Below are 55,314 nucleotides of genomic sequence, written 5' to 3' on the forward strand. Positions count from 1 at the left end.
TGCACCACTTGATATCTTCTTTGGAGAGCATCCTGTGTCCATGCAGGACACTTCCCACAGAGCTCACGGTTATATTTGTCTTTCCCTAAAGTCTAATTTTTTTTAAATTCATTACGACTTCTACCCACTGCTTAATGGTGAGTTAAGAACACTGCATGAAAGCCTGACGTGTTACCAAGTTTTAGGGAGCGTCTCAGACACGCTATTCTTCCCATTTGCAAATTAACATCAGGACATGATGTCAGTTCCTAATTCACATCCTTGGACCTGGTTGGGTGGGTGGTGTGCCTAGCACACCCCTGCATCCAGCGTTTCTAGGCCTCAGCTGCAGCTCTGACCCTGTCCTGCATCTCCCAGGACCTTGAGTGTCCACCCACTCCAACCATAGCAATATAGAGTCCTCTGAGCAGGACCAGGCTGGGTGGATACCAGAGAGCATCCACTAGGCCAAGGTGACCCCACCTCCCTCATCCCAGAGCCTGAAGATCCCACTGTGCCAGCTGAAGAAGAGATGTCACAGCGAGAGGTGGTAAAGACTGGTGTGGGATGTCCTTCTGCATGCTGCGAATATTCGTTGCTTTTATTGACTAATGAACAAAACTGTTTTGGCCTATGGCAGGGCATAATATAGCTAGGTGGGAAAGCCAAATACAGGAAGAAAGAAGGTGGGGCGGAGGGAGATGCCAGCAGCCGCTAGGGGAGTCAGATGCCAGAGGATTACCAGTAAGCCATGGGCCACAAAGTGGTATACAGATGAATAGATATGAGTTAATTTGTATGTGAGATCTAGCTAGTAATAAGCCTGGCCATCACCCAAATAATTAGAGTTAATATTAAGCCCCTGAGTGATTATTTTATAAGTGACTATGGGAAGAGGCAGGATGCAGAAAACATGTCTCTAATAGAGTGGTTCTCAACTTGTGGGTCACGACCCCACTGAGATCCCCTAAGACCCTTAGATAACACAGATATTTACATTACAAGTCATAACAGTAGCAAAATTACAGTTATGAAGTAGCAGTGTGTAGGCCCATATTTCTACATGGCATGGCAGCCAAGCCATCAAGCCATAGACACACCTGAGATGGGTCCTGCCAGGCAGGCTGTCGCTAACTTACTGAAAGGTCAGGGTGTTTTGCTCCTTTCTTTGCAATAACATACAGAGCAGACAGGTAGCTGTGGACAAGATAAAAGGCCATTCACCTGGTTACCTAGGAGACAGAATGCTAATATATTTCACCCTCAGTTAAGTTATGGTATTAAGACTGTCTGGAAAATAAAGCAGGAGAACTCTTCAGGATGTGAACTCAGGATATCATGAGGGATCTCTGAGAATCTCCCTCCCGATGAAACCATGTGAGTCATGTCTTTATTCCCGTCTCCTCCATGCCAGTCCATAGAGACATAGTTTATGTTGGGGTCTGGTTTAGAGAAATGATTGAGGGCCCGGGCTAGCACCAGACCTCTGACAGTAATGAAAATAATTTTATGGTTGGGGGTCACCGGGAAAGCGGAGAACCACTGCTCTATGAGACTGGGCTGCATGCAAATCCGTAGGGCATTGTCTTAACTAGTGATTGATGGGAGAAGGCCCCGCCCTGTGTGAGTTCCTGCCCTCCCTGCTCTTGGCAATGAACTGTTCTATGGAACTGTGAGCAAAATAAACCCTTTCCTCCCCAGATTATTTCTGGGCATGGTGTTTCATCACAGCAATAGTAACTAAGACAGTCTCTTGTACCACAAACCCAAGCACCGCATAGGTGAAGGGGATTGGGAGTGGGTGCAGAGGTGTACTGTTGCCTTTGTTGGTCTTTATGTGGAGACCACCATGGCCAACCAACACCACAACACCCATGCTACCTGAATATGACATTTCCCTTGCTTGCTGCACTCCTGTCAATACGTGTGAGGCACACACACACACACACACACACACACACACACACTTGAAGATGGGCACACAAAAGGACACACAGGTGGACCCGTGAATGCACTCGAGTTGGGCATTCTGGTGACTACATGAGCCTTGACTCCCTCCTCAGGAGCTTGGCCAAGGGCCCTAGGCTGCCTTGTCTCACCACCTCCCACTGAGCCACTGTCACTACAGCAATGGGAAAAATGACAGAGCTTGGATTTGCTTTTTTAAGCTTTTGGAGATATAATTCACAAAGCATAAAAATGTACGTCTCTAAAGTATATCCTTAACACTGCCAGTGGAGTCAAAATTATACGATTTAATTCAAGAACATTTCATCACCTCTGAAAGATATGTTAGTAGCGTCTGTTAACATAGCAAACCCCCCGCCCCCACTCTCCCCAACCCTGGTCTCCAGATGCTGTTCCCTTGAGTCTCACTCTTCTCGCACCGAAACCATACTGTCTTGACTGCTGTCACTGAGTAGGAAGTTGAGGTTGTCAAGTGCTTGGCTTCTCTACCAGGACAAGTCTGGTGTCAAGAGTGGGTTTTAGTCGTAGTGCGATCCAGCACTCAGCAGCACTCTGAAGACACCGTCTCGTCTGCCATCTTTAGCACAGGCTCAAATCAGTTAACTCAGGCTCAGGAGAAGCACTGGAGCCTAGAATCCTGAGCTTCTCTGCCTAGAGGGGACAATTCCATCTTGAGGGCCCAGGAACAGCAGCAGCAGTGAGCGAAGGCTTTCTCACCAGTTGCTGTGTAGCTCAGCTGGGGGGTAGCTCTTCCTGTTGAAGTTCAAGTAATTGGCAGCCCCTGGGATTTCACAGCCCCTTCACATTATAACTAAATGTAATTTCTGAGTAAGGGGCGTCTGTCTAGATGTCTGCTATGTGTTCATTTTGTCACCTTTCCAGCATAAGGGAAGCACGGTGGTGTCAGGGCATCTCAAGCTTCTCCCGTAAGCCCCACCAAGTCTGTAGGTCTCTAACCCATTCAGTCACCCAAACGCACCCAGAATTGTGTTACGTATAGTTGGAGATGGGACAAGAGGTATGAGCACCCCTCAGAGAGGGACGCTGAATGCAGTCAGGTGTAGCTTTCTGAAAGAAGCAGTTGGAAGAGGCAGACAGTCACATTCAGGAGACCACACAAGATCCAGACTCCTGGGCATCCACTTCTGCCACTAGCTGGCTGTGCACCTTCTGATAAGACACTTGACTGTAGGTTCGTGTTTGTTTGTTTTACTTGGGGGAGCACCACCTAGCTCCCAAATAAATACAAGGAAGTTTATTCTTACTTATGAATGCTGCACCTTAGCTTGGTTTGTTTCTAGCCCCCTTTTCTAACTTAAATTATCCAGTTTCTCTTTAATTATGTTTTGCCTCTGGGCTTTTTATTCTATATGTCTTTCTTTATTCTTTATATTCTTTTTCCGTTCTTACTCTATGGCTGGCTGTGTGGCTAAGTGACTGGGTGGCTGCCCCAGCATCTTCCTCTCCTCCTTTTCTCTCTCCTCACTCTTCTCTGGAGCCTAGCATTTCCTCCCTATTTATTCTCTCTGTCTGGCAGCCCCACCTGTTTCTCTCTCCCACCTAGCTTTTGGCTGTTCAGCTCTTTATTAGACCAATCAGGTGTTTCAGGCAGGCAAAGTAACACAGCTTCACAGAGTTAAACAAATGCAACATAAAAGAATGCAACACATCTTTGCATCGTTAAACAAATCTGCCACAGCATAAATGAAAGTAACACATCTTAAAAATAATATTCCACAACACTCAACCTCTCTCAACCTCTGTTTACTCCTTGTCTGGTGGTGCTAAAGCCATATCCTTTGCAAACCTACCCCTCTTTCATCATTGGGAAGGGGTGTCAGGGCCACAGCACTGGCTGGAGGGAGATTTATTTTCCTTTTCTGGCATTTATCGGGCAAAATAGAGAGTTTGAGAATGAGCTTGGCACTCTTGGAGCCCAAGGATGCTGGTCAGGACACAGTCTGAAAGACCAGAGAGACCCAGACAGTACAGCACACCTTGAGCGGAGTCCCAAGGGAGCAAGATGTGATCTCCAGGGCCATTTCCCAGCATCCAGTCCTCAGAGAGCTCCATGTGTGCTGAAGGCCTCACCGTGACCCCAGCCATCATGACGAGTCACTTCACCCTGTCTCTCCTGAGAAGGAGGGGAGGGGAGGGGGAAGTCACATGAAGCTTTTGGGGAGGAGGCTGAGAGCACAGGCAAGGTTCTGGAGCCTGCTGGATATGGGATAGAGTTACACACTGGGGGACTGTCACCTCTAGGCTCCAAGACTACTGTTCTTGCTGTGACTGTGGCCTCCCGATACAATGTGCTTCTGACAGTTTGACTGTTAGAGGAATATCAGAATCCCAGGGAACATGAAGGAGTCCCCCAGGTCACCCAATAATGTGGGAACATGCACATGTGTGAGACCCAGCAGCCAGGGAGCTAGCAGGGGACTAGGTCTGTGGGTGCTCTGATCGTGGGTCCCCAGAAGCTGCCCACCCTGAGTGTCTTCTTGCAGTTTGGAATGCATCAACCCTCAGGAAAACCGGCAGAGCAAGGACCTTCTCTGAGCTGGGTGGGAAGATGTCACCCACGTACACACGGAATCTGACACTCCTCCTTCAGAGTAGGGGCCATGGGTCTCTAGGAGGCCACTTGCTGCTGTATCAGCCACGATGCTCTCTCCACAGGCCTGTGGGTGTGCGTGGACATTGAGCAGCTGGTGAGCTAGCTGCCAGCCATGGAGACTGTGAACAACGGTGGGTGGTGCAGGGCGGTGGGCTGTCGCCGGTGGGTAACAGGCTTCCTGGGCAGAACGGGGGTGGGGGTGGGGGGTTTTGTTGCAGTGAGGCGGGGGGAGGTGGGGTGGGGAAGAGGGAGGCTGTATGCCTCAGTCAGGAAGGGAAAGAGTGCCAAAGCAAGGACGGGGACATTCTCTTGAGTGGATGTCAGAAGGAAGAAGTTGGAGGGAGAAAAGTGACCAAGACACCGGGGCAGTGACTCCACAGTGGCTAAAGGGCCAAGACCACCATCATGGCTGCCTAAGAAAGGGGCAAAGGCTATCGAGCCTAACGCCAGGCTAAGAGCAAGGTTTAGACTCAGGGCTGCGGGGAGCAGTATCGGTTACTTTTCTTGTTTCTTGACAAAATACTCACAAAGCAGCTTATGGGAGGATGGGTCTATGGGGACACACCGAGGGACTATGGGCCATCATGGAAAGGAAGAAGTATGGGACAATCAGTTACCATGTGTCTGCTGTCTGGAAGCACAGAGAGGAAGATGCTGGTTTCCAGATCTCACTTCTCCTTTTCATCTCTCATTCGGTCTGGGACCCCAAACTTGCAAAAATAAAGAAAATAAAATTGGCACAGATGGTTCATAGTCAAGAAAATCACAAAAATAATTAAGAATAGTTTTAAAATGTGCAAAATGTTTCAACCATATAATTTTTGTCCATCAAAAATACAAATTAAGCTACTGTGCGCTTGTTTCCAAGACGTGCTCTCTGACCCAGAGGTCCTGTTTACATAAATTTTCTGGAAAGCAAGTTGGTACAGGGTCCTAGTGCTAGTCAGATATCAGCAGAATTGAATGTCATTGAGTATGGACCCTGTTGTAGAATATTATTTTAAGATACGTTACATTTGTTTATGCTGTGGAACATTTGTTTAATAATACAAAGATGGGCTGCATTCTTGTATGTTGCATTTGTTTAACTCTGTGAAGCTGTGACTCTTTGCCTGTCTAAAACACCTGATGGTCTAATAAAGAGCTGAATGGCCAATAGCAAGGCAGGAGAAAGGATAGGTGTTTATCATAGAATCAGAAAGCAAACTGGGACAGGTGCTTGCTGCCAAGCCTGGTAACCTGAGTTCATTCTCTTGGACCTACAAGGGTGGATGGAGAGAACGGCTCCTGTACGTTGTCCTCTGACCTTCACTTGTGTGCCGTGGTACACACATTTCTCCTACCAAAATAAAAAGTAATTAAAAAAAAGAATGGAACGAGTCATATCTCTGACCCTGGATGGAGACACAGCATTCTAAACAGCTGTAAAAGCCTATAAGATTTCTGTTTACCCATAGGCTTTCTGATAAAAAAAAAAATGGTCCCCTCCCCCTTGAAAGTTGATCCAAATGGTCCTGTCAATCACCTGGACAGGACATGCCCTCTCAGGAAGCTGTGGGTTCCATGGAGCTTAGAAAATGGTTATGGAACCTGCATATATAGAGAACTTTGTGTGTGTGTGTTTATGTATACATATGTATATGTATGTGTATTTGTGTGTGTGTATATATATATATATATATGTATATGTATATACACACGTCTCTCACCGTGAAAATGGAGGCCATCCCCTTGTACCCATCAGGCTGCTTCCTGAACTCTGGGAAGATGATTAGGGGAGGAAAAGCTTCAGAAGTCTCCACTCAGCTCAAATGCTGTTGGGATGATCCTTTGGGGTGGTCCTCGTGCAGGGACAAATGGTCCCAACTATTCCCTGGAGTTCACATGGCTCCACGGAGAAGCCAGAGGTGGCAGCTGTGAGCGGCTGTGGCCTCACAGGGTGAGAGAAGAGTGTGGCCTCCCATGAGGACCCTGGACCCAGCCTGAGTCCTGGCAAAATGACTGGATCTCTTGATCTCTCTCAGGCTGTTCAAGGCAGACTGCTCCTCCAGGCCCCCCACCTCATTCTCTGTCTACCTCTCTCCCTTCTTCCCCTTGTGAATCCTAGTTTCCCTGAAGAAGTTTAGGGGTTCAGAATCTTCCCCTCACTTGCTCACCCTAAGCACCCTCCTACGGGCTCTGCTGTCCAAAGCCACCATCCTTCACAGTCCAGCTGCTCTCTGAAGCCTTCCTGGCCTGCACTGGGGGAGGGTTAGTCATGAGGTCCTCTGAACTTCTGGACGGGGACTTGGCCTTCCCTTATGGTGACACGCTCAGCTGCTGTGATTGACAGGAGGATATGGTGACTAGGTAAGTAGGCGGTGGCATCAGGGACACTCATGATACCATTCCCTAGGCAATGCTGCCTGAACAGGTCAGCCCTCTCTGGGCGTGATGTCTCGCCAGTAAGAGGCTGGGCTGTGAAAGCATTTGGGAAGTGTGGGCTTGGCATGATGGTTCCAGAGTCACAGTCTTACTCATTCGAGTGTGCATAAGCATCACACAACAGACAATGAGGCCCTGATGCATGCTGGCCTCCACCAGCCATGGGGATAGAGCCATGGCAGTGGCACCCCAAAGAGGTCTGTGTGGTGTGACAGTGAAAGGCTTTTGGTTTCTCTCAGAAACAAAGGGAGGCTGTGCCGGAAGTAACAAGGACAATACGGGACCCTCCCAGGGTGCACCTTCTTCTGTGTGTGTTTTGACTGAACAAACACTCCTCTCCTTTCCAGCTGCAGTTGGGTGAGCTCTAGGACCTCCAGCACTAATGCAGGCCTATGTGAGCTTTAGACTTCTGTCAACACTGTCTTTCTCCTTCCGTTAGTTGGAAAAGGCTTTGAGGTTTAGATGATGGGAGTGTGGCTTAGCTGGGAAAGAAGCTCTAGAACCCTTGGCCTTCAATCCCATCCCTACTCCATCTCAACCTCTACCCATCCCTTCCCCCAGGGAGCAGAGTCCTGCCTCACACCTGTCAGGGCCCATTTGTGGGAGAGACTTGTAGGAACAATGGGATTGGAGATAGGTGAATATAGAGGTCAAGCTGGCAGGAAGGGAGAACTCTTTGGAATCAAGGAAAGGCGAAAGCAGACATCCAGAGAGAGGAAGTTCCTCACTGACTCAGAGTCAAGGCCTATGCCATCTGAGGGAAGTTGGGCCCCTGACTGACAAAGCCCCCTTTGCCCCTACCATCAGGATACTGGGCAGTTGTCTCCTCCCTCAGACAGTCATGCATGTTTGGGCAGGGGACACAGCCATATTCCTGCTTTTCTGCACTGATGAAGTCGCCTGGGCCCACACAGTCCCTACAGGTCAAAGGTGGGGAGGGAGTCTCACAAATGAAGATACTTCATTTTCCACCAGATCAAGAGAGGGGGACACACAGTGTCCTCTTTAGCAGGAGAAGTCAAAGGAAAGAGGTCATCTTTACTCTCTAGAGGCCCAGACAGTCAACTGTAGAAGCTCCGTCCTGACTGGTGGCACACGCCTTTTATCCCATCATCTGGAGACAGAGACAGGCAGATCTCTGTGAGTTTATGGACAGGCAGGTCTACAGAGTGAGTTTCAGGACAGCCAGGCCTATGTAGGGAGACCCTGATTAAAATAATAATAATAATAATAATAATAATAATAAATCGATCGATCAATCAATCAATAAAAGAGGGTTGGAGATGTAGCTCAATGCATGGCACTTGCCTTGCATAGCAGGGCATTGGGTTCAATCTCAAAGTACCACAAAAAAGTGTTTGGAAGATTAATAATTGTCCAAGTTGTCTTCCCTTTGTCATTTAAAGAGGACCCACAGGTTTGGAAACATAACTCATGGGGTCAGTTTTCCCTCCAACCACCCATCTATGGCTCCTCAACTCTGAAAAGTAACATTTCTTGAATTCTGATAGTGTCATGCCCTCTTGGTCTAGGCAGGGACAGCTCTGGCCTCTATGCCAGGGGGACATCTGAGGTGGTTTCTGGGAAGCAGAGGCACTTCTGTGCCTGCTCCAGTTCCATCCAGTCCATCTCTGTGTGGAGACAGAGAGCCTGGATTCTGAAGGAAGCTGGTCCACATCCTGGGTGAGAGCCACGAGAAGGCCGTGTGGCCTTCGCCCCTCCCTCTCCCAGTTCTGGTCACTGGCCTAATCTGTGGAAGACAGCTGTTACTCAGTGCCACTCCCCCTGCTTTGCCTGCTCCTCCAGCTATCCTCTGTAAGGACAGGGTATCTGGGGGTCCCTCACAGAGCCCAAGATGGCTGCCCAGAGGCCCGCCAATACACTTTAGACATCATTATCACCCACTTTCCTCTAAACACCCACCGGCTTCACGACAGTTTACAGCAACCATACAGCCACCAGTAAAGGCAATGTAAGGGAAGGAAGTGGGCAGTGTGGATTCTCAGAGAGCCTGGTGAATCCTCCCCTTTTATTTCTGCTCCCCGTAAATGGAAATTCCCAGAAAAAGAAAATCCACACGTGCACTGAACATGCTATAAGGCTGATGATGGGATGTTACGGACATCTGTGAGCCTGAAGAATAGAATGTTATAGGTTGGGAGCCAAATTATCCTGAGCTGCCTTTAGCCTGCTAAACATTTATTGCCTACCCCATGTCTTACCTAATTATCCTTGTGACTTAGGTAAATCCTTCTGGGATGGGCAAACATTCCAACCCAAAGACCCAGGAACAGCATCAGACAGCACCTTAGCTTATAGCACAGGTTCCCTGCTTCACTGTAGCCACCGACCAGGTGCTTCTACCAATGTATCTGAAAAGTGTCTTGACTTAGGACTTCCTTCCTTCTGTTACTATAAAACTTCCATGAAACCATTGCCATGTAGGGACATGATATCTGGGTGGCGACCTGAAGCTGTCTTCCTGGGCCCTGTTCCCTTAAATTTGACTTCAGAATCAACTCTCTTCCTCCCTTTGAGGTGACAGTTGTTTGTGTCATTCTGCACGTTACCCACGAAGGCCCAGTGGCTGAGGAATTGACAAGCTGAGCTCTTGATTCCTCGCTCTTTGGCCACTAAAGCTTTTGACTTCTTCACAAAACCAGCCTGGAGAGTGTGCCATTTGCCTTGTTGGGGACACCAAGAGTTGGTCTCAAGAACAGACCCAGAAGAATTTGTTTCTGGTTTTTAAATCAGTTTTCTTTTACTGGTTATAAAAGGTAAATGTGCTTATTGTAGACACTTTAGGCAGGATATAAAAGTATACAGAACAAAAGACAAAATAAGAATCAATCCCATCATCCATAGCAAACCACTGTTTCCAATGCAACACACTCCTCTTGTTTTTTATTTTATTTTATTTATGTCTGTGTGAGTATATATACACAGGTGTGTGTGTGTGTGTGTGTGTGTGTGTGTGTGTGTGCTCATGGAGGCCAGAAGAGGGTACCAGATCACTTGAAAGCTGGAGTTACAGGTATCTGGGAACCACCTGATGTATGTGCTAGGATCAGAACCCTTGTCCTTACGATTGAGCAGCAAGTACTCTTAACCACCAAGCTATCTTTCCAGCTCTCTCCTACTTTAAAAACATAGGTGTGTGTGTATGTGAGTGTGTGAATGTGTATGTACATCTTACTGCGTGTATGTGCATCATTTGCATATAAGAGCCCACAGAAGTCATAAGAGAGCATTGGATCCTCTGGAATTGAACTTACAAATGATTATGAGCTGCTGAGAGGGTACTGAGAATTGAACGTAAGTAGTCTGCAAGAGCAGTTAAGTGCTCTTACCCACTGATCCATCTCGCCTGCCCAGCCCCTCTCCCATTTTTAGATATGCTGTATTCCCTTGAAGACATAATTCAGGCCCATCAGGGAGACTGACTCCCCATGTAGGTGACTCTTAGTTTGAAGTGTGGTATTAGAAGCAGTGTGCAGGTATATTAGTCAGCTATTGCTGTGCAACAAGCACACACACACACACACACACACACACACACACACTGGCTTACACTCTAGCCATGTATTGGTCATGCGTAGGCATGTAAGTTGTCTGAGGACCAAATGGTTTAGGTGGATGCAAGTGTCAGGTTCTAGTGTGTCTGCTCCATTTGGCTCTCATCCTCCTGGAACAAAAGGTCTCTCTGAATCATGTTCTCACCATGGTCAAGCTCACGGGTGCTAAACTGCACTTCACAACTGTGTATTAATTCTCTGCTAGAGTCAGAGTCCACTATCATCTTATTGGACCAAGGAAGTCAATTTGTCAACTCAAATTCTGAGGTGGAAATAGAGACTGCCTACTCTGGCCACAGTAGGGATTTACATGACCACAACAGGGTGGCAGCCTGGGACCAATAATTCAATCTATCATGTGAGGTGGGTTTAATTGTAACCCAGCACAAAGGGCTTGCATCTTGTCGCAGGCAAAGGGAAAAGTGTGCCAAGAACTAACAATGCACAGGAAGATGTGTCGTCTGTAGCAGATCCACAGCACAGGGGTTATTCCTGAAGTAATTCTGGGGAGTTGATGCATTTCCATATAGAAAAGCACTTGAAGGGTGGGCCACTAAGGTGCACATACCTGTGCACCCTCAGTCTGAGGTCATATGTAAGAAGGAAAGATGGCAGACACATTTTAGGAAATGCTTAGCTTAAGATTGTATGTAGAAGATAGATGTGTTTATTACAAACTGAAGTGGGCACTCTCAAGAGTGGGGGGGCAATGGCTAGAGATCATTGTGCAGTGTGTGTGTGTATATATATATATATATATATATACATACAGATAGACTTTTTCTTTTGAGAAAGGGTCTCATGTTTCCCAGGTAGATCTTAAGCTAGTTAACCCCAGGATGAACTTCACCTTCTAACCTTCCTGCTTTTACCCAGAGTGCTTTATATGATTCTAGGGATCAAACCCAGGACTTTATGAGCTAAGCAAGTACCCTATCAACTGAGCTATAGCCTCAGCCCCTTAAAAGGTTCTCTTAGCCACTCAGATTACCCACCTCTGTAACTGGGTGAGAAAGGAAAGGACCAAAGACAACCTCGGAGTTGCCTGAAGACACAGTGATAAACGACAAAGTCAGAAACCAAGGAGCCAGGGTTCCTTGTGGACTTCAACCCATTGCTCTTTCCTTAGAGCAACATTGGCTTTGTTTGCAGTTGCTTAGGTCTGGGCATGGGATATAGCTCAAGGGTTTCTAGCATGCTCAGCTGGCAGAAAGTCCTCACCATGCTTCATGCCACACCCACAGGGCCACTTCTGGCCCAATCATTCTTCCAGCATAGATGCAAAGCTCAGCCTGGACCAAGCACAAAATGGGGAGTCAGAAAGTCCAGGATCCTGGCTGGGCATGGCGAGACACACTTGTGATCTCAGCCATCGGGTGGTAGAACCAGCAAGATTTTGAGTTCACAGACAGCCAGGGTTACATAGCAAGAACTTGTCTCACAAGAAGGGGCTAGGTAGAGGCAGAGAGAAGAAGTAAGTAGTCCCAGCAGGGCCACTCGTAGCCCAGGTTGTTCCTGTTATTTCTCTGGGTTGAGTTCACTGACCAAAAAAAAAAAAAAAAAAAAAAAAAAACACCAAAACCAGCCTGGAGTTCCAACTACCAAAAAGGCTAAGGGCTAGGGATGACCTGAGCCCAGGGGTTCAGAGCCACCTTGGGCAACCACAGGCCTGTTCAAAGCAAAACAAACAGGTAGCAGAAATCCTGCAAAAGTAAGAAAGAGCATTAAGTGGCAGGCGGGGAGTAGGCTATGGCCCTCACACTGTTTCTCAGCAGTGCATCCAGCATGGTGTTCAGATTACCTAGGATTCAATGAAGGTGTATAGTGTCGATCTGGGCAGGTAATTTTCTTCCTTTCTCCCCTCTTTCCTTCCTTCTTTCTTCATTCCTCTGTAGTCAGACTTTCTTTTGGGCCACCAGCTCATAAATAATGACACAGAGACTTCTTATTAATTATGAATGCTTGGCTCTAGCTTAGGCTCATTCCCAACTAGATCTTATAATTTAAATTAACCTGCTTCTATTAACCTACATTCTACCCATGTGGTATTTTTTAAACCTCTCTTTCATTCTGTATGCCCGACTTGCTCTGAGTCTCACTGGTATCTCTGCCTTTCTTCATCCCAACATCCCTTTCTCTGCCTGGAAGTCCTGCCTATTCTCTCCTGCCTAGCTATTGGCCATTCAGCTCTTTATTAAACTAATCAGATAGCTTAGGTGGAGACATATCTTTACAGGGTACAGAAAAGGTTATCCCATAATTCTCCCTTCCCTCCCTCCCTCCCTCCTTTCCTCTGTCCCTCCCTCCCTTCCTTCTTTATTTCCTTATAAGACAAGGTCTCACTGTGTAGCCTTGGCTGACTTAGGACTCGATATGTAGACAAGGTTTGCCTTGAATTCAAAGAGATCAACATCCACCAGCCTTTGCCTCCTGAGTATTGGAATCAAAAGTGCGCTATACCAAGCTGGGCTGAGCAAGTTAAGTTGATCTCCCTGTGATACAGGAATGCAGGGCCAACTTCCATACCCGGGAATGAGAAGGCTAAGGAAAGGAATCCATGTTAAGGGTCCCAATGTACCTGGTTGTGGATGCCCTACACCAAAGACCCGTGAGCAGTCAGCTGCTGTTGCTGCTCCTGGCACTGCCATTGACCCACAGGCTCTGCTCAATCAATGCATGGAGCAGGCATCAAAGACACAGATGTTGCTTTGAACAAGAGCCTGACTGGGTTGGGGGAAGGTGATGGAGGGCATGAGGGTGAAAGAAGAGAACTGTATATAGGCCTGGAAGTATTAATACAGATATGCCCAGACCTTATATTAGAGCTGTGCTCGATAAAACAATCACCAGTCTAAAACATCATAGGATAAAGGGCTGGGGAGACACTCAGTTGGAAAGGTGCTTGCCCACCAGACATAAGGACCTGAGTTCAATTTCCCCAGAGTCTATATAAAAAAAAAATCCACACATGGTGGCAAGCTTTTGTAATCCCCGTGCTGGGGAGACAGACACAGTAGGCTCCCCGAGGCTCTGTGGCGAGCTACTTCAGTGGAATCTGTGAATTCCGGGTCCAATGGGAGACTCTGTGTTGTGGAGTATTATTTTAACTGTATAAAGGTATGCTACAGCCGGGTGGTGGTGGCGGCACGCACCTTTAATCCCAGCACTTAGGAGGCAGAGGCAGGCGGATCTCTGTGAGTTCGAGGCCAGCCTGGTCTACAAGAGCTAGTTCCAGGACAGGCTCCAAAGCTACAGAGAAACCCTGTCTCGAAAAACAAACAGAAAAGGTATATTCTCCTCTCTTTTGTTAGTGATGCAAAGATGTGTAATATTTATTTGATTAAATAAAATTAACCTGGTGTCAAGAGGCTGAGTCAGCGATTAGCTGACAGGAAGCAATAGGGAGGAACTAAGTGTAGTGAGTGTTCTTTAGTGGGGGCTGAGCAGAAGGACTGCTTTTGTGGGGGCGATACAATCAGGGATAGAAGGTTACTATTTGCTGCTCAGCCTCTCTGAGCTAGGAGGATTTCACCTCATCCTTTGGATCTTGAGTTCTGTAGAAGGACAGAGATTCGGGTAAAGCTTCCTTTAGCTGCTGTGATAGAGTCAAGGCCTGAGGAAACAGAATTCCAGCCTGGCTGCAGCCCCTGCAGCTCAACTTCTGCTGGTAGCTGCAGAGTTGCAATTGCTGGTTGGGACAGCAGTTGCTTAAAACAACACTCTGTCCAACCCCCTCCCCTAAATAAGGTGGAAGGGCTGGAGTGAAACATTTACTGCTTCTCCTGAGAATTCAAGTTTCATTCCCAGCACCCACGTTAGTGGGCGCCTCGACCGTCTATAGTTCAAGCTCCAGGGCATCCAACACCTCTGGCCTCCACAGGCATCTGCACTCACGTGCACATACCCACATGCAGGCACACACCCCTACACATATGCTGCTAAAATTCCTTCCCAGGGGTTAGATGTAAGTGGTGTCAACCCATTCTCCCAAGGTCTCAGTGACAAATCAAGGCACAATCCCATGAAAGTTCACTCTGGAGAACCAAAGAGTTTATTGGGCTTTCTTACAGAGCATAGGTGGGGGACAATTACAGGGGTGTGGGTGCTCCTCTCCCAACTGGCACCTGGAAGTCCTTATCCAGAAGTAACAAAAGCTCCCCTGTAGTCACATAGGAGACGGAGTCCCCAGCGGATACGTACTCTAGTCCCAGGCCTTGCATGCATTTAGAAGTGGTGGGAGCAGTTGGATTCTCAGTTGAGGGTCTCCGGCCCTGCTGTACCCCTCATTTGAGGTGCAAACAGCAAATACACTTGGGGTGACCTTTTTCAAGGGGGACACAGCTGAACTCCTCCAGATGACAGTTGCTTGACTTAAAGGACATTTAATCATAATAACATAATTTAAAATAATAAAAAACTTTTTTGGATCGTTTTTGTTTTGTTTTGTTTTTCGAGACAGGGTTTCTCTGGGTCCTGGAACTCACTCTGTAGACCAGGCTGGCCTCAAATTCACAGAGATCTGCCTGTCTCTGTCTCCCGAGCTGGGATTAAAGGCGTGCACCACCATCACCCGGCCTTTTTTTGGGTCTTTTTAAGACAGGGTTTCTCCGTGTAGTCCTGTCTGTCCCGGAACTCACTCTATAGACCAGGTTGGCCTCATACTCAAGAGATCAACCTGCCTCTGCCTTCCAAGTGCTGGTATTAAGGGCATGTGCTACCACTCCTGCTAATAAGAATTAATCTTAAAAAATAAAAATTATAAGATGGAAAGAAATAGAGGAAAACATCTAAGTCGATCTCTGGCCTTGACATATGCAACACACACACCTCTAACACACACATCATAAAATGACAAACACATTATGCACACACCACACCGTATGTACTGAGCATCCTAGCTTTGCACTATGGAACACTGGGGTGTGTTTATTGTTTCCTCTGGGGGGGGGGGGGCTGACTGGAGCTGCCACTCAATTTGACCGTCCAGGATTATGAGGGTATGAGATCACCTGTCACCAGTCTGGGAAAAGAGAAATCCAGCTTCCAGCCGCCATTATCATATTTACACCACAGTGAAGTAGAAACATGTAAGTCTCAGCACCTCCTAAAACAGTCATGCACCATGTACAGAAGCACATGCTGAAAGACCCTACAGACCCCCTCCTCAAAACCTGCAGCAGACAGCCTGCTCTTGTAAGAACATCCCATCTGCTTGAGAGAGCAGGATGAGATAGGAAGACTGCAAAACAGGATATCTATAAGATAGGAACAGGATGACTTTTGCTGACACCCATGCTGAGAGAGGAAACCATTCATGCCCCCGCCTCATTCCGATAACCACGCTTTTTTTTGCTTCTGTAGACTTGCTTTTTGCTCTTCCCTATAAAAAACCTGCCCTCCAGTCGGCAGGCGCGCAAGTCTTCCGAAAGACTTGCTGCCCGCAGGTACCTGTGTTTACCCAATAAGCCTCTTGCGATTTGCATCCGTATGGTCTCGGCCTGTTCCTTGGCATGGGGAGGTCTCCTCCTGAGAGAAAGTCCTCTTCGAGGGTCTTTCAATGCCACCTGTAGTAGCTCCTCTGGGGGCCAAGGGCTGGCAGAACTTCACATGATAAATATACCTTGTTTGATGTCCAGTAATAATGAGCTTGTTCCTAGGGTGAGTCACCTACACCTCGTTCAATCTTGCATCTTCTACACAGCCCCATAGCTCCAGAGACACACTCAACCATCCTGAACACTTATTCATTCAACAAACATTACCTGGATGACTGTCAACCCACTGACTCATGAGTTGGGAAGAAGTAAAATATTATTTAGTCGCTAGAAAGGCGCAGTCAGGTAACTTAATGTCACCAGACACGAGCTTCCTAAGCACCTATCCTCTGATCTTGAGAGAACTATATTCATGTGAACTCTGTTTAATTCATGAGGGCCATTCAGACTTCTATTTACAGTTTTAGTTAAAAGTCCTTGGGTCTTTACAAACCAGGACCGGCTTTTCTGATTGGGCTAACTCCTTGGCCAGTTAAAAGCACTGTGTGTCTTTAAAAGGGGGGCGGCCTCCTGTCAAACGGGCCCCAAAACATAGGCTGAAGGCTCATGGAGTCCCACCCACTTTCTGTGACGTCCCGCGTCCTGGCTTCTGATTGCGGGCTGCCGACGTCAATCGCGCCGAGTACGTCTTGCTGGAACACAGTGGAGGTCTGCGCTCCGGTCTTAGGGGCGGTCGGGTGTCTTCTGCGCTCGCCCCACACCCGCGAGGCCCGCGCCGCCCGACCCAACAGCGGAGCCGCCCAGCGCCTCCCGTGGCACTCGCTCGCTCCTTGCTGGGGCGGGACGTGGCCCTACGGCTCCGGACACTATGGTCAGTGGTCGCGGGACGGGGAGGGGGTGCAGCCGGGGTTCATGTGCGTGCGCGCGGTCGGGCGCGAGGCTCAGCCCTTTCCATCCTCGGGATGCTGAGCCCCGGGGTGTGCCGCGCTGTTCGATTGGGAACCTGCAGCTGGGAGATCCAGCCAGGACCGAGCCCTGCTTCCTCGTGTCCACTCCAGGTGGACCCTAGGAGCCTCCTCAAAGTCCCGAGGCATGTGTCTGGCCGGGGCTGGATGGAGCGCCTCCGGGGTTGCGGTCCCCACTCTTTGTTAAGTAGCACTCCTGTGGACAGCTTGCCCCCCAGCCATCGCGGACTTAGCCACTACAGACCGACTCTGCCCCACCAATCATTCCTATGGACAAGCGATCTGACCACCGGGGCAAGCCTTAGGGCCACTTGGATGTAAGCTCAGTCTCCTGATGGCAACAGGTCTGTGGAGTCAGAACCACATGAAGGGGCGGCCCCCGGGTGTAAGGAATGAGTTAGGGGTCCAGGCAAAGTGATCTAAAAGAACCTATCATCTGAGCAGAGCAGGCCCAGGAGACTCTGGGCTGGTCAAACCTGGTAAACCAAGGACATGGGCAGGTGGGAAACTGAGGCCAGACCGGGAGAAAATTGATAGGGATTGTGAGGGTGCCACAGTTAGGACTTGAACCCAAGCCTCTGGTCCAGTGTTCTGTTGCATCAGCCCAGCCTCTTAGTTGCCATGGGGGTCAGGCCTCCTACAGGGGATTGCCTATGGTGGCTGCCCATTTCAACTTCCAGCAAAGGGCTCTAGGGAGCTTGACTATTATATTAGTGCTACTGGTCAGCTTGGGATCACACTGCTCTGGGCTCAAGGGGCTCACCTGTTCTTTTTGTTTGGTTTGGTGATACTGGGTTTTGAATCCAGGGCTTCATGCATGTTAGATAAGGCTCGACTTCTGAACTACTTCCCAGTCCCTCTCTTGCAGTCTGGACTGCTTCAGTGACAGCTATGAGGACCCTGCTTCGTTTTGTTTGTTTTGGGGGGTGTGTGTGCTTGCCCCGTCATCCCATATTTGGGTCACTACTTTGGGATGTTGCAGGGAGAGGGTCTTGAGTGTCGATGGACAGCCAGGGCATCTTACAAGCCATCTTCCTGCTCAGGTGTGCCCGGAAATGAGGGGCGGGACTAGAAGCACTGGTTTTCTGCTTGTTCTTGGTACCCAAGCATTCACCGGCTCTGCTGCTCCTGGAAAGTGACCTGGGTGTTTCTGCATCATCTGCCAGGGAACAGAGCTATGGAAATGGCAGTTTTAGCCATGCAGGAGCTGGGGACCGCATGGCTTCTGGCCACCACTGGTGGTAGCGGGCAGTACAACAAGGGCAGCAGGTTTTAGGACCTCAGCTTCAATCCTTTACTGTGTAACTGGATCTGCCCTTAACCCAGGACACCAGCAGCTGGGACCCAATGCAACTCCCCTCTGGAGAGTTTAGGTGCCGTAGAGAAAGAGGTAATAGTTAAGACCTACAAATAAGGACATTTGTCTGGGAATCATGGGTGGGGGGGGGGCAGAACTAGCGACTGTTTACGTGCATTTGTTAGTATACATCTATTGTGTATTGTGTATTGTCAGATACCTTGCTACATACTGGGGTCCATGATTGATTTATTGTAATGTTGTTCAATGTTGGTTGAGGCTGCCTGGTGTGCATGGTGGATAGAAGAGGCTGCCTTGAGCTGAGCTTGAACGTAGGTCCTGGGCGGATGACATGAAGTCCTCAATAGTCAGAGCTGCAAATATCAAGGGGCTCATCCTCACTACAAGTGCTTTTTGCTCTTGGGGGAGGGGGGTAAGAGTGCGTGTCAAGCATAAGCATTGGAAGGAACCACAAGTTCCTGTTCACTTTCTTCTGTCATGCATTAAATAAGTCACACTGGCATCCTCAGCCTATGTTGAGGCAGTGGTAAGAAACACAGGATACCTGCCTTCTCCTGGCGTTCATGCCTGCGGGCCAGGTCACAGCCAATGACTTACTGGCATGGCCTGAAAGTCCACAGAGACCTTGGGAGCGTGGCACATTCTACTGGTGGGGAAAGCCAGGTGCTGGAGGCTGTCTGGGAGTATTCAGGAAGGATTGGGGAAAGAGTACATTCCAGATAACAGGGTGATTTGGCTTACAGGCCTTGGGATGTGGTCAGAAGTGGGCATTCTGGGATGAGCGAGCATCCGATTTAGATGCAGAGAGGCCTCAGGAGCCCAGGGTAGTGAGTCTGGGAAACTGGCTGGGTGAAGATTATTCTGTGCAGAGCTTTGCACGCTGGGCTGTGGAGTTTTGTTTGTCTGCACATGAGGGAACTGTACCATTTTTGATGAATATGAAATGGTTTCTGGCTCTCTCTCTGATGCTGGGTCGTGGGTGGCCAGCTGGAGTGAGAGGCAGGCTTGCTCATTCAGCGTGCTCACCAGGGCTGCTGCAGCCAAGTTCTCCAGTGAGATAGAGCTATAGGGACTTCTTTTCTGGTGAGTCCAGAGGCTGAAGGTGCAGAAAGGGCACACTCCTCATGACGGTGTTTGGGGAGGTTCTATCCCTGGCTTCCCCAAGCTTCCAGTGGTAGCTTGACTTGTGACATTGGAACTCACCTGCAGATGGTTCTCGCCCGTGCGTGTGTTTATGCTCCTCTTATAATAAGGAAATCAGTCATAGGCCTGGTGACCCACCCTGCTCCGTTGTGACCTCATGTTAACTAATTATATCAGTGACGACCATGTTCCAAAGTAAAGTTGCATTCTGAGGCCTGGAGCTGGGCCTCAGCAGTCCAGCTCGTAGCATTGGGATACGGTTTTAGAATACATCTCAACATTCCAGGAAGTGGAGATCTAGCAGTGACAGATGAGTTGGCATTTGGGTGGAGGGAGACGGTCCAGGTCAGCCAGTGAACCCACCTGTCAGGTCACATCCTGAACTAGTAAGACAAAGCCATAGGATGGTGGGGGGAGGCTTCTCTTCTGAGGTGGCATCTCCCAAGTCATGGAAAGAGGCAGAAGAACAGAGATCCAAAGACACCGAGGTAGAAGTGTGTGTCCTGTTTGAGGGACAGGCCAGCCACTGTGGCCGTAGCCCCAGATGGGAGGTTGTCAGAGATTGAGCAAGCAAGCCAGCAGAGGGCTTGAAGAGGTTTCACACTGCCCCGACACTGTCCTAGCCTGGGTGATTTATTAGGACCAGACATTTATTGGCTTCTCCTTCTGCACGTGGCTGGTTAGGCCATCATCAAGGTGCTGGCCTCTGATGGGGGCCCACATATCTTCCTGCTGTGTCATAACATGGTAGGAGGGCAGAGTGGACTAGAGAAAACTCCTCCCTGTGACGGCTGCATTAGCCCTTTCGTGACAGGGGGTCCCCAGACATAGTGACTTCTGAAAAACTGTCACATTGGCAGTTAAATTACAACTTGGTTTAGAGGGGACACTCAAACCTTAGATTTCCAACCATGCCCCAGCCCCATCTCCCGTTCTTCTCACATATAGGATGCATTTGCTCTATTCCCATAGTTCCCAGAGTCTCACCTTATTACAGCCCAACCCAAATGTCCAGAGGCTAGGGGCTGTGACAGGTGGGCCAAGCAGACGCAAAACCCAGGCCAGTGTCTTGATAGACCCTGCCAGCGCTGAGGGCCTGTCACCCAAGTGCCATGGCAGGCAGGCCTGAGATAGACATTTCCATCCCCAGAGTGGGAAGTCGGCCAGAAATAAGGAGTAAGTCATCATATGTGAGTCTAGCAACCACAAACCGAGTTAGGGCCTCTGATTCCAGGATAATCTTGACTCGTCTGTACTGACTCCATGCCACTCGGGTGGCTGTCGGAACTGCCGTCCCTGGGATTCTCTGGGTCAGCTTACCATAGCAGTATTCCATCCGCATGGCCTTCTCCTTCGTGGGCATCACCCTAGTGGGGACTCGGCCTGGATGCTCTGGGCCCCCACACTGTGCACCACATCTCAAGCTCTGACATTCTGCATGCCTCGGGGCCAACCCACGTGGAGTCTACCAAGGCCACAGCTTTGGCCACTGGGATAGCAGCCCTCCCGGTGCCCGGCCACAGCTGGTCACACAGGGGGTGTGCTGTCCTGAGACGTGGGGCACTGGAGAGAGTTCCTGGAAATGTGCCCTCTAGGCCTAGCCTGCCCCCAAGATCTCTTCTATGTTTGGGGGTGTCTTCTACCTCGTCTCCTTGAGGGACACCTAGTTCCCTTCTTGTCGTAATTTCTAATCTCTTCGGCGGGTGGCCAGCCCCTGGGTCACACCCTTGGTATGCAGATGGCATGTCACTCTTACAGTTGGGCTGTGAGATACATTCCATCTACATCATCTCTCTGCTCTAACACGCTAGAAGACGAAGTTACAAGAAGCCGCACCACCGTCCCGGTGATGCCACCTTAGGTTCTGCCACCCCACGTCCTTCCTAGTTCATCGTTCCTAAGTTCTGTTTTCCCATCCAGCCTTGGGGCAAGGACACCCCACAGCCAAGTTCTTTCCCACTTGAGGACATGGCCCCTCCTTCCAGCAGCCTCCAGGACTTCATTCCTCACCTGCACCGGAGGCTAAATCCTCACGGTCTTTTCTGTGCCAGTTGCCGCCAGCGTTCTCACACAAAGTCTTCCAAGGCTCTCGCTTTCCCTTCTGCTCTCCAGCTTGTCTTCCCCACACCAGAACCGCCCTCCACGCTCTGTTCCCAGCTGCGACGGCTTCTCCAGCATTCTCCTGGGAAGTGTCCCAGCCGTACCCACTCCTCTGTCCCGAAGCCTTCATGTCTTCAGGTATTTGTTGCGGCAGCTGCTGCTCCTGGCTCCTGGCTGTGTCTTAGTCTGGTCATGCTGCTGTAATGGGTTATTTCTGGGTGATATATACCAAAAATTCTTATCGGGCTCAGAACTTGAGAGGCTGGGACGTCCTAAGATGAGGTGCCAGCCTCAGGCCAGGAGACTCTTGCTTTCTTACCATGAGGGAAGGCAGCGCTTGGCAGAAGGGGGCTAGAGAAACCGAGTCAACACTGGATACAATCCATGATCGTGGTGTGAGTCCAATCCGTGAAGGCAGAACATTGATGTCATTGATACAATGACCTCAGCAGTTGAGCTTCAGCAGCGTGGAGGGAACGAACAGCTAAGCCTAGCAGAGAACATTGAGGAAAGGCCCTTCCTGTTAAGCAACCTGTGCTGGCTGCTCGTGGAGAAGGTGGGGCCAGTTAGGAGTGGAAGTGTGGCCACCGGGTAGAGTGTATTGCATCCTCCTTGTGGGACATAGGCTCTCAGGCCAGACTCAGGAACCGGTGGAGCAGGGTGAGACAGTGGAGGAGGGCTCCTGGATTTGGGGGTAGACTATCTCTGATTGAAGGGGTATCCTAGGGGCTAGAGAAAGCCCAGGGGGACAGATAAGGCTATGGAGTAATTACGGGGTAAATAAATTAGAAGAACTGCTTAGATGTCTGAGCAGTTGCCAGCTGTTTGAGGCTAGAGTCCTAGGGAGAGGTGAGGCAGGAGCTGAGATCAGGTGGGTGGCCACCGAAAGATGTTACATAAGTTCATGTTATCTGAGGGAGGCAGGGCCTGGCTTCAGGAGCACTGGAAATGGCTAGCAACTGAGATAAGGGGTTGGGGCCCCACAGAGAAGGGCCATGTAGTAAAGCCGAGAAATTGTCACCAAAGGTTAGTGTATCCTGTTTCCTAGCACCTGTTTCTGTATTCCCATGGCACGAGAAGCTCCCAAGCGTGACTCAAGGGGCTGAAGTGAGGCATCGCCCTTAGTTGTCAAGTGAGGTGCAGTGAGGTCACCAGCAGGGTCCTGACAAGAGGGAGGGGTGCAGGCCTCAGTAAGGGAGCCATGGGAAGGTGAGAGAGGCGTCTGTCATTCATCATGGAAGCCAGACAGTCGTTCACATGTGTGTGTGTGGAGGGTACAGACATGCCACAGAATGTGAGGAGGTCAGAGAGTCAGTTCTCTCCTTCCACCACAGGGATCCCAAGGATCAGACTCAGATAGCGCCCCCACCCACGGACCCCTGTCCTTTAGGAGCCGAGGAAGGCAGCCTGCGGAGCAGCAGAGTCCAGAAGCCCCAGGAGGCATGGCCTGTTCACAGCTCAGCTTTAGGCGGAGGAGGCGGGGCTACTCATTGCCACCTGCAAAGAAAGTAAAGCAATCATATTCTATAACACCACGGTTGTCCTCAGATGCTGGAGCAGGAATGAGTCCGGGGCTTCAGTGATCGTTGGCTTAACTCTCCCCATCAATAATGGGCTTCTGGACACTCCACAGGTGTAAAATATATGTGTGTGTGTGTATATATATATACATGTGTGTGTGTATATGGATGTGTGTGTTCATATATATTTATTCATCTATATATAGAGAGACTTTTTGGAATATGTGTGTATGCACATGTGTGTATATGTATATATATGTGTGTGTATGTATATGGGTGTGTATATATAGATGTGTGTGTTCATATATATTTATTCATCTATATATAGAGAGACTTTTTGGAATATGTGTGTATGCACATGTGTGTATATGTATATATATGTGTGTGTATGTATATGGGTGTGTATATATAGATGTGTGTGTTCATATATATATATTCATCTATAGAAAGAGTGAGAGACTTTTTTGGGTATATGTGTGTAATGTATGCCTATGTATGTGTTCAGGATGGCAGATTGAACCAACCTGTGTTCATGTGTGTGGAGGCCAGAGATTAATATCAGATGCCCTCCTATAATGCTTTCTTTTTACTTTTTTAACATGTGTATGTGTAGGCAGTACCTGCTTCCCAAGTATATGGGCACATGTGTACATGGATCGGCATGCATGTGTGTGTTCATGCCTGCGAATGCTGGAACTTGACACTGGTGGTTTCCTCAATCACTGTTCATTTAGGGAAGGTCTCTTGCTAACCCTGGAGTCAGCTTGCTCCAGGGACTCTGTTTCTGCTTCCTGTGTGCTGAGATTATAGGTAGCTGCCACGCTGCCCACGCTGCCCAGATTTGAAGTGGGCTCTGGGGATCGGAACTCCACCCCTCAGCCTTGTGTATCAAGTGCTTTGATCCCTAAGCCCTCTCCCCAACCCCTCTAGTTTTTGAGACAGGGTCTCTTTACTGAACCTGGAGCTCACTGACTTATTGGCCAGTCAGCAAACTCCAGAGATCTGAATACCCTTTCTGTTGCTGAGGTCACAGGTGCGTGACTTTTTGCATGGGTGCTGGGTCACAGAACTTATGCTGAAGCCTTAAGTTCATTCGTTACCTACTGAGTCACCTTCCCAGCCCCCCACGCAGGCATTTAAAGGCACATTTCTTCCAGTGCCCTGAGGACTCTAGGCCAGCAGGTAGGGCCCAGGGCGCAAGCCCGGGTGACTTCTGGCAAAGACTTGAGCCTTCCAGAGAGGTTGAGGCTCTGAACCTGCTGCTGGCAGGTGAGGCTGGAGTTTCCTGCTCTTCTGGGTGTTTTGAGGTCAGGCTGTGTGTTAAGTGATGGCTTGGGGGCCTGGTTGGTGAGTCAGTCCTTAAAGATGTCCAGGGGAGGGCGGCTGCCTGCTAGGTTGGGTGAGCGCTGCTGGGCCTGGGATGTGGGCATGCTCAGATGCGCTGACAGGATGGCTGGGGGCAGATGCCATCTGTAGGCAGAAGAGCGAGCTGAAGCCTGATGTTGAGCCGGTCAGTGAGACGCGCCTCACCTCTCCTGCTGAAACTGTTGGCAAGCGTGGGCGCTGCCTGGGCAGCTTAATTAATTGGCATCTATCTGCAAACCAGCAATTAAAGAGTCAGTGTCTTTCCTGTAGCCTGCTTAGGTCTGACAGGACAGTCGGGTGTGTCCTCTCTGTTTCCCTTTTCTCCATAACAACCTGGGATTCTTCAATTTGTTTAAAAGCAAACACGTTAATGTCAGCCAAGGTCAAAATCCGAGCATTGCTCCAGATTCCTGGACTAGTCAAATGATACTGCCCTTAAAATTTTCACAGAGCTGAGGCTTGGCTCACCCAGGAATGCTGGTGGGTTTGGGTGGAGACTTGGGTCATTCTGAAGGTGTTTTCGGGACTTAAAGTCCCATGGTGGGAACCTGCTTGTCCCTAGGGTGCCCATGTATACACTTGGGAGTACTAGAAACCAACCCAAGGCCCATCTTCCTTCTTTCCTTCCTTCCTTCCTTCCTTCCTTCCTTCCTTCCTTCCTTCCTTCCTTCCTTCTTCCCTCCCTCCCTCCCTCTCTTCTCTCCCTCCTTCCCGAGACAGTCTCACAGTGTACCCTATGCTAGCCTTAATTTCACCATCCCCCTGCCTCAGCCTCCTGGATACTAGGATTACAGGCAGGTGCCACCATACCCAGCCATGACTAGTTTTTAAATAGTATTGAGTAAAGTTTAAAAAAAAACCATAATATCTGTAGTATATGTGTAAATATATATTTTAAATCTATTTTTTAAAAATAGAAATATACATCATCTGTAGTCTGATTCGTAAAGATAGGAAGTAGAGGCATGATGGGGAGATGGGGAATACTTAAGGCCGTAGAACTGTGTATATGAAAATGGCTAAAATGGTATGTTTCATGTTATGTACATTTTGCCACCATACTCTTTAAAGACACATACATTTCACATACATAGCAAGTAGACCTTAGAGGGTTGGGGAATGAGTGAGGGACGGGGTTGGGGGACACAACAGAGATTAGGGACACATGAGATAAACTTGGGGAAAAATTCCTCCCACTGAGGCTGAGGCTGACAAGGGCGCAGCTCAACAGTGCACAACTAGACCCTTCTCGGTGTCTAGTTATTACTGTGACTACTGCAAAGAGCTGGTGTGAATTTGCCAATGGCAGTGAGTTTACCTAATACACCAGGCAAATCCAGGCCCTGGAAAGCCTTCCCGGGTGTCCTGCCTCTTCCCCTCAGGATTCCTCTTCGAGAGGATGAACGGAGTCCCTTTTCCTCTCCTCCACGGAGGCCTTCTCAGAAGCTGCCTAGTAAACATGGCTGACTGGGCATCCTTCTGTGGTCCCTAGACCCCTGATGCAGTTATTCACTTCTGACTTTTGTCTGGGCCAGATTTGACTGCAAGTTCATTAAATACAGTCGGGGCACTCTGCTCTGTGGTCGTCCAGAAAGCCCCATGCACCATTTTAAGTCAGCCATCTGACATAAAACTACTTTTATAAACAGTCATGGAGCAATTAGCAAGATAGGAATAAGTTAGCAAAGGAGCAAGAAGGAGTTTGGTTGAGTGGAACATGTGGCCACTTGCCAGCAGCCTGTGGGTCACCTTGCCATGTATACAAGGTGTGAAGAGGGCCATTCAGACTGATACCTCCCCATGGAGATTTGCCTCTTCAGCACAGGGTGAGCGGAATTAACTGCACACCGGCAATTGTGTGTTACACAAATGATGCCGTTCTTCCGTGATTTAGAAGATGATTGAGAATTATGTATATCTAAGTTATGGTTATATTCCCACGAAGTCAACAAAGTTAGCTCCACCTAAGGTTTTGAAAACTTGTGAATGAAATGGAGCCCTTGGAAGCTGCAAACCAGACGTCTCTAGGTCTTTGAAAGGGAGACCAGGAACAGGAAAGGAGGAACATGAGGAAGAAGCTGGCATCTTTGGGCACAGGTAGATGGCTCGAAGGAGAGGCTGACTCACCCCTGTGGTGGTAGGATTTGCTTTCTTGTTTAACTTTTTGTTTTGCAGAGCTAGGGATGAACGCAGGACCTTGCTTGCATCTGTGCCAGGCAAGTGCTCCACTGTTGAGCTACACCCTCAGCCTGCTGTTACCTTTTAGTAGCTGTGCCTAGTGTCACTTAGGAACTGTTCCTCACTACCCTGCAGTGAGATTACAGACTGGAAAGGCTCTTGGAGATGCTGAACTCCCATCAGCAACTTCGGGAGGACAGTGTCTCTGGGGCCTGCAGAAGTGAAAGGTTGGACCCAGCCTCTGGGTAAGACGACCCAACACTGCCCTGGACAGGACATTTCTTTGTGGTCTGGCAGATGAGTCCTTTGAGCTCTGGAGTCCGGGCTGTGCCAGCCTAGCATTTTGGTGTGTTTGAACTTCACACAGACCTGAATTAATCATCTCCAACTCAAACCACCTGACCTTGACAGTGTCACGGGTATAATAATGGCCACCTTGCAAGAGTGTTGTGATAATTGAGATAATGGGGACATACAAGCTTCTGTTCCAGTGCCCAGGAATGGCACCTGTCACCATTTCCCACATTTTTAGGGATGAGGGTAGCAGTAGATCCTCAAACCATCCTCCTTATGTTGGCTTTCAACCTCTGGTCTACAGGATGACTGCTTAGACATTGCATCAGCGTCTCTGCTCTTTTTATCCCAAACCAGACCTTTCCCAAAAGCCCCAGCAGACTTTTTTTTATGGGCCTAGAATATGCAAGTTTGGGTCATCTAGCTAGTCAGCTTGTCCCAAGGATCCCCTGTACCAACCTCCTGAGATCCAGGATTAGAGGCCAGTTGTTCATTTAGCTTGTATGTATTCTGGGGATCTGAACTCTGGTCCTCCTACTTACAAGGCCAGTGTTTTATCTACCGAGACACAGCCTCAGCCATAGAACCCTTATTTTAAGCTGGAAACTCTTTATGTGGGTCAAACAAAACTTTAAAGAACAATTCTAATGTGTGTGCGCACACACAAACGCGAGTGTACATGCATTGGTATAAGTATACACCACTGGCAGAAGTCCGAGGACAACTTTTGAGCATTGGTGCTATCCTTCTGCCATGTGGGCTCCTGGGTTCAGTCTCTAGTGGTCAGCAGTCTGAGCCATCTCTCCAGCCCAAGCACCTTTTATTCCACTCTGTCGAGAATACCATTCCTGGGTGGCTGGTGGCCAGAGTGTAGGCTGAGCCCCAACCCCTGAGCACTCTCACCCCAGCCCTAGTGACAAAGCACAGGTGGGGACGGGACTGCTGCCCCTAGATTCATGGCATCCTCTGCCCTGTCTCCACCCTGCTTGCCGAGTCCTTCCAGGGCTAAGAGACCCTGGCTCCCCATGGGTACATGCTCAGGTTTGGTTCTGGCCTTGGCTCCGAGCTGGGCAGCACTAGTAGGCAGTATGGGAAGATGTCCCGCTTGCCCCTGCCCTTGTGTGAACTCGGGTCATTAGCCATTCCCTAGCACACACCCTGCACTGCTGCATGGGGTCACCTCAAGCGAACTTTGACCCCGTGATATTACTGGCTTTTGTGTAGGGATGGGAATAGCCCTTTGTTGGCAGCATGTGAAACCAAGCTGACACAGGATGCAAGTTCAGGAAGTGGGGGGAAGGAAATGGGAGTAAAAGAATGAATAAGTGAATGAATGAATGAATGAATGAATGAGGTGGGAACATACTCCAGCATAGGTTTATTAAATCTGAGATATTAAATGTTATGAAATGAATGTTAGCAAATTATGAGGTCAGTTCTTTATAGCCAGGATACTTCATGATGGTGCCAGTCCTGATTGTTCTTGCCCTGGGACCAGGACAAATCCAGGCAGGTCCCTAGGATGCTGGTCACATGATCACACATTCCTTCCAAGGAGAGGGGGCATGTTCTGGGTTGTGTAACTGGTCATTCAGAGAACGGCAGTTCCAAGAGCCCCTTGGGTGTCTTTGAAGCCAGCTTAGAAATGGTTCTTTCTCTTTCAGAGTGAAACATCTTTCAACCTAATATCAGAGAAATGTGACATTCTATCCATTCTTCGGGATCATCCTGAAAACAGGATTTACCAGAGGAAAATCCAGGTGAGGCAGAGCGTGGAGAGACCAAGAGCCTAAACAAAGAGGGTGGAGATCGCCAGTAAAGAAGGGGACAGCTTTTGGAAGGCACGGAGTTTGGGCCAAGTTCCTGGGCAACCTGAAATGCTCTTAGACCATTCTGACATTGAGTATTTACCTCAGAGAGAGATCCTTTTCTTGTGGGAAAATCATACGTTTTAAAGCTAAGTGCTTGCTCTAAGTGCTGGGTTTACTTGCGTGAGACTTTTTTATGATTCTGTGTGGCAAGCATGTTATCCCCACCTGACAACTAAGGAGACTGAGGTGTGGCCACATAGCTCCTGAACTGCCCAGCAGGGCTGATCTCATCACTGCTCTACTAGGGGACCTCTCAGGATAGTGACATCTCAGGGAGGCTGCAGGGTCACTCCAGAACCAGAGAGGATGGAGAGCGAGGCCCCCACTCCGTGGTGCACATGGCAGATGGGCTTGGTCTTTGACAACATTGCTATGCAGTCTTCCGGACTCCTTCTATGGACCTTGCAGATACAGCACGGTGCTGGGGGCTTCTCTTACTTGGAGAGACTCCTGGGGCAGGAAGCAGTCAGCAGCTCAGGGTGACACTGGTGTCCTGAGGTCTGCATATGACCACAGGAAGCACTTCCAGCAGGACTCAGGGTTGAGGACAGTCTGCTCTGTGTTCCCTTAGCCTCCCAGAGACTGAGAAGAGGGACACTGGCCCTGATCAGCCTGCTTCAAATGCTTCAGATAAGCCCTATGCCTTCTAGTTGCTGGGGCTTCCCAGTCCCTTTAAACCAGGCAGCAGTTGCAAAACCCCGACTACTGTCCCACAAGACAGAGAGGGGGCTCTAGGCCATTTCAGAGACATGCTGGGAGTAGGCCAAAGGAATGGGTGGTGTGCCACTCCGGACATGGCTGAGAGACATTTACAGGACTGCTGAGGCCTTGTAGTGTTCCCAGCCCCCTGCCACACACCATATTCAGCTGCCAGCTTCCTCTAGGCAGCCTTTCCTGACTATTGGAAGTCTGGCGTGGATGTCTCGAACCCAGGGCACCCCAGCTCTTGTCCTCATCATCTGTCACCACCACCTAACTCTGTCACTTTCCCTGATGAAGGCTGCCTAGTGCCAGGAGCTGACTGACATCCTTAGGGACTCACATCCTAGTCAGTGTATTTGTGAATCTGTGGGATGGATGAGGGTGGGGGGCCCTGAACGGAGGGAGCGAGGGCCAGGCCAGTGGCTGACCCACGCCAATGCCATTGCTGCTGCTGAGGTTCGTGTGTCCTCTTCTCCCCTTAGGAACTCAGCAAAAGATTTACCTCAATCCGAAAGACCAAAGGAGACGGGAACTGCTTCTACAGGGCCTTGGGCTATTCCTACCTGGAGTCTTTGCTGGGCAAGGGCAGAGAGATCCTCAAGTGAGTGAAACCTGTACACTCCTCCGCTTCTCTGTGCTGCATCTCACCAGGCTGTAGCAGGGGGTGCTGGGAAATGCCTGTGCTGGTGTTGATGGCAGCCTGGAGGCTGAGTATAACTTGTCTGGTAATTCGCTCAGCACTGCCTGAAGGCATGGCTCAACAATGCTGGTGGGCACTTGATATTTGTTGAAGGAAGGAAGGAAGAAAGAGAGGGAGGGAGGGAGGGAGAGAGGGAGGGAGGGAGGGAGGGAGGGAGGGAGGGAGGGAGGGAGGGAGGGAGGGAGGGAGGGAGGGGAAAAAAGAAAAACATGTGGAGGCACACAGTAAGATCCTGTTTCAAATACCAACAAGAGGAGGAGGAAGAGGAAGGAGGAAAGAAGAGAAAGAATAAAGGAAACTTGTCCGAGAAGGAAGAAGAGAAAAAAGGAGGAAGCTTGGCCCTTGGCCTTGGTCACGTTCTTGTGTGTGACAGTGAAGGCACATGGCCTTCTCTTTACTTCACTCCACTGCTGGGCAGCCACGTTTACCTAGCCGTCTTGCTGGCCCTATATCCCGATAGCAAGTACAGCCCAGTGCCAGGCTGCTCCAGAGGGTAATGAAGAGCAGTAGCGAGGACAGACTCCTCACTGTGACCCTGTGCATCAGTGTGGGAACAGAAGCCATGGGGCTGGGGTTAGGGGCAGTGTGGCCTGACCTGATTGGGAGCACGCTGGTGTTAGGACTGGTTTGATCCACCCCATGTGAGTAGCCAGAGCAGAGGTCTGAGGGAGGGAAGTGCATGCTGGGGTCCACGGAGTTCTCACCTCCCTTATGCAACAGTCCCCAGCCACCTAGAAGCACAGTGAGGACTGAAGAGGAAACTGAGTGTTGAGTGTCCTTTGATTTTTAAAATTAGATTTATTCGAGCCGGGCAGTGGTGGTGCACGCCTTTAATCCCAGCACTCGGGAGGCAGAGGCAGGCGGATCTCTGTGAGTTCGAGATCAGCCTGGTCTACAAGAGCTAGTTCCAGGACAGGCTCCAAAACCACAGAGAAACCCTGTCTCGAAAAACAAAAAACAAAATTAGATTTATTCATCTTATCATGTGTGTGTTTTGCCTGCACGTGTGTGTGTGTCCCACATGTGTCTTTGGTGCCAGAAAAGGTCAGAGGACGTGGAACTGGAGTTTTGGTTATGAACTTGTACTGGCACTCAAACCAGGATGTCCGCAAGAGTGTGATCCTAAGCCGGGCGGTGGTGGCGCACACCTTTAATCCCAGCACCTTTAATCGGGAGGCAGAGGCAGGCAGATCTCTGGGAGTTCGAGGCCAGCCTGGTCTACAAGAGCTAGTTCTGGGACAGGCACCAAAGCTAGAGAAACCCTGTCTCGAAAAACAAAAACAAAAAACAAACAAACAAAAAAAACGTGTTCCTAACTCTTAGCCATCTCCCCAGCCCCACTCTAGGTTTTTAGAATGCTTTATTTCCTTGTATCTTTACACCATTTGGGGCTTAGTACGGGGTGCTAGTTCTCGGACAGTTCATTAGCTTAAGGGAGGGGGAGAGAAGGGAAAGATCTGGACAGGACCAGGCGGACGAAGAGTCGTCACAGGGACCACAGGGATAGGGAGCCTTTGAAAGGGAATTGCCGTATCTGGGGAGTATGCTGTGATTGCCTCAATTTCTTCATCTGAGAACCGGAGTCAGCCTCAGCAGGGAAGGCAGCGGGCCAGCATGGCTATGAGGAGCTCTTTGGAAACAACGCACGGCACCTCTGTGAGGCTGGTGTGGACTGGGCAGTTCCCCATCACAGCAACAGCCTGTGTTCCCATGACCATCAGGTAAACCTCAGGTCTCCTCCCCTCTAGGTTTAAAGAGCGTGTGCTACAGACTCCAAATGACCTCCTGGCTGCCGGCTTTGAGGAACACAAGTTCAGAAACCCCTTTAATGCCGTGAGTTCACCTGAGCCATACTGGCTGGGGACCAAGGCCTCCCACATGGGCAGAGCAGGCAGGCTGGAGGGCTTCGGCCCACCCACAGCTGTGCAGCTTTTTTTAGTCCTCCCACCTGGGCCAGGGGCAGGGCAGTCATGTACTGTCTGTGGGGATATGTGGGTCCAGGGGACCTCGGTTTGGAGGATGGCCAGCCTCCTGCCATTCTGAAAGGATGGTGGAAGGAGACTCATGACAGACCCCTAGATATGACTCTGGCTTTAACTTTTGCAGTCTCACTTGCAATCTCTGAGGGGGGCCCATAGGGTGTGGGGGGCAGGTGCCTGCTAGGGTCTACTCTGATGGTGGCAGCGTGAAGTTTTACAGTGTGGTCGAGCTGGTAGAGAAGGACAGCTCAGTGTCCAGCCTGCTGAAGGTGTTCAACGACCAGAGCTCCTCGGACCAGATCGTGCAGTTCCTGCGCCTGCTCACATCAGCCTTCATCAGGAACCGAGCTGACTTCTTCCGGCATTTCATAGACGAGGAGATGGACATCAAAGACTTCTGCACTCACGTAGGTCCCTAGCATTCTCCTCGGGGACGTAACCCTAGCCTGGGCTTTGTCTGCCTGTCTCACACATCCCAGGACCACTATTTCTGCCCAGAGGAACGTCCTTGTGATGCCAACTAGTGAAGTTAGTACATGGAGACCTTGTTGTGAGTGGCCTGAGCCACTTGAGCAAGCCACTTGCAGTCCCAGGGAATCTTAGGACTTGGGACGGCTCTGCTGATAAACTGCAGGGTTGCAGCTCCTGCCACATTAGCCCAAAGACGGGCTTTCATTTGGATGCATTTATCTGAAGATGTATTTATATGTAAACCGTGGGCAATTTTCATTAAGGCCCTCTGGAATTTTTTAATTAGGAGGTACTGGGCTCTAAGTTAGATGGCGACTACCTATAGGCACAAGAGCAGCAGCCCTCTTTGGGGTGCCTGGCACCATCTCTGCCTCTCTATTGTCTCTGTAGCATCAGGACTCACCCACAGGTTCTGGCCTCTGCAAGTGCTTGTACTTAGAAGCCTTTGGTGGCAAGGTCCTTTTAGTTCTAAGTTTCGATGCTAGCCTGAAAGATTCCTCCACTTTTGCACAATCCTTAAGGGTCTGAAATAAAAATGGTTCTGGTTCCTTTTCTGCAAGCCCAGTGTCCTATGGCTGTGTTGCTTCCGTGACAGGCGGGTGTCAGCACCTGTGCCCTCCTGTGCTTGAGAAGAGCACCCGCCCCGCCCTGCAGCACAGGTGGCCATGATCCTGAAAGCCAGGGCTGCACTCACCCCCCCCCCCCGCCCGCCTCCCTAACTGTCTAATTTTGGCCATGCAGGAAGTGGAGCCCATGGCCATGGAGTGTGACCACGTCCAGATCACAGCTCTGTCGCAGGCACTGAACATCGCTCTGCAGGTGGAGTATGTGGACGAGATGGACACCGCTCTGAACCACCACGTGTTCCCCGAGGCTGCCATACCTTCCGTTTATCTGCTCTATAAAACATCCCACTACAACATTCTGTATGCAGCTGAAAAACACTGATTTTAGGCCATGCCGGAGCCTGTCATCTAATGGACTGCATTCTAAATGGAACCTTCTGACTTGGCGATTTTTTAATTGATTTAGACAACTAGGAAATGTACAGCCTTTTGGGTAAAGCCACTGAACTGAGACTTGTGCCCACTATGGACTGTCATGACTTAATAGGAATTTTAGTATTTATTTTGATAGATAATGTAATGCCTGCTAACTCTGGACCGGAAAGCCAGGAACCCTGTCTATGTATCCGTTTACTGTAAGAACCTCGTTGGACCTATTTATTTATCGGAAAGAGGTTCCTGGCAGTGTTGATGTGATGGTGTGTGAAAATGGGGATATATGGTTAGTCCTCACCAGGGGCAGTGGCCCTCATAGGGAAGAAAAGCTCAGTTTGGCTGCCACATTCAGGTGACTTACCGGACCTATGAACCTGTGTTGGGTGGGTAATGGTAGACAACTGTCTGAATGTGTAGTTCATTCATGGTGGCTTGTTTTCCCATGCATGAGAGACAGAAAGAGGGAGAGAGAGAGAGGGAGAGAGAGAGAGAGAGGAGAGAGAGACCTTTTTATACCAAAGTCCAGAAAAGGACTTTAGCCTTCAGCATGAAGCTCAGATTGTGAGGTCCTTCTACCTCAGGACCAGAACTCCTGACTTTGGGGGACAGGCCCTTCAGGGTTCTACCTTCAATGCCACCTGGATAAGGCTTGACAAAGATAAAGGCCTGTACCCGAGTCAGTGTGTTCATGTCTGGGCCCGGGGAGCTGCAGCTGCCCATCATCCCCAGTAAATTCTAGAAGCGCCTAGGTAAGTCAGCTGGGTAGGGTGTGGCCATGGAAACAACGGCAGCGCAAGGCTCCTCAGTTTCCCTGGCCTGGCTCTGGAGGCAGCGAGGCAGGAAACAACAGACAAGCCATTGGTGGCAAGGGCGTTTCCGGTGCTGGCAGCAGCCTCTTCCTCTGCATGTGCCCCTTAATAGCCCCCTTTACTCATTTGCTGCCTCAAGACCTTCAGCAGTGCCCCTGAGGACACTGTGGGAAAGTCAGCCTCCAGCTGGGCTGAGGCACTAGCTAGCCATGCCTTCTGTAGGACAGCCATGGAACCACCCACTGGTACCCTTCCTTGGGTGCAAAGCTCCCCCCCCCCCCCATGTTTCATTCTGCAGGGATTGAGGCTGCTGGTGAGGGTCTGCAACAGTCTGCACACAAGACCAGAAGGATCCTGAGTCTTACACAAATCTTGGATCTATCTTTTGCTTGGTGTAAGTCAAAAGGACCCAGGTGTCTGGGCAGTGTGGGAACCAAGGCCAACATTTAGATCCAAGGGCTCCAGCTAAGTGAGTCTGTCACTGGCACAGGAGTGTAAATCTGGCCTTCGCCTTTTGATTTGTTAAGTGTCCTGCCCTGATCTGGGTATGAGCGTTGGGGTCTATGACAAGTACCCCAGAAGAGCAGGGGCCCATTTCCGTGTCTTTCTTCAGCCAGACTATTCTTCACTTCCCAGCTGAATGGTCTGAACACAGGATGCCTGCCTGGACTGCTCCAGCGAGTTCAGATGAGTCTAAGAACAGGGCAATGGGGAGACTAGAGAACATGCTAAAACCTGGTTGCCCACAGCAGTTCCTAACTAGGCTACAGCAACAGGTCATGCCAGCATACCTACTTTCTGAATGACTCCTGCACCCCTACGGCCACCTCTTTCTAGACAAAACACTGGAAGCACAGGCACTGTAAGAGGTCATCTTTGCAAATGCTTGTGCGTCCCTCACTTTCCCAGAGGCAACAACTAGTAGAGGCAATAACAGAGCAGTGTGCCTGCTCTGGCTGTCTTCCTACAATAGGAGAAACTGCTAGGCTCAGCTGCCTAAGTGCAATTCTCAACTGTGCGACCTTGCCCGAGCCATTTCACCGCTGAGCTCTGGAAGCAGAGAAGCATGCCTCAGAAGTGAGTGGCTTCCCAAAGTATGAGCCATAGGGGAGCAGTGCAACAGGTCTGAGCCGAGTATACAGCTAACCTGGGACAGCGGAGCTTGGGGTTCAGGGAGTGCCCAAGGCCAAGCCCTTCAGCTTCCTTTAGATGAAAACTTCATTCGTAGCATTAAAACAATTTCTATCTTTCAGACTGGCTTCTTAATGTTAGATACTAGTTACATAATGAACACCACCATCTTCCCACAGGCCACTGGTGAGTAGACCACACTGGAGGGATGTGGACACAGATGGGCTTGGAACACTGGCCCTATCTTATCAAGGGTGTGCGAGTGGGGCCCAAGCCTGCTTATCAACTCCACAGACATCTCACCACATCATTTGGAAAGTGGAGGCTCCTAGGCCATCTCTTGATGTTTGCTTTGTCCCCCCAGCCAGGTCAGTAGACAGTGGGGTTACGGGAAGGGCACCTACCTGGAGGTGTTGCTGTGTCTCTAACATCAGAACAGTAGAACTCACTCAGACAGAAGATGACCCAGGTTACCAACATCTCATCCAGTTGTTGGGTGGATAGCTAAATCTTAACCACTAAAGGTTCACTTTCTCAACTACAGAAAAAAAGGGTATTAAGATACGCCATGATCTCAGACTACCAAATGAGAATTTAAATCAATAAGTATCTAATAGCTATGACTAGTACAGTCCTATAATCCTTGCTTGTGAAGATGCTGGGGCAAGCGGGTTCCCAGTTCATGGCTTGCCTAGACAATGAGACGATCCAAACTAAGAAGTAGTCAGCAGAAGGCTCAATGGATACAAGCACTCACCATCCAAGCCTAACAACCTGAGCAAGATCCCCAGAACCAATTATCTCATGGGTGAGCAGCCCCCATCGTATATAAATATCTATGGTTCAGATAATCCAGTACTTGCATAGCACATGAGGCCCTGGGCTCAATCTCTCTCTATTAAATGTTCAGGGGTTAAAAGGTATCTTAATGCCAGGCAATCAGTCAACAGTGACATCAGAATCTGAGTTTAGGCTCAAGGCTAAAAGGGAGTCCCCATGGCTACCTCTCAACCTTGCTACGAGATAAAGGAGACGTGTTTCTTACATATTAGGATATTTAGGCATGCCTGTGTACTAAAATCCAGACTCCTCAAGCCAAACATCTGAACCATGCCTGTGAACATCTGTCTCAACGTCCAGGCTGTGCTGTGCTTCTAACAGGTCAGCCAGACTGACCAGGGGCTGGGCAGCAGGCGTCACTGTTCTACAGTGTATTTACACTAGGCCATGATGCCAGCTCAACTATGGCCAGCACTGTGAGGCAAGCAGCCCAGAGCACTGAGTTCCTCATAAAGAACACATAATACACCAGGAATGACACATGACAATTCAGGCCGAGTCGTCTGTTTTACAAAAAGTCTAAGACAAAGACAATCCATGGAATCGTGACCAGGAGCTTGGGCCAGATCCCGTGGTCTCTCTTGACCCTACAGATTAGTGACTGATACCCTTATGAGCTGAGGGCGGTCCAAGGACAGCAAGTTCTTCCCTGTCCACCTTCCAGGGTGGCTTAGATAAGACAGCAGAGAGTAGACACAGAAAAGGAGCTGGTATTAAACTACTATGGAAAAGAACAGAGACATAGGCTGAAGACCTGGCAGTTTGTGATACAGTGACACCATTTCCCCTCCGAAGGGACAGTGCTGGGCTGGCCCAAGAGAATCTCAGAGTTAATGATAAAACACTGCAGCACCCTCAGGGCGATTCTCTGCTCCCACTTGTTTTTTTTTTAATTGGGAAACCAAGGTGTACACAAAAAAAAGCCTGCATAAACTGGATGCAGAGACACAGCTGCTGGCTACTACACTTACTCCACAACACACGTGTGCACAAGATCTTTTTGGCTAAAAGATGGAAGAGTGAGACATTTTCCCGGGTGGATGGCGGAGTGAAGCGCAGGCTAGGAAGGCTTTCACAGACAGCTAGAGGAGAGGTACCACTAAGCGGTCACCATGCTGGGGGCAGTTAGCTTGTGCTCGAACTTGGCTCTGGCGGTGCCCGATGCTCTTTTGGCTTCCTCCTCCTCCTCTTCTGTCTAGAGAGGCAGCTCAGCGCAGACTCGCCATTCCTGGGGGCCACCACAAGCTGAGGCAGCCTGCCAGACTGTGTGGGGTACCTGGTCTTCAGGTTCTCCTGGAAGAGTGGCTGGGAGAGCAGATGGCGTAGCTCCTGCTTCAGGATCTTCATCTGCTTCTGTCGCCGACGCTCTTCCTGCTGGTCGGCTTTTCCTCCTTGAGACACACAAATGTAACATCATGTTTATGCAGAAACACTTTCTTTAGACTAACATAAGCTGTGGTGCTTTAAGTCGAGAACCAGAAGCGGAACTTCTGTTTAGGAGGGATGCGATGGGCCACCGTGCATCACTGTTCAGGGCCAGTAAAGACAGAAAGCAACTCGGGCTTAGGAGTCACATCACTGGTGCAAAGCAAACCGTCAGAGATTGGAGCTCACATCTGACTGAAGTCTGCTGCTCTACCACTGCAGCTACACACTACCACCTCAAGTATGGCAACCACACACTCCTCAGAAGAGAGTAAACACTTCTCTGCAGCCTGATTCTTCAGTACCTCCCCAACCAATGCTGTAACTGCACACTGAGGTGGACAAAGCCCAAGTCCCCACCCAAGAAAGCCTGGTGTCAAGAAGGAAAGCCAGGGACTCACAGCTCTGTTTGAGCCCTAGGCCAGAGCCTCAAGGAGGAACGCACTGTTGGCAAACTCCTGGCTCCCCACACTGAGCAGCAGTCTGCCTCTCAACTTGATGCTGGGCAGAGAAGCCAACAGCTCAGCTGAGCTGCTGTGTGGAAGGAGCACAACCGCTGTCATGAGCCCCAGATGTAGTTCTCGGCTTCTGGCCCAAAGACAGAAGAGGGCTTAGGTGATGCCTGGTGACAGAGCTGTTCTAATGTACAGATTCCTTCTCTTTGGAAGCCTTCCCCTGCTTCCCACTTGATTCACGCCAAGAGGCTGGGTGTTAAGGGAGATATGGAGGTGCTTGGCTGCCTTGGAAGGCAGGTGCAGTACTAACTACAACGATAAATAATGACTTAACAGTTTCCTGGACCTGTTTTTTGAGCACACCTGTACCCAGTTTGCCCCCTTTACTCAATCTTAAGCTAGGAGACCTGTCTTATAGAAGAAGAAAGAGGCATACAAAGAGGCTAACAACACAGTAAGAGATCAGGCTGCATGAACAAGGACATCCTGCTTGTGTCTGCTCCTGGTCGGAGACTCCAGGGGCTGTCCATATGAGACAGAATCAGACACACAGGAAAGGTTGAGGGCAGGCCCGCACGGGATGAGTAGGCATGAGACAAGAAAAGGGCACACTGCTGTTTCTCATGGGTCACAGAAGTGACGATGGTTCCAACCACGTGCAAGTTAAGAGAAATCCAGTGCTGGAGGCAGCCTCCCATCCCCACCCAGTCTGGGCGCACCTTTGTACATGTCTTCTTCCAGCTCGATCTCGAGGGCTGCCGCCGCCTGCTCAATCCAGGAGTTGTGCAGACAAGCCTGGAAGTTCCGGTACTCAGCCTTTTCAATCTGCCGGGCTAGACGGATCCGCTCCTGAGGGGACACGAGCACAAAATTCCCATCTGACAGAGGGCCCAGGCCTCTCAGCAAGCGGAGCTTCACTGAAACTGTCCTAAACTGCTCTGTGAGCAGTGAGACTAACTCAGATCCCACTGAAACCCTTTGCCTGGGCTCCTGCCAACACCTGGTCATCATTACCCACACAACCACGAAAGCCTGCTTGTACCTCACAGAGGACTGTCCCAGGCTGCCAACTCACGGGTGGCCAGACTGAACTAGTCTCCCCAGGCGTCACATTTGGTCTCCCCAATTCTTCTCATGGCTTTGGGGTCAGAATGCAGTGATATAATGCCCCCTTCACCTGACATGGGAGATCACGTGCAGTGAGGATAACAAGCCATGAAAATGGGGTGCTCCCAGGCTCAATAGGAATTCTGTGTTCCTTCCCACCTCCCACCAGTCCCATCACAAACCCTCACATGACCAACATACCTTCCATGCCAGGTGGCCACAGGCCCTCCAACTGCCCCTTGTTTCTACTTCCTCAATGGCTGAAACTTCACCCCTTCTTCTGAAAGATGAACGTTCTCCCCACATCAGAACCACATGCCTGCTAGCCTCAGGGCTCCACGGAAACCTCACTGTGCTATGGGCCTAGACACACTGGTGAGCCTCTGGGGAAAATATCCTCTATTAGTCTGCTACACTGTGACCCAGGGCACACCTTCACAGTGAATAGAGATAGAGAAAGCAAGCCTTACTGTCTCTGCTACACGAGTACACCAGACCTTCAGCATCTACCTTGCTGTGCACAGCTCTCTGACAGATGTCAATATGGCTGTGCTCACTGCACTGTCTAGTTGGAGTGAAAGCAGTGGAGACTTCAAGATCAGACACCAAACTGGACAGGGGGAGAAAATGTAGCACGAATTCTAATTGGTCTTCAATAATAAGAACCCCGAGTCAGATAAAGGGGTAAATGCTGAAAGATCAGAGAAGCGGAGCAGCCAGCCCCTAGTTCTTAACCTCTACCGATTCCTCAGACCGAATGGGTGATCCTGTCTCCAGGAATCCTCAGACTGAGACTGAATGCTATGCCTCCTGTCTCTTCCCGCTTTATATCCCTCTATCCATCCAGCTGTATCCCTTCCTGTCTCACCTTCCTAGTGCTGGGATTAAAGGTGTGAGCCATCAACTGCCTGGCTCTGTTTCTCTCTAAGACTGATTCTATCTTGTATAGCCTAGGCTGGCCTTGAAGTCACAGAGATCTGTCTTGCCTCTGCCTCCCAAGTGCTGGGATTAAAGATTTATACCACCACTGCCTGGCCTCTATGGCTAACTAGTGGCTAGCTCCAAACTCTGATCTTCAGGCAAGCTTTATTTGTTAAAGCACAGAAAAATATCACCACAACCCTTTTCTGCCTTTCTCCCAGCCTTTTTAAAAAAGCCACCATCCAGCCATCAGCAGAACCACTTCTCAGTTCTCTAGGGTAAGGCTTCTGGTCTCAGAGCAAGGTGCTCTGTGCAGGGGGAGGGGGGGGGGGGGGGGGGGGGGGGGATTAAACCGCTTTACCTTGACCACATCCATGTACTTTGACTGCACTGGGAACAGTGGGATGTCCTCATCTTTCTTCAGAGTTTTGTAAATCTTCTTGAAGTTCATCACATCCTCGGGCCCAATCAGCATCAAGCTGAGGCCTTCACTGGTAGCACGGGCAGTCCGACCACTCCGGTGGATATAAATCTCTGAGGTGCGGGGCACCTGCCAAAGCAGCAAGGAGGGTCAGCGCACAGACACTGCCCAACAGTGTTCTTTCCCTCAGAGCCACACCCCCCAAACTGGCTCTGCTCTCTGAGGGACAGAAACCTCTCCAGCACTGTGGATCAACGTAGCCCTACTTCCAGAAACTCAGACTGTCCCTAAGTTGACAGTCCACCCACCAGGCTCCCATGGCCTCCACACTGGCTCAGCTCTTCACAGTCAACCTGGGTGTCTCCCCTACTCGCCACTCCCACGCCCTGGTAACCAATGCCATCTAGTCTACTTCAGTCTCAGCTTTGCAATGTCCCGACTCGGCACAGGTGACTGAGTGACTGCCCGAGGCCAACCAGACACAGAACACTCTGTATGTGTGGCGTGAATGAGATGCTCTGAGGCTTCGGAAGCCATGCGCCATTTCCAGTGTACTCTCTGCTTCCCATCTGCAGCTGAGCTCTGCGGTCCTGCTCCACCCACCTCTACTGTTAGCTCTCCTCCCTCATTGTGGACTTATCACTGTGGAACCATAAGCCATTAGCCATAAATAAACCCTTTCTTCTAAATTGCCTTGGCCACACTGTTTTATCACAGCAATAGAAATGTAATGTCGGCCCGGCAGTGGTAGCACATGCCTTGACCTTTATTCCCAGCACTGGAGAGGCAGAGGCAGGCAGATCTCTGTGCCAGCCTGGTCTACAAAGAAAATTCCAGGACAGTCAGAGCTACAGAGAAAAACCCTGTTTGGAAAAATAAACAAAATAAGAAAATAAAATGAATGTAAAATTATCCTAGTCATATGAAATACTTGATCATTACTCACATATTGTAAAGCAGGAAACTAAAATACAAAGTGGTCTACTCACTTCCCCTAATTACCCAACTAAATGAGTGTGGGAGCCAGGACTCAAAAGACCTGCGAAGCCCAGGTCAACCTATGGCAGGTACACTGTCCACAGACAGCCTGGCAAGAGTATTCGTGCCCTGCCTCCCTGCCTCCTGGGGCGACCACCACTAATGAAGTGCAGTGGCTCAGTGTCCACTACAGACTGCTTACCATGTTCTAGCAATAGGCCTGCCACCCTTCATGTTACAGAATGAAGAGCCAACTCCTGACCGTGACACTCTAGGCTTCAGCCACCCGCTCCTAGCTGACTCTGCTGGCCACAAGTATTCACCTACTCACACCCCAACGAGGACCTCCTCTCACTCACTCTCAGCAGTGACCCTGTGTTAGGTTTTCTCAAGTGGATACAAGTTAAGTCATCTGCGAAGAGGGAACCTCAACTAAGGAAACACTGCAATCAGATCAACTGGCCTATGGACAAGTCTGTGGGGCATTTTATTGATTAATGATTGATGGGAGCACCCCCACAGGTGGTCTTGGTTATATAAGCAAGCTATCTGAGAAAACCAGGAGGAACAAGCCAGCGAGCAGCACTCCATGGCCGTCAGCTCCAGTTCCTGCCCCAGGCTCCTGCCCTGCCCTCCCCTCACTGTGGGCTGTAAACTGTAAAGCCAAACAAATCCTCTCCTCCCCAGAATGTTTTTGGGTCATGGTGTTTATCACGGCAGCAGAACCCTAACTAAGACATTCCCCAAACACAGCTACCCACACAGCCCTTTTCTCCCCGCACACCCCAACCTTTCCATCCTGGAACGGCACCATCTTCTGGAAAGCACTCAACAGCTCTCAAACTGTGTTACATGTGATAATTTCCCATCTTCTGTTATAGTGGTGGCCGTATCTCACTTATCCACTATGGGATGCAGTACTTCTTGGGGCTGGGACTATATTGTGTGGTCCTGGAATCGTCTACAAGCAACCCAGTACCTGTTCCAGAGATGTGCTAATCTGAAATTGGTACTCACAAAATATTTTTCAACGCAAAAAAATGAAAAATGAAAAATAATAAAAAAAACTGCTGTGGAACAATCTTTTTTGTACACTGTAAATATGTATTATTCTCACTGGTTAATAAAGAGCTGACTGGCCAATAGTTGGGTAGGTAGAGGTCACACGAGAAGCAAGATGAGCATTCTGTGCTGAAAAAAGGAACTGCCAAGCGGCAGAATGTAGATAAGAAATGTAGTAGCAAACTACAGGTCGCTAGTGCTAGTTTAGTAACAAGCCTAAGTTATCAGCTGAGCATTTATAATTAATATTAAGTTTCTGTGTAACTGGGAAGCCAGTGGTCCTAACAAAAACCCTGCTTACAAAAACTGTCCTAAGAGATGCCAGGCTTTCCACACTGTGGGGATGCTTCACTATCCAGTCAGTTCCAACAACCCTAACGGGTAGGTGTGCTTGTTGCTGCCAGCTTATAGGTAACAGCACGAAAATGAATGGTGCCAAAGTCCTCGCCAAAGCTGTCAACCCTGAGGCCTCAGAGTGGTGTTCTATTCCTGGCAGGAAGACCTGGAGCCCATGCTCCCAGCTACAACTACCTGCTGCTGTTTGCTCTTCACAATCACTGTTACTGCTGCTGCTGTTCCAGAACATGTAGTCAGTGTTTCCAATTGAGCAGCCCAAGATCTTTACATATGCCTTCCTAACCCAGCAACACACTACCCTGCCATCCACAAAATGAGAAAACCGAGGGTGGAGACCAAAGAATTTGATGAAGGTCACACAGCTGGGATTTAGCCAAGGGAGGTCTTGCACTGCACACCAGACTAGCCATTTAACACATTGCTGTGAGGGTCTTATATAAAACCCCAAACAACCCAGGCTACTGCTAATGCTAACTGTCGCTCTCCACAAACTGATGGTAAGACCCTACTGTTGAAGACAACACCTACATAACTCACTAAACATGAAGAAGCTGAGCTGATGCCTACCTAGAATTGTCATCCCTATGGGCTAGTGAGTGCTTATGCAGACTAGTGTTCACAAACACAAACCACTCTTAAGGGCAGGCCCCATGACTAGAAGTAGATGGCCAACACAAAATGAACTCAATGGTATTTTTGGAGGGTTTTTGTCTCATAATGTTTTGTCTGGGCTTTTTTTTTTTTTCTTTACAGGTCTTTTGTTTATATATCATGGTTTGTGATTTTGTGTTTTTGTGGGATTTGTCTGTGGGAGTGTATGTGTCTCTGCATCTGTATGTGTTTCTTATGCTTTATCTCTGGCTCCTTTTTTCTGTTTGTTATTGTCCTATTCTGTTTTTGTTTTGTTGCCCATTTTGTACTGAGAAAGAGAAAGAAAAGGTATAGATGTGTGGGAATGGGAAGATGGGGAGGATCTGGGATGACTTAGGGGAGGGAACCATGATTAGAATATACTATATGAGAAAAATATACTATATGAAAAAAAATCTATTTTCAATAAAAATTAAAATTATAAAAACAAAAACGCTGCTGTGGTTTGTCCCCACCAAAACTCCTGCTGCAGCTGAACTCTTCAGCATAACAAGGGCAGCAGTGCTGGGGGCCTAGCAGGAAGTGTTTGCAGATGGCTTGGAAAGAGGAATGGAGTGAGTTCTTGCTCTCGGGGCAGACTGGTTACCAAGAGATGTCACCCAATGCTGTCTCCTTCATGTTGGCCATCCCACTTGTACTGTGCACTCCTCCACCTCAAGGCTCCCACCAGAAGCAGAGAGGAGCAGAGCAGAGCAGACACTGGTAGCATGCCGCCCTTGAACTCTCCAGCCCCCAGAATCAACAGGCACAGGCACACCCTCTTTACTAATCACCCAGTCTTAGGTATTCTGTAAGTAACAAAAGCACACTAAGATAAACACTCAGCCACGCCACTGGAAGGTAAGGGGGTGGGAGGGACTGACACTTTAATCTGTAGATATAAGTGGCCTAAAGAGAAGGGTTACTTGATAGGATGCTGCTATCAAAAGCTGTTTCAAAGCAGTCACAATGGGCACTAGATGCTAATGGGAACATGCTGCAGGGAAATACTCCTCTCCTCTGCTCCAACCTTTGCTTTAACACTTTCCCATTCACTGTAAGGAGCAGGATGGCGGGGAGGGGCTTTCATGCTAAGAGCCATACCTGGTAATGGATGACATGTTGAACTTTAGGAATATCCAGACCCCGAGCTGCCACATCTGTTGCCAAGAGAACACAGCTGTAATGGAAACAAACAACAACAACAAAAATAAATAACAATTATTAGTCAGCTTAGCACCCACTAAGCACTCCACACTACAGCCCCACAAGGGAATACTATCACCTCCCTTTTACAATTAAGCCGAGGCTTAGAAAAGCACATGTTATATTCTGTCAGTGAATGGAATGAAGTCACATACATTCTGGATCAGTGTCTTTACCTCCTAATACCTTCTCACTTACTCTCTCCCATACTGACAGGTTACCTCACTCTTCCCTAGACAGACAACCTGTACTCTGGTCCACAGGCAGAGGGACAAACATGAGGAGGTGTGGTGTAGGTTCTGGGGTTTGACAGATCCCGCTGAGACCCAGCTCTGTCACTTCCACGTTGTGAAAACTTGGGCAGCTGGTAAACTTTTCTAGACATCACTCTGCTATCTACAAAGTGAGAAGAGCGATGACAACAAGCAGTGGTAGGGGCTCGTGATTATCCACAGTCACACTGGGCAGTAGTTCCAATACTTTCCCTTCACCGTTGCTAGTCACTTTATTCTGCTAGCAATCCCATCAGCACCTGTTACCCTAAGTATGAGACAATGAAGCACAGGGACACTAACTTGACCAGCAAGGAAGTGAAGGGCTCGGGATTTGCTGTCAGATACTCTGGTTATAGTCTCTGCTTTCAATCACAATGCATTCTGCCACTTCTCAGGGGTGTTAGAAGTGACTGGATGCCCAGGACTTCATCTGTAGTCTAACTACTTACTGGAAGACTCTGAGAACATTAATAGCAAACAAACACAATGAATGTGTGACACTGCCAAATACAGAAATAAAATTAAGGAAAAGAAGGAAGAAGAAGAAAAAAGAGGGCTAGCCTGTCTTCTGCTCCGAAGGAACTTCTGACGGGGTGGGGTGCCCAGTTCCCTGGGCCCCTGGGTACAGTGGCTCATGGCTCAAAGCCAGGCCTCTGGAGACAGGCTTCACTTACTCTTCCAGACGGGCAAACTGCTCCAGGTTTCTGAGCCTCTGTTTCTGGTGCATGCAGGCATGCAGAGTCAGCGGCATGATGTCCAGGACCTTGAGGAGCCCAGAGAGGCGTTTGATGCAGGAGATGCTGTTGGCAAACACCAGGCTGCGGCCTGGGTACTGCATGAGGAAATAGTAGAGATACAAGTCTTTCTCATCTGTCTCACAGTGGATCTTGGTCTCTGTCAGGGTCTCCACTGTACCCTCGTTCCTCGTGAGGTCAATAACTTTTGGCTTGCCCCGCATGCCAATCTTCTGCATGAGAAGGTCAAGTTTGGCGGTTTTATCTATTTTCTTCACATGCTTCTTATGAAGGATTCGAGCAGGAGCTTGGTGTACCAGGGTCAGTGTGGCAGAAAAAACAAGAGTTTGTCGATTGGGGTTGTACTGGGAGTCATTTAACATCTCTAGAAGCTGGGAGAGCTCAGCAAAATGGCCTTTCTCAACCATTCGATCAGCCTCATCTATCACAAGGCACCTGCAGACCAGACAGGCCACATCATGTGGTTAGTGCAACTGCAGGGAAGAAAAACCTCTACATGAAATCCCACTCCCACCCCAGTCACACACTCTCATTCACACATACATACAAGCACCCTACCATCGCCATTAGGGCATCAGCCAACTTCTCTCGTGCATGCTTGGTTTGCAAGGATAGGGCCTGGATGGCCAAAGTATTTTGTGATAGTGAGAAAGCACTGCCCACTCCTTCCTGCACACATCACACACCTCAGGCTCACTTGAGACGATAAGAGAAGGGAAAGGGGCCGCCTCTCACCTGAGCTGCCGAAGGTTGCTTAAATGAGGATGTTTTTCTTTAACTAACTCCCAGAGTCGACCAGGGGTGGCGATCACAATCTCTGGATGGCGATTCAGCATCCTCTGCTGCTTTTGTGTGGACATTCCACCAACTAAAATTGCTGTCTTAATCCCTACGGGACAGAAAACAGACAGACATTGCTACTCCACCTGGCTGCCATCCTTTGGACTAGCACATGGTCGCCAGCACAGCTCTCTGTGCCATGGAGTGCTGAAAGTCAGTCTGGCTTGACTCCTAGAGGTCTTAGCAGACAGCCTGTAGCTTGTGGTCTGGACCCTGTCTACTTTGCCATTTTCTTCTAATCCCAAGAGAAAGGCTGGATTTGACCCCCGTCAGACTTAGCTGCACATCTCTGACCACGAGCAGTGGTGCACTACGGTGCTGGGCAGGATGTTTATGTGACACGCCGTAAGGAGCCCTCTCCATTCCCTCCCATTACAGTGAACCTGAGCTCTTCTGGGGCCTGAGTTGCTGTCTCTCAGGAAGAGGGCTGCTTCTGGGCCAAGGGATAGGGGTGAACACACAGGGTAACACAGCTGAGGTGCTCGGCAAGTGCCTTGCACTTGAGTGAGAACTCAGCCATGCAATGTGGCTTGCACTAGGATAAAGCCTGTAGTGTGGAAACCCTTTCCAAAAGGTATAGAATTAAGCTTTTACCTTAAGGCAATCAGCAAATTTGTTATTAAAAGGTTAGGTTTCTATAAACATTTTAGATATCTGGTCCCCTTAAGGAAATTCAACAATTCTAAAGGACTGAATTCCAGCAAATAAGAAAGCTCTCCTAGAGGACAGGGGCCACAGCTCTCAGTGGAAACATTTATTCAGTGGAACTAAATCTCACCTGTAAACCTGGCCACAGCATCAATGTGGTGTCTGACCTGGATGGCCAGCTCTCGAGTGGGCGTCAGGACGAGGCCCAGCAGGGGACGCCGTGGGTGTACGTTATAGACAGCAACATGGTTACACAGCTCCTGTCTTAACTTCCCAGGCTGCTCTTCATCAAGCTTTTCTCCTCCATCCTCATTTTGCTTGGGGATAAGCTTGTCCTCAACCAAGGAAGAAGGTCCTTCACCAGCATCATCATCATCATCACGGGAGAGCAGTGCCCGGGCTGACGCAGAGGCACTAGTCTCGGGTTCAGCCTTCGCCCCAGCCTCACTGGGCTGCGCTTCATTCTCAGTTTTGGCCTCATCAAGCAACACTCCAGACTCAGTCCCATCCGTGCGAGGTGACCCCAGATCAGCAGCAGCTCCTACCCTGCTCTCCCTCCATGGTATCCCAGTGCTATGCGGGATAGGTGGAGCCTTCATCTTATGCCACTGCAGCACTGCATGAATCATCGGGATGGCAAACGCAAGAGTTTTCCCGCTTCCTTAGGAGTAAAGCAAACACAACAGGAATCCACGATGAAGCTCCTGCCTTTGCAGAGAAATAAGGGACCCTGAAAGCACCACCACTCTACACAGGCTCCTGAAGAGCATGGCAGCGGGTATGTGGCATAAAACAAGGAAAGGCACAGCATGCTGGCTCTAGACCTGACGTCACCAGTGACAATGAGCAAACACCCCAGTGATGAAACCATAAAAGAAAGAAAGGTGAGTGTGTTTTATTGTGGAAAAACCTGTGCTGATATCACTTCAACCTTCTTCAGAGAAGGAATGCAATCAATAGTTCTTTCAGGAATCCTAACCAGTTTGTCTTTAGGCCCATGTGTTTAAAACTGATCTGTGAAGGCATATGGAGCCCACATCATCCTAGAGGTCAAAAAGGACACTACCACCTGAAAATCTGAAGCACAGCTTTTCTCCTTAGTTGTCATTTTACTTTCTGCATCAGCTATTCATGGTCAATTATAGCCCCAAAAGTATTAAACTGACAAGTCCATAAATAAGCATTTCATAAACTTCAAGCTGCTTATCATTCCAAGTAGTACGGGGAACTCTCACACTGTCTGGCTCCATCTACACAAGTCTTCCTTCTGTCCAGTGTATTCACAGCATAAATGTTACCCACCTGCTTGCTAGTCATGCAGAGATCTGCTATCAGACTGTGTGCCCCTGCTCGCTGTCCTAGCACCTGAGACGAACCCTCCCAGAGCAGCTCAGTCACGCTAAAGGGAAGCTGTAAGGGGTTCTTTGATCTAAAGCTGTAAAGTTTCAACTTGGGGGGAAAAAAGTCATGACTTGGTCACTAAGATTCTTACTACAGTAAGAATGAATATTCCTTTCCATGAAACTGTGAAGAAGAAATGAAGAAATTAATGTTAGTTTTGCTGTTATATATCAATCTGCAGAAAGTATGACCACAGCATATAAATGCTCAAGATAAAAAAGGCATTCAATCTACGTAAATGTGCAGAAAGAAAGTACAGACAGCTCAGCAGCATCTCGTCTGTGTTTGGGGATCTACTAGGAGAGCTGAAAGGTACCCTTCCCAGATACTAAAGGTGAAAAGCAAGAATGTCCCGGGGGGCGGGGGATCAATCATGGTCTCTAGAAGAAAAAAAGGCCTAATCCGAACCTGTAAGGAACTTTCACAGGCTGGTGAGATGGTTCAATGGATAAAGACACTTGCCACCAAGCCTGTCGATCTGTGACTGATCCCAAGACCCACATGGGGGAGGAGCAAACCTGCTCCCACAAGTTGTCTTAGGACCTCCACACACGGGCCTTGGCTTGCGCAAACCTATATATAAATGCACACACATATAGAAATGTTTTTGAAAACTTAAAAAAAGAGAAAAAACTTGTGAACAGTTTCAAGCAAAAAAATAATCGCAGTGAAGAAGCAAAAGCTTAGAACAAACAAAAAAACTTCAAAAGTTTAAGAAAAACTACACTTTCATTAAAGACAAAGAATACCAAAATATATCACGGCAGCATCTGTAACTAACAGTCTAGGAAAAATAAAACTGACAATTCAGAACTACCCAGAAAACAAACACAAAACAAAGGCCGCATTAGCTTACAAAGCTGAGCCAATTCGCTGGCAGACAGAGCTGTTACAAAGAACGCTAGCAAAGCTTCTGTGCAGAAGAAAGGATGGTGGTCATGAGAATCTCCATCTACACAGGGAATGAAGTCTTCGGAAATGAAACAGAAAGAAACTGTTACTTTTTAAACCTCTTTTAAAAAATAACTGCATACAGCAAAACAGTTAAAGTATAGTTCTGATTTCCAACACAGATAGAAATACACAACCAAAAAACATATAAAAGTACAAAGGAGGGAGATATGTAAATACGCCCTTGAGGTTCTTGTATCACACACAAGGCACTGTATCACTTGAAGGCAAACGATGATAAATATATGTGCACAAACCGTAACAGACTGTGAACCCTAAGGCAAACACTAAAAGACACCACAAAGGCCTGTGGCCAGCAAACAAGAAAGGAGAGAGCACAATGAGTGTGTATTTGGTCTCATTCCCAGTTCCTGGCACAGAATTTCTGGAAACAACTGTAACCTTGTGTTCTAATAGTTCATCTCCACGTTCCGTTCCTGGCCTCAGGAGTAACAGAGTCTTATGTAAACTAATAGAGATAACTGTGAACTGAGACTAATTGCACCTAGAAAACTTCAGGACGCAGCTGGTGGCCACAGGCTGGAACTCTCATGCACATCCCTCATGAGCACCAGAGAGGAGGATTGAAGACCAATGTCCATCTCCAATGACCAAGGCTTTAACAGATCACATCTACATAATGGAAGGAAGCTCTATAAGAACACTGCAAAGGATGGGATTTGAAGAGCTCTCCTGGATGGAGAACTCATAAAGGCTGGTATGCCCAGACAGACACATGGAAGCCCTCTGTCCTCAACATTTTGTCGATCTCTCCAATCGAGCTGTTCCCGAGTTACACCCTTTAAGCCAGTGCATATGTCTCCCTGGGTTCTGGGGGCTTTTTTAGAAAAGTATTAAACCAAGGAGGCTACAATACACTCCTTCATTTGAACAAATCAGGAACGGGGCCCAATAATGAAACAGGCTTGTGCAACTTGGACCCAGGCTTGCTAGGGAAGGACTCTAACTCCAAGTAGACAGAGCTGACCCGCAGAAAAGGGCACATGGCAAAAGTAGAGAGATGAAGTACTTGGTTTGGTAAAACCTCACAGCACCTGTTTTCTGTTGTCTTGTTTTGAAATGAAGGTCTATGCAGCTCTGGCTGGCTTGGAACTTGCTCTGTAGACCAGGCTGAACCCACAGACCTTCCTGCTTCTTAAAGGCATGGACCATCACAGTTTCTGTTTGTTCCTAAAAACATCCTAAATACAAGCTGAGGATCCCCAAAAATCTGAATTCCCAAATACTAAAAAATTTTAAACATTCTGAGTTGCCAACATGGCCTACAGGCTATATGTTTAAGGAGTGTATGAAATATAAGTGAATTTCATACATAGTCTGGATCCTATTCCTAAGATAGTTCACTATGTAGATGCAAATATTAATTTAAAAAATCCAAATCTAAAAGAGTGTCTCAAATATTTCAAATAAATATTTAATCTGTAATATCACCAAAAAATTCAATCTCAAGTAAGGTAACAAACAACAAAGAACATCTTGGACAACTAGGGAAACGTCAGAACAGACTTAAACACAGCTGTTTTCCGTAACCACATTAAGTACAGATGGCCTGAATAATTCAGTTAAAGAACAAAAATTATGCACTACACACAAGAAACGCATATTACACAGAAAAGCAGTTTGTCAAACTAAATCTACAGAACAGTATGGAAAGGACAGACCATGCTACCATCAGAACGAAGCCAAGGAACAGCTGCAGATGAACGCAGACGTCACAAAAAGCCCCCTACAGGATACAGATGGTTGCTCTGTCATGGAAAGGAGTCAGCTAACCTAGTGAACTGACAAGAATGTCTTAATATATAAAACATTTATGAGCCTGGTAACAGACCATCAGCTACATGAAACAGAAAACTGGATAGAATTTTAAGTTGAAAACTATCATACAGGGAAAAAAATCAATTAAAACAAAAAGCTCTAATGTTTTAAAACTTTAAATCTGCATTTTAAAACCTCCTAAAAACAGAAGAGCAAGCCCAGATGAATTTTAACAAATATTTAAGGGTGAAAAAGACATCAATTATTTAAAACTCTTTCAGATAACTGATAACAGAACACTTCCCAAGTTATCGAGGCCAATGTCACTATCAGCTCTAACACCAGACAAGAACATTACAATAAAACTAGAGATGCATAGTCTCATTTCATGTTCACACTTGACCAAATCCAATATATAAACAGCACACTGTGATCAAGTTCACTGTTTCTCAGGAATGCTTTGTTTCCATTTCTGAAAACCAATATAATTTACCATTATCAACAGAATAAAAACAAAATCCCACAAACCTAAATACATGCACAAAGAACATTTGCAATAAATAAATAAAGATCTAACATCCATTCTTGATGGACTGTAAGAGAAGCCTCTCAGCCTGACGGCGAGACCTTAGGTAGTGCTGTCACCCCCATCTCACACACTGCAGAGACAAAGCAAGGGTACCAAAGTCAGCAGGGGCAGATTTCAGCCCCTTAACATCCCCCTCCTCCAGTTTTCCAGCCTATGAGCAACCAAAGCCTGGATCTACACGCTCCCCTGCCCCGGACAGAAAGAACAGCCCTTACCTGTCTCAGCAGCTCCAAGGATGTCCAGCTTGTCCCGGATGGCAGGGGCCAAGGTCAGAGCCTGGATCGGGGTGGGTGCAGAGAAGCCTAGAAAGCTGAGTGCTCGGAGAACGGCCTTGGGCACAAACAGGTCCCTCCAGGCGGACACGTCTGCCTTCTGGTCGTGCGCTTCAGACATCCAGGTCTTTGCTTTCTTGGGCACTTTAGAGGTGGTGCTCTGGGAAAGATCCAATTTCTTTTTCCCTTTGTTTTTCTTCTTTTTTGGAACAGCCTGTGCTAGGCTTCCTGAGGCTGCTTCCCCTACCTTCTGATCCAAACAAACAGTCTCTGGCTCAGAATCTTTGACTTCATCCTGGGCAGTACTTCCTGTGGCAGCCACTAACACATCTTTCCGTTTCTTCAGCTTGGTCTTTTTCTTCGGGGAGCTAGACTCTTCTTCTTCATCTTCCTCCTCCTCTTCCGAAACAGCCTGGGCCTTTCTCTTCTTGGGCTCCTCGTTTGAGAAGAAACCAGAGGGGTTTTTGGCAGGGGAGACTAAACGGTAATCGGTCAGTTCCTCAAAGCACACCAAGTCATCCATCTGTCCATCCGCAAACAGATTTGGGTCGATCTTCACTTGCTTCCACTTCCCCACCACTTTGATGCCCTTCGTCTGAAATGCACCATGGCTCGGTGGCTTTGGCCTTGATTTGGTCTCCTTTATCTTCATGGTTGCTGAAACGAAAAACGTTCTTTTAGGTTAGCGACTGTGAAGCCTGGGTTCTATGGCAACAGACATGTTCCGACGAACCTAAAACATACTCGACCCTGCAAACAACCGAGAACCCAAAGATGCTTTAACATACAGAGAGCAGATGCTCCCAGCCAGAAAATGAGGCACACCCACAGAATAGGGAGTTGGGCTCGGAGCGGACGGAACACAGGCGATATAGTAACAGGAGTTAACTCGAGTCAGGATCCCAGCCCCCACACTTAACTGTATGCAACCTTCAACAATACTACCGATCTTCTCAGAATTTAGTGTTTTAATCCTATTAAAAAGAGAGGGCCAAGCTAATATCTACTCTTACGCTAGACACAAATAGTTGGAATGACAACAGAGGCGACAGAATAATGCCTGACCTACAGAGGCCATGTTTAAGATGGAGTAAGGATTGGAAATGGATTTTCATTTCTGGCTTTAGGGGATAGAGTGCGCCGAGCTCTCTTCCCTATTAGAACAAGGCAATGCCATCTCCACCCGATGCAGCTTTTCTAATTACATTTTAAGTGATGGAGCGCTAGCAGGGGTTGTAGCTCAGAGTGTTAGCCTAGTATGAATGAAGCCCTAGCTTTCACCCCCAGCACTGCGTAAAACCATGCTTAGTGGGTATCAAGCCTTCCAGGAGTTCAAAGCCAGCCACGGCCACACGAGACCAAGTCTTTAAAAAGGGTCATGGGTTATGTGAGACTCATCTGAGTCGAAGTGGCTCCACAGTGATCCTCTCTAAATAAGAAAGAACAGAATTTGTGGGAGCAAAAAGGTAAAACTCGATTCATATCTGGATTCAACACTTGCCACCTCGGAGTCTTTGATAAACCCTCTCTGTGGCTCAGTTTCCTCATCTACTATTTAAGAATAATGAGGTATTGAACCCACTGGGTCGTCATTTGAATACGACATGGTGACGCACGTCAAAACCCGCTTAGCATGGCGCCTGTTGTTGAGTGCAGCACACTGACTCGCAGGCAAGGCTCATGCAGCGGTCGCAGACACCGACTACACAACAACCCCACCGCACCTCGGCCCCACCTCGACGAACCGAAGGGAATGTCACTAAAAATAGGACCTGGGAAGTGCCCTGCACCGCCTTCAAGAGGTCCTCAGGCACTGCGGTCGCACGAGACCTTCAAGGGAGGTTCCTGGGCCTGGATGCGTGGTTACCGGCCTCAGGCGTGGGCCGCCCGGGAACCACTGCTGAGGGTGCACCCGTGACCCACTATGCTTTGGGGACACCGGGAGCCGGCCGCGGAGGGGCCACGCGCACCGCACTCACCAGGATAATCACCGCCAGACTTCTCTCCAGCACCGGGACGTCTGCGCCAACCTGACCCGGAACTGCAGCAGCAGCGTCTGAAACTGCAGTTCCGGGGCGGGACTTCACGCACGCGTGCACGCTGCAGAAGGAAGTACCGCCTCCATGCGGAAACAGCCGTCTGATTGGCACTGTTCAGGACGTGGGCGGGAAGGAAGAGGCTTGGCTGTGGTACCCCGCTTGGCCCTCGCTCTCAGCCTGTTTCGTCATTTAGGCTGCGTCTCGGAGCTCTTTCACTGACGCCAGGGAGCGCAAGAGATCGCATAACCTAGTTTGGGTGCAGTACTTACTGTTAGTCTTGAAGGTTTTCTTACCTGACCTACAACACTAAGCCTGTACTGAAAATGCTGGGTTCTGCAGTTCCGTAGTGACTTCCTACTGCACAGGGCTGGTGAAGATAGAGAGACCAGTCTCGAACGCAAGTTTTAGACCTTGGAACAATAGACTGTAACATTAATGAAATATAATTAACAAACTTCCTTAGGAAATACTAGGATACATAGGAAGAAGAAAATAGAATAGGATTCAGACATGGGGGCGCATGCCTTTAATCAATCCCAACACTCGGGAGGCAGAGGCAGGGGGATCTTGGAACTCAAAGCCAGCCTGGTCCACAGAGCAGAGTTCCTGGATAGCCAGGGCTACACAGAGAAACCTTGTCTCAAAACAAAACAAAACAACAACAACCAAAACCAACAAACGAATGAGAAAGGAAGGAAAGGAAAGAAATGTAAGGAATGATACTGGCTCAGAACACCCCAAGACCAAGTTGTCATCACAAA

General features: G+C 48.8%; 2 protein-coding genes across 3 annotated transcripts; one reads left to right on the plus strand and one right to left on the minus strand.

Annotated features, from left to right (window-relative positions):
• Positions 1-16,740: 16,740 nt before the first annotated feature.
• Otub2 (OTU deubiquitinase, ubiquitin aldehyde binding 2) lies at positions 16,741-37,154 on the plus strand. Of its 2 annotated transcripts, none has more exons than XM_050151509.1 (6): positions 16,741-16,926; positions 28,603-28,698; positions 29,994-30,112; positions 31,960-32,044; positions 32,403-32,597; positions 33,403-37,154. In XM_050151509.1, exons 1-6 carry the CDS (start codon positions 16,924-16,926, stop codon positions 33,607-33,609), a joined length of 705 nt encoding a protein of 234 aa, XP_050007466.1. In that variant the 5' UTR covers positions 16,741-16,923; the 3' UTR covers positions 33,610-37,154. The 2 variants fall into 2 exon arrangements, with proteins under 2 accessions (XP_050007466.1, XP_050007467.1); XM_050151510.1 differs by lacking the exon at positions 16,741-16,926 and adding an exon at positions 21,411-21,719.
• A 152-nt stretch (positions 37,155-37,306) lies between these two features.
• Positions 37,307-54,634, minus strand: Ddx24 (DEAD-box helicase 24). Its single transcript, XM_050151508.1, has 9 exons — positions 54,494-54,634; positions 52,458-53,171; positions 47,653-48,183; positions 46,770-46,923; positions 45,954-46,469; positions 44,903-44,978; positions 40,712-40,900; positions 39,042-39,171; positions 37,307-37,833 (listed from the first exon to the last, which is right to left on the minus strand). The coding sequence occupies exons 2-9, from the start codon at positions 53,164-53,166 to the stop codon at positions 37,568-37,570; spliced, it is 2,571 nt and encodes an 856-aa protein (XP_050007465.1). The 5' UTR covers positions 53,167-53,171; positions 54,494-54,634; the 3' UTR covers positions 37,307-37,567.
• Between the last annotated feature and the right edge of the window lie 680 nt (positions 54,635-55,314).

This window comes from Alexandromys fortis, unplaced genomic scaffold (genome assembly GCF_014885135.2).
Source record: "Alexandromys fortis isolate MF-2015 unplaced genomic scaffold, M_Fortis_MF-2015_v1.1 scaffold_63, whole genome shotgun sequence".
NCBI lineage: Eukaryota > Metazoa > Chordata > Mammalia > Rodentia > Cricetidae > Alexandromys > Alexandromys fortis.

What these genes read in the sequence shown, in the direction of transcription:
- Otub2 (XM_050151510.1), top strand. Translation starts at nt 21,450, where the DNA reads ATGGCCCCTCCTTCCAGCAGCCTCCAGGACTTCATTCCTCACCTGCAC. An exon ending in CGAAGCCTTCATGTCTTCAG is followed by an intron (nt 21,720 to 28,602) that starts GTATTTGTTGCG and finishes TTTCTCTTTCAG; the next exon opens with AGTGAAACATCTTTCAACCT. An exon ending in TCAGAAACCCCTTTAATGCC is followed by an intron (nt 32,045 to 32,402) that starts GTGAGTTCACCT and finishes GGCAGCGTGAAG; the next exon opens with TTTTACAGTGTGGTCGAGCT.
- Ddx24 (XM_050151508.1), bottom strand. Translation starts at nt 53,166, where the DNA reads ATGAAGATAAAGGAGACCAAATCAAGGCCAAAGCCACCGAGCCATGGT. An exon ending in CAGTTTGCCCGTCTGGAAGA is followed by an intron (nt 44,979 to 45,953) that starts GTAAGTGAAGCC and finishes TTTCCATTACAG; the next exon opens with CTGTGTTCTCTTGGCAACAG. An exon ending in GGAAGAAGACATGTACAAAG is followed by an intron (nt 37,834 to 39,041) that starts GTGCGCCCAGAC and finishes GTGTGTCTCAAG; the next exon opens with GAGGAAAAGCCGACCAGCAG.